The sequence below is a fragment of the Myotis davidii genome, unplaced genomic scaffold (assembly GCF_000327345.1).
Source record: "Myotis davidii unplaced genomic scaffold, ASM32734v1 scaffold666, whole genome shotgun sequence".
NCBI classification, from domain to species: domain Eukaryota; kingdom Metazoa; phylum Chordata; class Mammalia; order Chiroptera; family Vespertilionidae; genus Myotis; species Myotis davidii.
This window is the reverse complement of record NW_006296629.1, coordinates 506,789-568,275: the sequence shown is the minus strand read 5'-3', so window position 1 is coordinate 568,275 and position 61,487 is coordinate 506,789. Positions and strand designations below refer to the sequence as shown.

At 39.0% G+C, this 61,487-nt stretch overlaps 2 protein-coding genes across 5 annotated transcripts in view; one reads left to right on the top strand and one right to left on the bottom strand.

Moving 5' to 3' along the window:
• Positions 1-1,613: 1,613 nt before the first annotated feature.
• HNRNPC (heterogeneous nuclear ribonucleoprotein C (C1/C2)) lies at positions 1,614-43,933 on the bottom strand. Of its 4 annotated transcripts, none has more exons than XM_015569569.1 (10): positions 43,776-43,933; positions 38,462-38,626; positions 38,108-38,133; positions 12,206-12,482; positions 8,165-8,279; positions 7,527-7,574; positions 3,492-3,679; positions 2,873-2,986; positions 2,475-2,635; positions 1,614-2,375 (listed from the first exon to the last, which is right to left on the bottom strand). In XM_015569569.1, exons 4-9 carry the CDS (start codon positions 12,444-12,446, stop codon positions 2,550-2,552), a joined length of 792 nt encoding a protein of 263 aa, XP_015425055.1. In that variant the 5' UTR covers positions 12,447-12,482; positions 38,108-38,133; positions 38,462-38,626; positions 43,776-43,933; the 3' UTR covers positions 1,614-2,375; positions 2,475-2,549. The 4 variants fall into 4 exon arrangements, with proteins under 4 accessions (XP_015425055.1, XP_015425056.1, XP_015425054.1 ...); XM_015569570.1 differs by having other exon boundaries at positions 2,475-2,632; XM_015569568.1 differs by having other exon boundaries at positions 2,475-2,656; positions 43,776-43,932.
• An 11,506-nt stretch (positions 43,934-55,439) lies between these two features.
• The window catches only part of RPGRIP1 (retinitis pigmentosa GTPase regulator interacting protein 1), a 62,032-nt gene continuing 55,984 nt past the window's right edge, over positions 55,440-61,487 (top strand). The window contains 2 exon segments of the mRNA XM_015569567.1: positions 55,440-55,545; positions 60,936-61,057. Of these exon segments, the coding sequence (XP_015425053.1) occupies positions 61,039-61,057 (19 nt within the window). The 5' untranslated portion in view covers positions 55,440-55,545; positions 60,936-61,038.

Below are 61,487 nucleotides of genomic sequence, written 5' to 3'. Positions count from 1 at the left end.
GATGTGCCCGCAACCCAGGTACATGCCCTTGACCGGAATCGAACCTGGGACCTTTCAGTCCGCAGGCCGACGCTCTATCCACTGAGCCAAACCGGTTTCGGCTCAATTTTTTTTTAAATGAAGAAAATAGACATTTTCCCCCTTGGCCAGTGTAGCTCAGTTGGTTGGGCATCATCCGGTGCACTGGGGGGATTGCACATGCCTAGGTTGAGAGCTTGATCTCAGGTAGGGGACATGCAAGAGACAGCCAATTGATGTAAAGCTCTCATATCAATTTTTCTCTCCCTCTCTCTTTCTAAAAACCAGTAAAAATGTTTTAGCTTGGCTGGTGTGATCAGTGGTTGAGCATCTACCCAAGTACCAGGAGGACATGGTTCAATTCCTGTTCAGGGCACATGCTTGGGTTGCGGGCTCAATCCCCATTATATGCAGGGGGCAACCGATCGATGATTCTCTCTCATTATTGACGTTTCCTATCTCTCTCCTTCTCTGAAATATATCAAATTAAGTGTTATTAGCATTTTAGAACACTGACACTTTCTAAGAATCCAGCTAAGCATCCACTTTATTTTGTCATGAGTTATGTGTCAAAAGTGAGTTTGTGAAGCACAGAAAATCACATGACTAGAAAACAAGGTGGGTAGTAGTATGTTTGATCAACTTAACACAAAAGCTACTTTGATACTGTGGATCTCAGATCCAAGGGCAGCCCATAGTTCAGCCTCTTCCTATTCTGCTTTATGATATAATGATTTAGGAGATTTTTATAAATAGAACTTTCTCCCATAGTAGCTTGGTCATAAATGTCTTTGCTGTGAGTTATAAAAGAGCAACTTTCCAGGGAATCAAGGCTTGTGTGGATAATAGTCTAAACTAACCATGTTTTTGTCATGTTCTGCAGGAAAAACGGAAATATAAAACATACACATATTCAATCGTTCAGGACCGGCAAGCATCACAGATCTGGAAGCAGTTTAATAAATCTGCCCTTAAAAGTCTGGGTGTTAACTAGTACCTTATGCCTAAAAATCATTACAAGTAATTGGGTAGGGGTGCACAAAAATTACTTCATATGAGTTGAACTAATTGAAAATAAATAAGTGTGTACACCTCACTATGTTCTCAGTTACCTGGGAAAGAGGTTTTCTATTTTCAGTAACACTGAGGCAAAGACTCAGAATCCAGAAGGTAAGTGGTGCTATAAACAGTAATTAAAAGGACAAAAATGGAAGAAAGTAAGTTTCATTCTCCAGTTATTTCAATTTCCCTAAAATCCTGACATGTCTGAACCTCTTTCTTTCAGGATGTAACAATTTAGCACACAACAAATATCTCAAAAAGGGCACAAACGGACCACAAAGCATTGGTGAAAAAGCTTCACGTATTTCCCAATTTTTTCCCATTAGGGTATAAAAGGAATTTTGAAAACCCTTCATTCCACATCAAAGTTACTTTTCTCCTTAATGTTAACACTCACCCCAATGAAATATAATGTGAGTAGTGTGTGTTGTTATGCACAATGATTACAATTCAAATAAAAATATATGTGGTACATTCTAGAGGTTTTGTAGAAACCGCTGTGAAACGAAATATTTGAAATAAAGTACAAAAATAAAAAAACCAGGTTTTTTCCTCCAAATTCCTGGTTTAATAAGGACGTGTTTATTTTGAGAAAAAAAGGTCCCAAACATCAGGCTGTTCACAAAAATAACCCACAGTATCAACTTTAGAAAACAAATCTTAAAACTATTACACTAATTATTTACCTAGAGGATGCATTTGACATGCCAACTCTCATTCACAAAAATACATTGTTACATTTGTGTTGAACAGCCCCACATAGCACTCTTATACGGGGTATAAAACACATACCTCTAACTCAAAGCTGCTCTCAGGTGCTACTCAACTAATGCGATTGCCTTTGCAGTTAGGGAAGCAACTACTGAACTCATATATGAATGAAAAGAACTGTGCGCCCTGCATAACAAGAGATTATTTTGGAGACAGTTGATAAAAACCATACATCCTTTTTATTGTTAAGTCATAAAGAGATATCAAAATTAAAAGCGAAAATTACAGGGTTAAGACTTAACTACTAGGAGCATCAAAGGAAGTGAAAATGGGACTAGGCGCAGGGCAATATGAATTAATGAACATGGGAGGGACGAGATGGGGAGAACAGTGAGCATGTGCTGAAGGTACTAGGGAGAGGATCTGGTGAAAATTTTGATCTCAGACAAGCGCCTAGATAAAGAAATAATGGGACAACATTTCTAAACCCCACTATGTGCTTAAGAGTCATCCTCGCCATTGGCGCTGTCTCTGTCATCCTCTCCTTCCTCAGCCTCTTTTTCATCATCCTTGATCAACTCCAGCTGTGAGAAACAGACACAAATAGGATGGAGTTAGAGGCACTCCATGTGTCCCTGATCCCCCCTCCACCACCTTTTTCTTTCCTTTCCCATGGTTTTCACCTGGTCATCCCCCCGATCTTCATTATCATCATCATCCAGTAGGTCCCCCTCCTCAGCAGAATCCTCCGCAACCCCCTAGGACTCCATCTTCACATTAGTCTCATCTTTCTTCAGGGAGCTGGTGGTCTGCTCCTCTTCTGTCTTATCATTCTTCATCTCTACTGGGGATGAGAAGGACAAGTCTGTCCAGGGATATTAATGTCCATAGGGTGTAAACAATTCCCACTCATCAATACAGAACTGCAGCCTAATTCCCCCCACATAAATGCCCTCCCCATTTCAAACTCCCCAAGTTTCACATTCAATTGCTGTACACCCACTATTCCAACATATATTTTCAATTACCTTAGGTAACTAACCCAAATCTACATCCCCCAAAAAGCAGCAGTACCATTTACCTGCTTGTTTGCTCTGTTCCTTTTCAATTTTTTCCAGGCTTTCCAGTAGATAATCCACTTTTTGTTTTATCTGGGTCAATTCCTTCTTAATGGCCTGAAGGTCATCTCCTTTCACTTTTAAAATAAATAAAACCTTAGATGAGAATCAAAATACCAGAAGCTACAAGTTATCAAAAACATTTCTACTACACTATTCACTAGTAGCCAACAGGAAATCCCTAGGGAGAAATGGCATTAGTATCAGATTGTCTCAGTAATGGGGACCTTCAATCTTGTAGCTGGTAAAGGAAAACTCCTTTATGCGCTTACTCCATTACCAGTAGCATTCTGACTTTTGTGGACCTGCTAAGACTTCAATTCCTTTTTAAAGCACTTTCTCTGTACAGTTTTATTGACATATATCACACAAATTTAACAGGTGCCTCAATTCCCTAAAGTATTCAAATTACCAAGGTCTTAAGGATAGAAGGCAATCTAGAACTGGTCCCTTAATCATTATATTCTCCTCTTTTATTACTTTTATTATGCAAAGGCTTTGTACAAAAACTGAAATTATTAGCAGCATTAATTTCACTATTTCAACACAGAATAAATACCACGAAGCTGCAATAATACATACACTTTGCAGACTTGGAAGAAGATCCTCGTTGTCCACTCTTAGAATTGAAGCCACTTTTGCCCCTTCGAGATGTGTTTCCTGATACACGTTGGCGTTTTGAGGGCACTACAGCCCGAGCAATAGGAGGAGGAGGAGGAACACGTGCTGGGTAACTGTACATCCTATTGGATAAGAAGAAGACAGAATTCCTTCACAACTAAATTAAGTCAGCAAGATCAAACAAGTGCAACTTATAAAACAATAAATTATCCCAGCCATTGTAGCTCAGTGTTTGAGCGTTAACCTATGAATCAGAGGTCACAGTTTGATTCCTGGTTTAGGGCACATGCCCAGGTTGTGGGTTCAGTCCCTTTGATCAGGAGGAAGCTGATCAATGATATATATTTAAAATCGTCCTAGTAACTATTTAACATAATCAGGTCCACACAAGAAAGATACAACCGACAGGGAATCTGAGCAAATGCAAACTTTCTTCTTATCTAAAATGTCACCTTAGGTGACACATAAAGAGGCATCTCTTAGCTTTCCCAAGTAGCCAAGAATCCTCTTGCTCTCTTAGTCACATGCCTTTCCAAGCAGGTGTAGCATTGCTCAGGAATATTTTAAGAAATGAAAGAAACAGGAGGGAGGCAAGATGATACCTTTTGCCCTAGCTGGTTTGGCTCAGTGGATAGAGTGCCAGCCTGTGGACTGAAGGGTCCCAGGTTTGATTATGGTCAAGGGCATATACCTTGGTTGCGGGCCCGATTCCCAGTAAAGGGCGAGCAGGAGGCATCCGATCAATGATTTTCTCTTATCATTGATGTTTCTCTCTCTCTCTCTGTTCTTTCCTCTCTGAAATCAACAACAATAATAATAATAATGATAATAATAATAATAATAAAGATGATAGCTCTTTTAACCCCAATAAAATTGAGTTAATCCAAAATCTAAAACTTTGTGAGCCTAAAACAAAATAAGGGCTCAAGTATTAGCTTAAGGAATATATGGATAGCTTCTTTCACCCATCTTGCAATTCAATGAAATCTCTCCCACCACTGTACAAACTTCTTCTTTACCTCTGATCAATAGGTCTTGCTTGAAAAGACCTGTAGAGTAAGAGATCAACAAAACTGCCTGACCTCCCTTCATGTAACCTTTAATCATGTATTCCTAGTCATAAAAGAGGGAATCTCAACTATACTCGATTCTTCTCTTCCACAAAGCATCTACTTGTATAACTTTAACCCAATAAATCTCACCAAGACCTCCAATTTCAACAATTACAATGGTAACTACCTGCACCTTTCCCTGACTCCAGTTCCTCTTTTCTAGCCATGGGGCTGTTGCTAAGATATCTGCATAGAGGACAATAACAAATATTTTAACCTTACAAATAAAAGTATATTCAGAACTTCTGAGTGAAAGCTAACACCATTTTTCTGAGTAGTTTTTCCCATTCTTCACTAAGCCTGTTCATTTTCCCATCACAGAACTTAGTACTATACTTGACCAGCTCTTTAGTAGCTATTACTTACTTAGAATGGAAAGGGGAAGACATTACTTTTAACTGTCACATCATATCATCAGGCAATACATTAGTAAAGAGTAACTAAAGGTATTATTCTGCCTCTTTAAAAACGAAGAAGCCAAGAGTGTGTTGCCATCAATTTTTCGGACTAAATAGATATTTCTGCAAACATTTAAATTTCTTCACCATTCCTTGCTGTCTGTATCTCTTTTTATTAAGTTTTGTGAAATTCCTCACTTAAAACAATTTTTCCAAACATGCCAGATTGTCCCCCCAAAAAATGTACACACACTTTAACAGCTGATACGTTGATTGATGCTTCTTTCTCTAGCGATTTAACCCACTGGAATAATTCAAAGTGTATATACGTTTTGGGGGGGCATCCTGTATTTACAGGGTGAGATGATAGGGACGTTCAAAGTTTTGCTGCCTTACCAAGACAACTAAAGTAGAACTTCAGAAGACTATTCTCATAAAGGTAGGGTTACACTGTCTGAATTTTATACATACAATTTAGAAAAGTTTCTTACCTAGTAAGAGTTCATAATACCCCAGAAATTATATCCATAAAATGTGTATTAAAATTTTTTCTAAAAGGTGTCATGACAGAGAATAAGGATAAAAGTCACAGAAATAAAATTACTTCCTTGTTCTAGATTATCAATGATTCTCAACCCTCCCTGGACATTAGAATTCTGGGAGCTTTAAAACACACCAATAAAGAGTCTACCTAAACCAGCTGTATAAAAATCACTACAGATGTAGTTGGGCATTGAGTATTTTTTTAAATGTGGCCAAGAGATTCCTACGTGTGGGATGGTAGTGCATAAAAATAACTGCTTCAGACAAATTCTGTTATTCACAAAATTTCAGGACCTTCAAGTAACTCTATCACTGACCAAGTTTTCCCAGATCTGTTCTCCCAACTAAGATCTGCCATTTTTATATTTTTGAAGTAGAAAAATCATTATTTTTCAAAATGTGTTCAAACATAAAAATCTGAAGAAATCTCTCAAGACAAATGAAATAATCATTTGATGATGCATGAATGAGACTCAAATCATACAATCTTATTAGCATTCAAGGATTTTTATGATGTAGATCCAAAACAATTTTTTAGTCTTACTCCTTTGGCCTTTTAATAATTAGCTACCATAGTCTACATGATATTTCTCAAACACAAAGACAAAACTCACACTTATTTATCAAGTACATGTATGAGTATGTTCAAATGCTACCATATAATGCATAACTTAAAAAGTACCAAACCAAATATATCTAATGTTTCCTTAACACATTAAGCACCAAGCCTGTTTTGTCTTCCTTTCGGTTTAGTGCGTGATATCCCATTTCACCGATATGCTCGTGGCCGGAGACTAACGAGGTCCAAACAGAAAGTATAATGTCAGTCACCGGTGACTGACATGGTGCTTAACGTGTTAATAATTCATGAAGATTATTATCTGAATGCCAATATAATACCAATACTTTCTGCATATCATGCCACCCCCCAATAATTAATTCCTATTATCAGCTGGATGTAGAAGAGGGCATAGAGGAGATAAAAGGTGATGGAAAAAATAGAACAAAATAAAATTAAAAATAAAAGCCACCCATAACCTATCCCTACCCATACCAACTTTCAATTTTATTTCTTAGGAAATAAAACTATACTAATGCTGTTCTAAAAGCACAAGAAGAAATCATTATTCCAACCTCCTTATCTTTCATTTATTCACTGATTTCAGAGAGAGGAAGAGAAACATCAATGGCGAGAGATAATCATCGATTGGCAGCCTCCACTGGGGATCCAGTCTGCAGCCCAGGCATGTACCCTGACTGGGAATTGAACAATGACCTCCTGGTTCATGGTTTGACGCTCAACACTGAGCAACAATGGCCGGCCAACCCCCTTAACTATTAGAACTATATCACCATGATTCCTAATCAATAATATAAATCTTAACACTCCAACATTAACTCCCAAGCAATCTGTATTGTTAATTCATTATATATACTGATTATAGCCTATTTTGTATTAGTTGATTTGCTTAAAATTCATTGTACAATATTTAAGGCTAGAAATCATTTTTTAAATTTTACTGTAACCCCCTAAAGTGCAAACCCAAGTGGCAAGTATGCCATAGGGAAATAATGAAGAAACATGTAACTGCTATTTAAGCATCATTTCATCATTAGGTAAGTCAGTAAATCCTTTTATTTGGCATACAAATTAAAACAAAAAGAAAACTGACGTGTTTCAAGAAAAACCTTAGTCCAGAAAATATTGGACATGTCCCAATATGCCCTAAATATATGTAAGCTGATTCTTTGAAATCTATAGAAATGTCACCTTACTAGTCTACCTCAATTTGCAGGAAAGCATTTTTCATTTTGTTTTTTTCGCAGAAGGAAGAGACTTTGTTTGAAAATGTTTATGTTGTTCGTTACTACAAAATAGAAAAAAACAAAATGATTCTCACTAGGTGCTTTTTATCAAGATAGACAAAACACTTTTAACATACCTGTCATAATAATCCCGTTGAAAGTCATAGTCCAAATCAAAAGAGGAGCTGAAAAATAAACACCAAAGAGCATTAATTTGAAGCCATTGATGTCAATTCACAACAGCAGATAGGGGAAAAAACCCCAAAGCCCATGCCAAACCAACCACAACAAATAGATCAACAGATTCGCATGGAACAACTCCCAATCATCATTCAATTAACATCACTAAATTCTAAGCACCTTAGGCCACTGAACATGCAGTGGACAAATTCAAATTCAGGTGAAAGTTTTGCTAAAATTTCAACATACTACATAATAGCCAAAATAAGAACACTGAAAATTACAATAGTAAACTAAACATTCTTAGGCCATCTTCCCTTTCTTACTCCTCAGCTCCTGAGAAGCTCAACTCCTCTTGAAGAATTTTATAATTTATGCTAAATACCAAAGTACTCTTTAATAGCCAAAATCTCAGGGTATTCTAATAATTTTCTGGGAAATGGGTGAAAAGGAAGTATATTACCAAAAAATTAATAAAGCATTACTTAGACACAGATAAAACATACTACAGTTAGCCCTCCCATATCCAGCAAAACAGATAGAGAATATGCCCACTGATGGACACAATGGAGTTATAAATAATAAAGTTCCGGACCTGAGTAGAGGGGACGGAGAAGGGTGTTCTGGTACTGACCCGTACATCTCCGCTGCAGATCGTTTCACACCTGCTTTTCCTCGGTTCACTTTTGGCTCTGCAGCCAGATTAATATCTGAAAAAACAAAAACAAAAATTTTAGTGACAACACTGTTGGGATTTAAAAAATGTCCGTAAGTAATATAAATCCACAAAGATCTAACACTGTAACTCATCTTTCCTTGTGATATAAACACTCAAGAATTTTTATAAGGCTGGAACGTTTAATCTTCCATTCCTTCTGTATCAAAAAAGTTTTCATTATTTATAACACATTAAGTTTGTCTTTGGTACCTTCCACACTCAGCTTCTACTCCAATGAAACGCTTACCACTCAGAACACCCATTTTTTTCACTTAGTATCACAGGAAAAAAGTATCAATGACTAATAGTTGCCTTTCCAGAAATGATTCTGTGCATTTTAAATTAAACAAATATATTAGAAATAAATGACCTCAGAGATTTTGTATGGCAGTTCATGAATTAATATATTTGAAATATGGTACCCTTAAATTTCCCCAAATGCAAATGTTTATTCTACTTACAAGTAGAACCAACTCTAAAGTTGCATAAAAAAATGCTTAAGTACTCTGCAGAAGTGCTTAACAACATTTACATGCACATAAACATACACTAAGAAAAGGGAAATAAAGGAGCAAAGGGAAAAAAACCCCATATATATATATATTATGCAGTGTCCTGTCTGGGAGTTCGATTGCTCGCTATAATGTGCAATAACAACCAGGGGGCCGTACAGCACGAAGGAAGGCCCTGCAGGCAGCCACTAGGGACCCTACCTGTGCACGAATTTCATGCACTGAGCCTCTAGTTTCCATATAAAATGTAAATATTTAAAACACCCATTCTAGCAGCCAACTACTTACCCTGTCCATCCACTGCCTACCAAACAAGAGTTCATGTGCTCCTCATTAACAAGAGGCCACTGTAGCTCTTTTAAAACTCAGGTCATCAAATAACCAATTAAAAAACAGACATTTAGTACATTTTCTTTTTGCTAAATAGACAATTCATGAATAATCTTCAGTTTTTGGTCCACTAAATTCATTTCTAATTTTTAATATCTAATGTTTATAAAAGCCTTGCCCTTTTATAGTTTTGACTATAGACATTTATAACATTAAAGATTAAATTTGTAAAAAATGTATATTCTATTGATTTTGAGTGACAGGAAGGGAGAGTAGGAGAAACATATGAGAGAAACATGTATGAGAGAGAAACATCAATGACAAAGAAACATGGATTGGCCGCCCCCTTCATGGCCCCTATTGAGGATTGAGCCCGTAACTCAGGCATGTCCACTGACCTGAAATCCAACGAGGGACCTTTTGGTTCATTGGATAATGCTCAACTAACGGAGCCACACTGGCCAGGGCAAGATAGAATTACATTCTTTAAAAAGCAATTATGCCCTAGCCATTTTGGCTCAGTGAATTGAGTGTCAGCACGTGGACTATAGGGTCCCAGGTTCGATCTTCTGGTCAAGGGCAAGGGCACATACCTGGATTGCAGGCTTGATCCCCAGAAGGGGGTGTGCAGAAGGCAGCCAATCAATGATTCGCATCGATAGATGTTTCTATTTCTCTCCCTTTCGCCCCGAAATCAATAAAAATATTTTTAAAAGCAATTTTTAAATGTAAAAAAATGAAATGAAAGAACTAAACTTTATCAAAGTTGATTATACAACTTTGTAGATTTCATGTGATTCCAAACTATAGTACTGAATCAATAGTCAATAGACTATATATTAATAAAATTGCATTTCATAATATTAATTTTAGTAAAAATACAAGTATGATTATTTTAAAACTGTAGCACAAAGTACACATAAAATTGTATTTTTTCTATTCTTAAAAAGCGTAAGTTCCTCCTTATCTACCCACTGAATCTAGTCAGAAACAATTAAAATTCAAACACTAACTCCTGATATACAGACAGTGGTTTCTAAATAATTCTCATTAAAAGGAGCCAAGGCTCCTGGGCAAAGGGGCAAATTCCAAGTTTATGTCAAGCTATATACCAGATGGCCTGGAATGTCTTCTGGTGCCAGAAAATGAGGCAACAATACATTATTCCATTAGGAAGGTCACAATGACATAGGGACCAACTTGAAGGTGATCCACTAGGCTAAAAGAAATTATTTTGAGTTCTAAAGAATGATTTGTGGCTCTAACCAGCTAGCTCAGTTGGTTAGAGTGCGTCCCAATAAGCCAAGTTTGTGGATTCGACTCTCGGTCAAAGCACATACAAGAACCAACAAAGCAATGTTTCTCTCTCTTTCTCTTTTCTCTCCCTTCCTCTAAAAATCAGTTTAAAAAATTGCAATGGACTAAAAACACACCTATTTATATATATGAATTCAAAATAATAGTAAACAAAAGCAATGGCTATATTTATAGGTTGCTAGAGGATCAATTACACCAAAATTTGAAAAGATTTATTCGGCCTTCCCAATGTGAACAGTATTTCAGAAAAATCAAATATTACCAAGTTGTTGTTTAGAAAAATTCCAGTTAATAAGTACAGAAGGAATTAGAAAACCCACTCTTTTGAACCCCTAATAAATTACTTAAAAATATCATCACCATAAGGTGAAAAACCGATGGGGAACTTTAGGTCAGGATGTAAAACTTGAACCCACAAATTTTTTTAATATCACCAAAAATGGACAACTGTGGTAGGCCATCAGATGTGATAGACTATAACGCAACCAATGAATGTATAAATAAATGAAACAACAAAATCGATTATTTCTCTCTCTCCTCTAAAATCAATACAACTCAAATTTTTAAAAAGAAATGTATTATGTCTGAATTCAGATGTTTTATAAGTATGCACACACAAGGGATTTCAAAGACTTGGGATGAAAAGAGAATATAAAATATCCCAAATCATATTTTTAAATAATTACATATCAAAATGACAATATTTTGGGTATAATGAGTTAAGTAAAATTAAAGTCACCCTTTTGTTACTTCTTTTTATACAGTTATTTACAAATTTTAAAGTCACATATATGGCTTACATTCTATTTCTATTGAACTAGCACTACTCCAGATCAGAGGAGTAGAAAAAAATTAACGATAAGGAAACAATCAGTTCAGAGTGTAGGAAAATACTAAAGGCTTCAACAAATTGAACGTCATAAAATTTTTAAATGTGAAAGGTACAGAAGAATTAACACGTTTAAAGCGTCTCTAGCTAACATGCTGGAGTTCTACGCTTTAATGAATTATCTCAATTAATCAATTTATCTAAATCCTCTTGACATCCTCAAATACTAATACCTCAGGTAAGAATAAGTAATAAACCGAAATACCATTATCTCCATTTGAAGAGATGAGAAAATTTAGGGCTCAGCCAAGCTAAGTAAGCTGCCTAACACTATGTAAAGCCCCAATGCAGAGCCAAGTAATCTGATTCTGCAGCCCATGAGTGACTAAGATGTATTGCAGGGGTCCTCAAACTACGGCCCGCGGGCCACATGCAAATACAAATATTGTATTTTTGTTCCCGTTTTGTTTTTTTACTTCAAAATAAGGTATGTGCAGTGTGCATAGGAATTTTGTTCAGTTTTTTTTAAAAACTATAGTCCGGCCCTCCAAAGGTCTGAGGGACAGTGAACTGGCCCCGTTTAAAAAGTTTGAGGACCCCTGCTATATTGTATTCCACCAGTCCACTGTGAGCAATACCCACAGCCATTTATTGCCTTATGAAATATCATTCCTACCTCCTGTACCTTACCCAAGACTACCAAGTGAGGGTTATCTAGTCTCAACTACTAATGGCATAATAAAAGTCTGTATTTAGCCTAATATATCTATAAACCTAAGATTTTTATTATGCTGATGAAGTCAATTATCAAACCCAGAAAATCTCAGACTATTAAAATGATAAAGAAAAAAAACAAAAAAAAACACTAACAGAAAAATTCTCATATCTGAATTACATAAACAATGAAAAAATTCATTCAACTCATCTTACCTAAAACCTGGCCAGCGATCATTCTGCCATCTTCTCCTGCCACCGCAGCCCGGGCATTTCTCTCATTAACATATTGAACAAAGGCAAAGCCCTTATGAACAGAGCAACCCACAATTTTGCCATACTTTGAGAATATAGCCTCCACATCAGATTTCTTCACCACAAGAGTATTGAGATTCCCAATGAATACACGGGAGTTCATGGAGCGAGGATCCGTCTTGTTGGTAACATTGCTGGCCATTTTCTTTGTTGATTAAGGTTCCTCACAAAGCCAAAACTAGAAGGAAAAAAAAAATGCATTCAGGTGAAAAGATGCTAAAAACTAAGTATTCCTTGATAAAACTTCATCTACTCTTATTTTAAACCACTGTGACTACCTAAAGTACCAGCCAACCTCCACGGATCTCAAAACAGCAAGTCTATTACTCTTCAGAGATTAGCGGCCAAGAATATATCCTTATAAAAACTCAACTTCCCCTTCTCTAGTGTATTCCATATTATTTTTTCCCCTCCACAGACAATTGGCAACACAATCTTCCTGAACATTTAACTCCAAGTGAACCCTGTTATAAAGTTCTCATGCAAATTAGAACCCCCTAAATTATCTACTACAAATTTCAACTCATTTTTCACCTTCTCAGTGATGCTAACCTAGCCATTGCTTGCCATCTACCATATTCTTGCACATTGCTTTTATTAAAACGAGTCACTCACTCTCCCAAAGATATAAAAAAGCCCTCGAGCCCTATATAGTATGGCTCAAGTGGATGGAGTGTCAGCCTGCGGACTAAAGGGTCCCAGGTTTGACTCCAGTCAAGGGCACATGCCCAGGATATAGGCTTGATGCCCAGTAGGGGTTGTGCAGGAGTCAGCCGATCAATGATTCTCATCACTGATATTTCTATTTCTCTCCCTCTCCCTTCCTCTCTGAAATCAATAAAAAAATATATATTTTTTAAAAATACAAAATAGGGCCATAGCTGATTTGGCTCAGTGAATAGAGCATCAGCCTACAGAGGAAAGGGTCCCAGGTTCAATTCCAGTCAAGGGCACATGCCCGGGTTGCAGGCTCAATCCCCAGTAGGGGTTGTACAGGAGCCAGCCGTTCAATGATTTTCATCACTGATGTTTCTCTCTCCCCTCACCCTTCCTCTCTGAAAGCAATAAAATTTTATTTAAAAAAAAAAAAGAAGAAAATAGGGATTTGCTTGGGAGGACCCTTGAAATTCTGCCAATAAACCACTCTTTAGCTAGATTAATGTGGACAATTGACAACCTGCCCTTCAAGTATAATTAACCTCATTATACAAAGGCAATAAACACAAACAATTCATTCACTCTGGAAATACCTATTTCTAGGTACCTCAATTGACTTTCAATATGCCAGATACCTTAAGTATCTTTTTATAGAATCCGATGGCTCTTTTACTTACTTATGTGGTAACCTACAAAATATAGTTGGGACATTTAATACTACTAGATGGTGATGATAAACTAGGTGAAATCAAAAGACGACAACAGGAACTAAGGCTTCCACAGACTATTTCAAAACTATCTTTATGCCGAAACCGGTTTGGCTCAGTGGATAGAGCGTCGGCTAGCGGACTGAAGGGCCCCAGGTTCGATTCCGGTCAAGGGCATGTAGCTGGGCTGCAGGCACATCCCCAGTAGGAGATGTGCAGGAGGCGGCTGATCGATGTTTCTCTCTCATTGACGTTTCTAACTATCTCTCTCCCTTCCTCTCTGTAAAAAAAATCAATAAAATATATTTTAAAAAAAACGAAACTATCTTTATGTATGTTAGATTCAATCTTAATGTTTGGCATCTTTTAGCTTTTGTATCTGTTTGCTGCCAGTTGCCATTCCAACCACCAGTTATGATGGACCCACTTTCACTTTAGAGCAGTGGTTCTCAACCTTCCTAATGCCGCAACCCTTTAATACAGTTCCTCATGTTGTGGTGATCCCCAATTTCATTGTTACAAATTGAACATAATTAAAGCATAGTGATTAATCACAAAAACAATATGTAATTATATATGTGGTTTCCGATGGTCTTAGGCGACCGACCCCTGTGAAAGGGTCGTTCGACCCCCAAAGGGGTCCCGACCCACAGGTTGAGAACCACTGATTTAGAGTAACACTGTAAAGATTAAAGATACCAGTGTCTAATGATATTTTTCCAATACTCAAGAAAAGCATGAAAAACTAATTCTCATGGATTTTTGTTAAAATGTCTTATATACACACATTTAATAAAACAGGTAATATAGAACATTTATACATGACCACCACAATTTTGACCCATAAAATACCTAGTCATTTCAAAAGCAGTACTGATTTTAAAGTTGTAACAACTGCCCTAGCCGATTTGACTCAATGGACAGAGCATTGGTCTGCGGACTGAAAGGTCCTGGTTTCAATTCTGGTCAAGGGCACATGCCCGGGTTGCAAGCTCGATCCCCAGCGCGTGGACATGCAGAAGGCAGCCGATCAACGCTTCTTTCTCATCATTAATGTTTCTCTCTCTCTCCAACTCCCTTCCTCTCTGAAACCAATAAACATATACATACATACATCCTATATCATAAAGAGGTAATACGCAAATTAACCCTCACACCCTCACAAGATGGCTGCCTATGACCAGGCTGGCAGGGGGGCTTAGTGAGGGACAACCAAACAACTGAACAACAGGCTGTGTGGGTGAACAACAGGTTGTGTGGCCAGTGGGGGGGTGGGGGAGGGCAGTAAGAGGCAACCAGGCCAGTGAGGGGCAGGGGGCAGTTAGGAACAACCCGGCTGGCGAGGGTGGGGGTGGGGTAGGGTGAGGGGACAGTTGGGGGTGACGAGGCCAGCAGGGTGGGGGCAGTTTGGAGCAGCCAGGAGAGGGGGCAATTAGGGGCAACCAGGCAGGCAGGTGAGCGATTAGGAGCCAGCAGTCCAGGATTCTGAGAGGGATGTCCGACTGCCAATCAGGCCTAAACCAGCAGTGGGACATCCCCCAAGGGGTCCCAGACTGGAGAGGATGCAGGCTGGGCTGAGGGAGCCCGCCCCCCATGCACGAATTTCACGCACCATGCCTTTAGTGTGTGTGTGTGTGTGTGTGTGTGTGTGTGTGTGTGTGTATATATATATATATATATAAAAGGGTGTAACAACTGCTTTTCCCTTCTAGCATTTCTGAAATTCAGGACACAATCTATTTTATTTTGGCTTATAAATTATATACTTATTTAAACAGTAGTTCTTAACCATTTTTTTCCTAGACTAAACAATGGAAATTTACCTAACAATAGCCACTGAGAATCACCCATAGCCTTTCAAATGTAAGTGTGAAGGCCAGAAATCTTTAGAACAACAATAAGAATAAACATAAACCCAGCCCTGACCAGTTTGGCTCACTCAGTGTTCAGCTTGTGCACCTAAGGGTTGCGAGTTAGATTCCCAGTTAAGGGCACATAACCAAGTTTGCAGATTTGTTCCCTGGTCCGGATGGGAGGCAATTCTCTCTCTCTCTCTCACATCAGTTTTTCTCTCTCTCTACCCGCCCCCTTCCAATGGAAAAAATAATCCTCAGGGGAGGCTTAACAAAAACAAAGCCAAAAAACCTACTAAAGAGAAAAGGATGTGTCTACATGCCAGCAGCATACTGAACATGAGCTGAACACACCAAAAAGACATTAGATTTATGTCCCTTTTACATATACTCCTTTGAACCACAGAACAGAAATGGATTTAAATGACTATTTCCTCAATTTTTACAAGGATGCTACATATAGAACAGAATGCATCACATATAAAAAATGAGTTAGGGCAATGATTTTTCAACATATTTCATCTCATGGCACACATAATTACTAAAATTCTGCAGCACATCAAAAAATACAAAAAAAAATATGTTTAATTTTGATTCAGTTGCATTGGATGGCTGTTACCGTATTTTTTACTTGGGAGCCTCAGGAAAAAAGTCAGTAACCCTGACTAATTAGTCAGGTATTACATGTTTTAAAAATTCTTGTGACACACCAGTGTCCTGTGGCAAGTGGCTGCCTTATGGTTTAATTCTCTCAATGAATCCTATTTGAATAGACTGGTAGAAAGACATCCAAGAATATAAATAAAAAAGGTACTAACAGTGACTATCATCTCTGAATTTTAGGACAGGATTTTATTTCCCATTTTCCTTGATATAAAAATGTTAATGAAAAAATAATACAATGATTTCAGTTTCAAAGCTGTGCTAAGGTCACCTGATTAGCTTTCAATGTCCATACTTAACTATAAGGATTTAATCAAGATGTAACAGAAAAGACAGAAAACCCACAAAGACCCATTAATCCCACTCCTAGGAACACATCCTTTTAAAGAATTAAAGAGTTATTACAAATTACTTTTTAATTGTATTTGCTAAGTACCAAGTACCAGGGCTACTTCAGGGGAGAAATGGGAACCAAAAATTCTAGTGGTACTGCTACTGAAAATTTTCTGAAGAGGGAACAGATTTTCTAAAGTTTTAGAAAGAACCAAATGATCTCAGGTCACACTTCACACTGACTGCTGAGGGGAGAAAAATGGTCACAATCCTAAATGCACAGACACTACTGGAAATGAACTGGGATTCCTGGAAGAAAGCAGCAACAACACAGAATAGTTCTGGAATTGTTCTGAATCCTTACATAAAAGCAATCATATAGTAAAGCCAAAAAACCACAGACAAAACTTGGTGTCATGGTATCCCCCCAATCAAAATACAAGCTGGCAAGGGCAAGCCAAAATGCATGGTATCACTAACTGGGGAAGTAGCAACTGGGAGTTACAAGACGTAGGAATTAAAGAATCCCAAAATATCCAGCTAGTATTACTAGAAATAACTAATTTTAAGAAAGGCAGCTGAAATGGGAGTTTTTTGCCTGCTCCAATAGTGAATAAAAAGATTTGATGGGCCTGGCTGGTGTTGCTCAATGGTTGAGCATAGACTGATGAACCAAGAGGTCACCGGTTCCATTCCCAATCAGGGCACATGCCCAGGTTGCAGGGTCAATCCCTGGGTAGGGCAGAAGATAGATTTCTCTCATATAAATGCTTCTCTCTCCCTCGCTTTCTCTCTGAAAGCAAAAAAACCCCAAAAACTTTTTTTTAAAGGTTTGATAGTGCTAGAGCAGCTTAGTCTCTACAAAATCTCAAAACTGACACAAAAGTCCCATGTACATCATTTCCATCTCTTCCCCCCAAAAAGTTTCTGCTCTGGTTATTACTTCCTTTTTAAGTAATTCTATGACCTAAATGTGCATTCTTAGTATGGTCTTACTCTTTAAAACACATTTGATGTTGTTTTGTGTTTTTTTTTTTAGAAAGAGAAAGACATCGATTTTTGCTCCACTTATACATTCATTCGTTGATTCTACTATTTTAAGTGCAAAAGTTATTTTTGGGGGCATAATTTGACCAAAGTAGCATAACTTACTACTTTTTTATTCACTGATGGTCTGTGGATAATATTACATTTTTCAGCGTGAAACCCAACACTTCAAATACCTAAAGCAGTCTTAAATTTATGGTTAATAAAAGCACTTCTGGTAAAAACAAGAGTATGTAGTTGTACAATACATAACAGGAGGCATTTATAAATTATGTGCTTAGGAAAGACATATTTTTAAATGTTCTATAGGTATTCTGCTTTTGGTTAATCTTTATTAACAATCCCAATCTTGTTTTATAAAACCATTCAAATGTTTTGAGGACACCAAACTTACCCATATGTATTAATAGCCTAACAATGCTGTTAAATGAAATTACATTAATTTTCATGAATTAGCTGTTACTTTAATAATCAACAATCCAGAATCTAGATGGAGACTAATGTCCAGTTCATGGATCTAGTTTAAATTCCAATTTCCCCCACTTTTTGAATATTACAAGTTTCTTGCACATCCTAGACACTCCATAAATCCTCAATGTTGAAAGGAATCATTAGTTTTCTCAGTAATTGTTTTTAAGTGAAATTCATTAAGACAAATTCAGTTTCTTTAAAAATATTTTTATTGCCCTAACCGGTCTGGCTCAGTGGCTAGAGCACTGGCCTGTGGCCTGAAGGGTCCCAGGTTCGATTCCGGTCAAGGGCATGTACCTGGGTTGCAGGCACATCCCCAGTAGGAGGCATGCAGGAGGCAGCTGGTCGATGTTTGTCTCTAATAGCTGTTTCTAACTCTCTATCCCTCTCCCTTCCTCTCTATAAAAAAATCAGTAAAATATATTTAAAAATATATACTTTTTATTGATTTTTAGAAAGGGAGAGAGATAAACATCTGTGAGTTCCCTCCTGCATACCCCCTAGAGGGCATTAAAACTGTAACCCGGGCATGTGCCCAGACTGGGTATCAAACTGGCAACATTTCAGTATATAGGACAACACCTAACCAACTCAGCCACACTGGCCAATGAGTTTGCTTCTTTTTAATTTAATTGATTTTAGAGAGGGGAACATCAATTTATTTTTCCACTTATTTATGCACTTTGGTTGATACTTTTATGTGCTCTGACCAGAGATCAAACCCACAACCTTGACATATCAGGATGATGCTCTAACCGATGACATACTTAGCCAGTGCCAAATTAATTGTTTCTTAGCTTCAATACTGATTACTACAGAAGATCTAAGTAAATAAAATATGTAGAATTAAAAAAAGTATGTTTCCTTCTTAAAATTGGTTTGAGTAAAACTCATATGGAAAATGTTTTCTGAAATGATTGTTCCCTTGTTATTCTGCATCCTGTTTAATTCACTTGTAGAGATTAAGTGGATGTGATTTCCAGATAAAGAGAATTCCACCAGAGTACAGATAATAGAAAGAAAAAGACTGCCCAGCCTGTGCCCTCAGTGGTTGAGGTTGAGCATCAGCTGATGAACCAGGTCACGGTTCAATTCTCAGTCAGGGCATATGCCTGGGTCGTGGGCTCAATGCTCACTGTGGAGAGTGCAGGAGGCAACCAATCAATGATTCAATGATTCTCTCTCATCATTGATGTTTCCAACTCTCTCCCTTCCTCTCTGAAATCAATGAAAATGGGGGTGGGGGAACTAGTGGCAGTGCAAAGGACAAGATTAGTGGATATAGAAATGTATTGATTCTTACTTCTACCATCCCAGGCATATCCTAAAAACAAGAAAATTAAAATCTCCACCTGGTTGAGATGCAAGAAAACTGTCAATTTTATTTCCACTATTGATTCTAAAGTTTGAGCTATCCTGAGTCTCCTCTTAACAGAGGCAATCCTATCTTGGATTGTCAATGTAGCTAAAAATTAAGGAAATATTTATAACAAGTAGCCCATTTCTTGCCTCCCCCTCCCCTTTTCTGTTAATCCTCACCAGAGAATATTTTTCCCATTTTTTTTTTTCAGAGAGTGGAAAGGAAGGCAGGGGGGTGGGGTGGGAGTGGGGGGACGGACGACACATCAACTGATTGCCTCCCACACAAACCTGAATGGAGAGAGAACCCACAACCGAGGTACATGCCCTTGACTGGGAACTGAATTGGAGACCACCACCACCCCTTTTTTTAGTTTCTATTGATTTCAAAGAGGAATGGAGAGGGAGAAAGAGAGAGAGAAACATTGATGAGAGAGAATCCTTGACTGGCTGCCTAATGCACACCCCACACTGGGGATCGAGCCTGCAACCTGGGCATGTGTCCTGACTGAGAATCAACTATGATCTCCTGGTTCATATAGGTCGACGCTCAACCACTGAGCAACACTGGCCAGGACATAGCCCTTTTCTCTTTAAGTTCACATTAAATGTCAAGAAAATTCTGCAGAGAATAGGTACATAGGAAGGTTAAAAAAAAAAGGCAGATTGAGTTATCTGACAATTATAAGGAAACACATGGTTCAAATGCTCCAGAAATACAGGTTATAAAGGTTCTGGAACTTGCTGGGAGCTGAGCCAAATCAATTTATAATTGGAATCAAGCCTTCAGCTCCCTTGCCTTTATGTAATGGCCACTAGAACTCCATCTTTAATGGAAAGGATGGAACGGATAATACCTAACAAAACAGTGCCAGTCAGACTGTGTTCAGTATCATATCTGGGAATATGTACTGCAAAACACAGGGGGTAGAGGGGATAAGTAAACAAGCCACAAGATGTTTCTAATGGGCATTTCAACCAGTTCTCCACCTGTGCATTCTATTCACATACATTAATCACACTATACTTACTTATATCACATAATATGTTGGTACAAAAAAGAAATGAAATATGGCACCAAGTATAACTTATTAGATGTCGTCATACTAACTAGAGAACAAAAAAAATATTAACTTACCTCAGAGTAGGACATTCAGAACCCTACCTTATAATTTTCTATATTACTATCCCCTAAAACCTAGATTGTACATTTAATTCAAAGTAGATGCAACTGTCATACCTAATATGCTCTTTCCTACCTTTCTTTGAAGAATTTTAAAGACAAAAGTGTCACTAGATGGCAGCAATGAGTTGGCAATTTTTTTAAAAAGATGACTAAATCTTGAGTCTAAGGATTTTCTATTTTAGTGTCATACAATTTCTTGTCAACAGTTTTTCAGTAACTTCTGAGTATTATAATTTCTCTGCCTAATGAGAGCATCATCATCGATCTCAGTTGTTTTCCTTTAACACACTTAAGAGCGCCTATTTTGCCCACTTCAATCCCTTTTAATGCCTTTCCCCACACTACTTTCATATTACTCAATCTACCTGGCCTACCTTTCCTCGCGCACTTGTATCTTCATTGCATTCATCAACTATTTCTTTTGCTTTTCTCAGTTTTTCATTTCAAGAAAAAGAATTTTAAATATAATAATGTAACATTCAATAAACCATAATATTTCAAGAAAAATGATCTTAAATGTTACTTACATGCAATAAACACCAATTACTCAAGAAAAATCTTACATATAACATTACATGCAATAAACATTAATATTTCAAGAATAAAAGCGTTTTAAGTATAATAATATTACCAAAACTGTACTAACATAGTATGATATCACAAAGGATGTAGGAAACATTAAAAATTCATCAACTATTTTTTTCTGGCTCCTTCAGAGGGGAACAATGAACTCCCTATGTGTCTACAAAAAGAACATAGTGCTTTAAATTCGTTCCATTCCCAAAGCTTATTAGTCATCAAAGCATAGACATAATTCCCCAAAAACAAACAAAAATAAAAACCAGGCATGATCTCAAGGTAGACTATCATGGAAAGACCTAGACTAGCATGAGAAAATAGCACATGGTAATATTTATAGGGCATTTTCAGGCCAACAAAAAACAAAGTTTGCCACTTTTAGATAAATTATGCTGTTAATTCTAAGAAATAAAACTAAAAATACACAAGATATTAACAGGGGAAGAAAATGAGTAATTCAGTAAATGGTGCCATGTAGCCATCTAAAATAAATGGGGACCAATCTCACCCTATATACCAAAATTAATTACAGATGGATCAAAATTTAAATGTAAAAAATTACATATGCAATTGTCAAAACCTCAAGAAAGCCCTGGCCACTGTGGCTCAGTTGGTTGGAGCATTGTCCCATACACCCAAAAGGTTGTAGGTTCAATTCCCAGTCAGGGCACATACCTAAGTCAAAGGTTTGATCCCCATACAGGGTTAATATAGGAGGCAACGAATTAATATTTCTTTCTCCCTTCCTCCCCCTCTCTAAAATGCATGTTGTTGGGTGAGGATTAAAACAAAACAAAAACTGCCCATTCAGATTGACTCAGTTGAGCATCACCCTCTGCACTAAAAGGTTGCTGATTTGATTCCTGGGTTGCAGGTTCAGTGCCCAGCTGAGGTGAATGAAGAGGGCACCCACAGATGTTTCTCTTTCTATTTGGGTGAGAATTTAAGTAAGTATTTAAATCAGAAAAAGAATAAAACGCAAAAACTGTGAAGACAAAACTCAACAGTTCCCAAAATTATAACAGAAAAAAGGCAGAAAATCCAAAAGAATCAACATAAAAAATTGTTTTAAGAAAAGAATATTGAACTTTAGCCTAGCCAGTGCTGCTCAATGGCTGAGTATCAACCTATGAACTAGAAGATGATTGTTGAATTCCTAGTCAGGGCACAGACCCGGTGTGGGCTGGATCCAGTCCGATCAAATAACTCTCTCTCATCATTGATGTTTCTATCATTCTCCCTCTACCTTCCTTTCTAAAATCAATAAAAGGTGGGTTTTTTTTTTTAAAGATAGCAACACTTCTGGAGGTTCCCCAAACTAAATTCACAAGCAAACTCATTGATTAAAAGAGAGATTACAAAAATTTTAAATAACGCTTTTAAAAAGAAAGCTTGGTGAAGATTACATCAACAACTGATTCAGACAAATGTCAATGCTACAATTACTGAAAGTTTTCTGGATTAGAAAGAAATTACATGGTCTCAAATTATCCCACTAATTACTGATTAGTGGAGTCCCCTGCCTGGCCTGCGGGATCGGGCCAAAACCAGCAGTCTGACATCCCCCCGAGGGGTCCCAGATTGAGAGAGCGCAGGCCAGGCTGAAGGACCCCACCGGTGCACAAATCCGTGCACCCGGCCTCTAGTATATTATAAAAGCATAAATATATAAGTAAACATTCAACCCCGAGACAGAAATGAATGGACCAAAACATCAAAATATCTCAGCCCTAGCGGTTTGGCTCTGTGGACAGTCAGCCTGCGGACCAAAGGGTTCCAGGTTCAATTCTGGGCAAGGGCAGGTACCTAGGTTGCAGGCTCATCCCTAGTCCGGCCATGGTCAGGGCTTGTGCAGGAAGCAACTAATAAATGTGTTTCTCTCACATTCGATATTACTGTCTTTCGCTCTCTTCCATTTTCCCTAAAAATCAGTGGAAAAATACCCTCGGGTGAGGATTAACCAAAAACAAAACAAAACACGAAATAGTGGTTATCTCTGTGTTCAAGCTATATTTTATCTTTATGTTTCTTTTTAAGTTTTTTTCAGTAAGCATTTCTTCAATTTAAAAAATTCTCCTGTTAAAGTATAAATGGGTAACATAATGTGACAAAAATTTTAAAATGAAGATCTCTAAGAAAAAATTCCAGAATCTGGAATGATTAAAAAACTAAATTATGTAGCTCAATGCTCTCTAATTTCCTCAAAGAATGATAAAATTCTCTTCTGACATCACTGCTCACTCACTGATGAGCAAGCCTCTTGAGGTGCCATCAAAGTCAAGGAATTCACAACCTGAAAATACTCAATTCTAAACTTAATTGGCTAATTAATTTCTTCCTTCCACTCTTCTCTTTAACCATTCATAAGTGACTGAATTCTTTTCTTTGATTTAAAACATCTTATTCAAGTTGTTCGCTATTCTGACAATCTTCTATGAAAGTAAGATATTGTGCCTTACAACAATCACAACTTAATTTGTCCATGTACCATTGAACACAGTAGTCCAAATTTGGTTGCTCTTGAAGTAGTAAAACAAATTCTGGATACTATCTAAATGCTATTATTTCTGCCAACATTGGCATTGTCAACGTGTACAGAATTCACTGTTAAGTAAAACCTCTAATTCTTATTTATTAATATAATGCCAATTTCCTGTATTAGTTCAATTATTTTGTTGGGTTTCTTTACATCAAGCATAAAACAGGGTATTTAATTCATATTATCTGGTTCCAGTCTGAAGAAAATTTTGATTTTGTTGTGTGAAATATTAAATCTCTCAATTACATACCCTTTACTGATTTGTTCAACATACTCTGAGGAGTCTCACCCAAGTCACTTTAATTGTTTTTAAATAGATCAACACAATTTCCTTTCAATAGCAGATTTTTAAAAATATATTAGTTTTGGAACAATTAGTAATGCTAATCTCAACTGAGAAGTCCTTCTGCATATTTTCTGTACAGTGAAAAGTTCTACGCTGGTTTAGTTTTGAGCATGACCCCGGTTAATACTTGAAAAATTATAAATAAAAAATCTGGGTAAATAAAGCCTTTCAAAAAAAATTTAAACTGAAAAAGTAGATACAAAATTACCTATCCCCCACAAATTAAAACTATGTCCACCTTAACCAAACTTAAAAGTGACTAACCTTGAGAAGTTCCTAAATAGCATATAATACAAGACATGCCTACACTAAAATATACCATAAATAAAAAGTACTGATGAATATCTGGCAATATATACCTGAAAACAATTCAAGTCCCTAATAATGTAAAATAACAAATACATCCTAATAATAAGGGATTATAGCAGTGGTTCTCAACCTTCTAACCCTTTAAAGAGTTCCTCATGTTGTGACCCAACCATAAAATTATTTTCGTTGCTACTTCATAACTGTAATGTTGCTACTGTTATGAATCGTAATGTAAATATCTGATATGCAGGATGGTCTTAGGCGACCCCTGTGAAAGGGTCGTTCGACTGCCAAAGGGGTTGTGACCCACAGGTCGAGAACCGCAGATTAGAGGCTTTGAGGTCACACAGACCTATTTCCCTTTCAAGCTCAACCACTAGAGTGTGTACTTCCTCTGGAAAGCCAATCCCATCAAAACCCAGATTCTTTGACTGTCAGGATCATTTGTCTCATAGGATAGGTATGAGGCATAAATGAATGTATAGAAAACACCAACATGGTGCCTGGCACATCTCAAGTGTTGCTGCAGCTGTTACTGCTGCTACTACATCATTTTCTATTATTGGTACCTACCACAAAAACTGGGCCAAGGACAAAAATAGGTGATCAACAAATACTAAAGGTTCATGGAAATTAAAAAATTTCAATATCACTATAAAGGAAATATAAATTAAACCAAATACCATTTCACCTACCAAATAAAGCCATTTTTAATTTTAATGGTCCTTTTCATAATTTATTTCTGACAGTATACGGTATATTTTCAGAGGCCACCTGAACTTTTTTTTTTTTAATCAAAACCCTTAAGACACGGCATATTCTTTAACCCAATAATCTCACTTTTGAGGAACTTACCTGAAAAAAAAGGATGTGGACATATTAACAGTAAACAGTTAAGAAAACATGTTCATGAGAATGAAACTGGCTATATAAATTTCATTTTAGTACATCAATCCAATTGAGTACAAGCAGCAAAAATTATTTTTAAATAGCAACATATTAACACTGAGATGTTCAAGATGTTACATAGCACATACAAGTTATCTAGATGATTAGACATCTCAGGATATTGTAAAATTGTGAGGTTTAAGGACTCCTTTCCCAAAATTTTTCTTTAATGAGCAATTCAGAAGTATATACAATCAAGGAAACTGGCATCTCCAAGGCACCAAAATTTTCACTGAATAGTGTTCAATAATTTAGGTTCTCTCACTTACTGGAAATCCCAACAAATACAATACAGACATTTCTCTCTACATTCAACCTTCACAATAAACTGTGCCATTATTAAGGTTAGTCATCTGTTTCTGAGCGCTACATCAGACTTAAGGGGAAAAACAAAAAAACACCCAGTATTTTAGAACCCATCATAGTCTTAACTAAAGCAGCTGCTACATAGTAAAACTCCTTCTACAAACATCCATTTAAGCCATTTGCAAAAAAGAAGTTCCTGAAACTAAAGTACTAAATATCAGAAATATTAAAAAAAAAAAAGACCACCCTAAAAATCAACATTCCAAACTTCTTCAGTAAGATCAATAAATACTGACTAGGAACTAAAAGGTCATATTCAATCTACAAAAATTATGAACAAATATACGAGGGGCTTATTATCCTATATATTAAAGGGGTAATATGCAAATTGGCCCTAACGGCGGAATTACCAGAACAAATGCTCTACCAGTCACTATGAGGCACACTGACCACCTCTTGGTCCCTTTCCCCAGGCCAACAGGCTCCAATTGCCTGATGGCAAATGGGGAACTGGGATGGGTGGTGGGGCCGGCTGCAGGCAGCCAGAGAAGATGGTCCTGATCGCAGGCCAGGCCTAGGGACCATGCCAACACGTGAATTTCGTGCACGGGGCCTCTAGTTTATAATATAACTGAAAACCTATGTAAATGAGAACAAAATGGTCAGTGTATAAACCCATAGTCAAGGGAAGAGTAGTGTCTTTATGTTTAAGAATTTAGGAGGTATTTATCTTAAATCAACAATTTCAATGATTCAGTTCTAGGATATAGCAAGAATATACTGCATTGCTATGAAACTTCCAGATAATGATGATGCTGGAGTACAAACCAATGTTCTGAACACCAAAAGTCAACAATACTTAACAACACTTCATTGCCTCATTATGTTGTAGAAAGTTTCAATTGAACCAGTAAATTCCTTTAAGCTGAGCATTCAATTCCAACAAAATACACTTTTCAAAGTCTACCATAGTCTCTTGGACACGTGTTTGGAAAATCAGGGATTTTCAGATTTTACAAAGGTAATGACACTATAATTTCTTGATATATAACACCCCAGTAGGATCTGGGGAAAGAAATGCAGTAGTATTTCCACAGTAATACATATGCAGTCACTAAATTTATCACAGACTATAATCAATCTCATGTCGATTGAGGTGAGGTTTTGTCACCAAACGAGTCTGTCAAACTAATGAGAAACTTTCTTGCCATAGGATTTTAAATTTCTGAACTATGAATAAAAGATTTTGGACCAGTACAGCAAAAACTTTTTTTAAATATATTTTAATCATTTCTTACAGAGAGGAAGGGAGGGAGATAGAGAGTCAGAAAGATCGATGAGAGAGAAACATCTATCAACTGCCTCCTGCACATCTCCCACTAGGAATGTGCCCCCAACCAAGGTACAATGCCCCCGACCGGAACCGAACCTGGGACCCTTCAGTCCGCAGGCCGACACTCTATCCACTGAGCCAAACCGGTTTCGGCAGCAAAAACTTTTATAAGGAAATATAACTTAAAGCTACTACATTTTCCATCACTCAGACCTTAGTAGCTAAAACATATGATTACGCTCTAAACTTGAGAATCTAACAGTAAAATACATATAGTGGAATCCCATCTTTTGTTATCTTGAACTTGATTTTATCAGCCAATATGAAGCTAACTATACTGAGATTCTCTCTCAATTTTTAAAAAAATTATCTCGAGTAAACAAAACTTCCCAAATTCCAGAAAGGTCTAAGCCAGCGGTTCTCAACCTTCTGGCCCTTTAAATACAGTTCCTCTTGTGACCCAACCATAAAACTATTTTCATTGCTACTTTCATAACTGTAATGTTGCTACCATTACGAATCGCAATGTAAATATCTGATATGCGACGCTGTGAAAGGGTCGTTCGACCGCCAAAGGGGTCGCGACCCACAGGGTGAAAACCAATGAGCAAAAAACAGGTAAGAGCAAAACCATCACCACCCTCACGGGTTTGGCTCAGCGGATAGAGTTACGGTTTGTGGACTAGAGTCCCAGGTTTGATTCTGGTCAAGGGCACATGCCCAGGTTATGGGCTAGATCAACAGTAGGGGGCAAGCAAGAGGCAGCCAATCAGTGATTTTCATCATGGCTGTTTTTAGCTCTCCCTTCCTCTCTGAAATCAATAAAAACATTTTTTTAAGAAAATAAAAAATAAAAGCAAAACCATCATCCATGTTACCATCCCTACAGAAATAAAACACAACTGGGAATGCCTTACAGTCCTCAGAATAGTATTTTAGTGTCTGAAAATATATTTATTCAATTTTTGTGATTATTTTTTAAGTCCTCATCTTTTACAAAAACACATTAAAATATTGGTAAAATATAGCAAGGATTTACTTCAAAAAAAGGGAGGGAAGGGTAGATGCAGGTATAGATAAAACAAGATTGCCCAAGGGCTGTTAAAGAATGGACAAATTCTTTTGTGTACGTTTAGAAGTTTTCCACAATAAAATTAAGATGGCACCAAACATACGCATACACATATCTAAGAATAGAAATTTTATGAGAGCCCGAGCTGGTTTGGATCAGTAGATACAGCGCTGGCCTGATTCCAGTCAAGGGCTAGTACCTCTGTTGAAGGCTCAATCACTCCCGCATTGGGGTGCACGTGGGAGGCAACCAATCAATGTTTCTTTTTCCGTTTCTCCCTCTCCCTTCCACTCTAAAAATCAATGGAAAAATGTCCTTGGGTGAGGAGTCACACACACAAAAAAAATTATATGCGAATCTCAAACTATACACAGAAATATATTCAACTTGTAAGCAATTCCATAACCATAATATTCTTATTCTTTAATTTATATTTATCAAAGTCTGAAATTCAGTGTCCAACCCTGAAATATAAGCGAAAGATCCAGGCAATTCACAAAACTACAAATCATTAGCCATCATTTACCCTGCAAGTAAGTAGATAAACTGTCATCACCTTTTGGGAGAGCAACCTAAATTTGCAAAGTTTTTAAAACATATATGCACTTGAACAATTATATTTCTGGGGATTAACTCTGAAAAAATAATCAATGGGCCCAGCCAGTGTGAATCAGTGGTTGGGCATCAACCTATGAACCAGGAGGTCATAGATTCGATTCCTGGTCAGGCTGTGGGCTGGATCCCCAGTGGGTGTGCGTGCCTGTGTGTGTGCAGGAGGCAGTGGGTCAATGATTCTTTCTCATCATTGTTTTTATAGTTCTCACCCTCTCTGAAATCAATCCTATATAATAAAGAACTAATATGCTAATTAGACCAAACGACCAACCTTACAGAGCTGGGGCCGCAAGCGGCTGCGAGGGCCGAGCCTCTTACACACATTTCGTGCATTAGGCCTCTAGTAATATATTTTTTAAAAAATAATCATTAGTATTTATAAAATTTTAGTTGTAAGGCTATTTGATTTTTTCTGAAACTTTTTTAAATGTTGTTTTTAGTTCTGAAACTTTTTTAAATGTTTTGTTTTTAGGGAGCAAGGGAGAGGTAAAGAGACAGAAAAATTGATGTGAGAGAAACATCATCAATCCGCTATATCCTGCACATCTCTTACTGGGGATCAAACCTGCTACCTAAGCTTGTGTCCTGACCAGGAACCAAACCCGTGATCTCTCAATTCCTGGGTCGATGCTCAACCACTGAGCAACACCTGGCTGGGCTGAAACTGTTTATAAAAGGAAAAACTTGAGGGAAACACTATGGGCCCAACAATAGACTTTTAGTTAAGTAGAATACTATGTAAGTAGGCAACGTTAATACTATGTAGAAATCTTATTTACTAACATCTTATGTTCATGTTATGTTAAAAAAAAGTGCTACTTAAATGTATATGACTTTTATGATAAGCCTATATATGTAAAACAAAATAAAAAAACCAAACTTTTCTTTCTGGCTGAAGTATGCTCCCTTTGTATGTGGCTGGTTTGCATTTTTTTCCAATATATATTTTTTATTTTAGAGAGGAGAGGGGACAAAAAAGAGAAACATTAATCCGAGAGTGAAACATCTATAAGCAGCTTCCTACACATCCCCTACCAGGGATCAAGCCCAGAAACCGACCAGAAATAGGGCAGGCACTTTTTCAGTTGCATGGGGTGACACCCAACCAAGTGAGCCACACCAGCCAGGGATGGCTTGCATTTTCTAAATATTGTATGAGCATGCATGCTTACTAAATTGGGATTAAAAGTGAAATAAAAATGGGGTACCTTCTCTTAAAAACCTACATCAATCTTAAGTCATTTGATTAATCTTTCTTTTTAATTTCAATAAAACCACAACTTTAAAGTTAACACCAAAATAAAAAATAGGTGAAGATGACTACATTTAAAGGATTAGTATAAGGAATAATACACTATGTATGGTGAATGGTTAAATCATTTGCAGAATACAGAAAATTACGTTTATCATGTACTCTACAAAACTATTCCTGTTATTCTGGACTACCCAGAAAAGCCTAAGGACTGGTTCCATTAACCCACAGTTACATCAGTTCTAAAATCAATTCAAGTCATAAGTTAATTTACATGGGAAACAGGATAAATATTTCAGAGTGGTAAAATAGGAAAGCATGTTAGGTAGGAAGAAAAAAGTCAGATGTCCTTCCAAATCTGTTATGGCTAACTCTTTTAAAAAATAGCGATATGGTTCTCATTGGAGAATATAATTTTTTAATGGTTTTTAGAGAGAGGAAGGGAGAAGAGAAAAAAACACTGATGAAATAGCGATCAGCTGCCTCCTGCACACCTCCTACCCCTACTGGAAACCAGGCCCGCAACCTGGGCACGTACCCTTGACTGGAATCGAGCCTGGGACCCTTCAGTCCACAGGCCCACGCTCTATCCACTGAGCCAAACCAGTTAGGGCTGAACTGGTGACTGCTTCATGCATGGGTCAAAGCTCCACTACTGAGCCACACAGGCTGGGTTAAGTTCTTTCAAATTTTTATTACAACCCCATCACAGGCAACATAGAGCAGCCTCTGCCCTCAAATGTTAACTTGACTCATTTAATCACAGCCAAACCTATTTTAAGGTTATTATTTAACTCCCAAAACTGCTGCTAAACCCATATGACACAGGCTGTACTTACACTATTTATAGCCAGACACAGTACCAGAAGAGTTGATACATATCTAAGGTAAAATTTTTTAACTAGAAGCAAAATGTATTGTTCATTATAATAATCAGTCTTTAAGCACACAGAGCAAGTTTCCTTCTACCTTCCTAAGTCCCTCTCCCTTGTGCAAAGGTAATCAATGTTGTTTTATATGTATCTTTCCAGATATTTCTTTTTGCCTTTACATAGTAGAAAATAAGGTTCTATAATAGGTAGGCTATTGAAAGAGCTGGAGTATTGGCAGTGGGGATGGGGGCTTGAAGAGCTGTGAGAGAAAATATCACTTAGTGGCAGCTTTGAGTAAGAATCTAAATTGGAGAACCTAACCTTATAAATGTCTGGGGGAAGGAAATCCCCAGAAAAGGCTTTCAGGTAAGAACATCTAATGTGGCCGAAACCAGTTTGGCTCAGTGGATAGAGCGTCGGCCTGCGGACTGAAGGGTCCCGGGTTCGATTCCGGTCAAGGGCATGTACCTGGGTTGTGGGCACATCCCCAGTGGGAGGCAGCTGATCGATGTTTCTCTCTCATCGATGTTTCTAACTCTCTATCCCTCTCCCTTCCTCTCTGTAAAAAATCAATAAAATACATTTTAAAAAAAAAAAGAACATCTAATGTGTTCAAGACACAGTAAAGAGACCAGTGTGTGGAGCAGAATATACTATTAGCAGTAAAGGAGGAGGTGTCTTATACATCACAATGAAAAATTTGGCTTTTAGGCTGAAATAGGCAGCTACTAGATTTCAAGCAATACATTTTTCAAGTATTACATTTTCCTATCTTTTTTTTCCCAAGTACAGTTGGCATTCAATATTATTATTTTCAGTTGTACCAGCACAGTGGTTATTTACATCACTACAAGCATTACATTTTAACAGGATTAACCTAGCTACCACACACTGGTGGGGAGGGGATAAAGAAACAAATCTATTGCAAAATGCACAAGAGACCATGGTGGCTTAAAACTGGAACAAGCGATGGCAGTTCTGGATGGTGAATTATTCTTTTAAAGGAAAAGCTGACAAGATTTTCCACAGGGCCAAAGGTGAGGCATCAGAGGAGAAAAAAGTCAAGGTTAACCAAGTCTGGCCTAAATGACATGAAAACTGGAAATTTGCCAAACCGGTTTGGCTCAATGGATAGAGCATCTGCGGACTCAAGGGTCCAGGGTTCGATTCTGGTCAAGGGCATGTATCCTGGTTGCGGGCACATCCCCAGTAGGGGGCGTGCAGGAGGCAGCTGATCGATCTCTCTCATCTATGTTTCTAACTCTCTATCCCTCTCCCTTCTTCTCTGTAAAAAATCAATAAAATATATTTTTTTTAAAAAACTGGAAATTTTGTTAACAAAATCACTGCAGAAGAAATTGGTCTGAAGGAAGAATAGCACGAGTCCCAGTTTTGAACTTTTAAATTAATATACTTAATTAGATAGGTAACTATATATGGGTATGTCATTCAAAAGAGAAATCCAGCCCTATCCAGACAGAACTGTTGGGAGAGGGAGGTCACAATGACCTACACATCAGGTGGCATGCACAAGCTGAAATACACTATGCAGTGCAGGCTGACATGTTACTGGGTGAGTAGGCAAGCCAGGGAATGCACTGTGCATCCATGCTTCAGCTTCTCCACCAGGGTGATCTAGGGGAGGAATCCAATCACCAAGAGGATCCCCAGATTGAGCACCCCGCTTTCCATTTCAAAGCTTTCAGCCTCAGGACCAGGATATAGGTTTCATTGATGCAGCATGCCCGGAATCTAGGAACTACTTCCCAACTGCCTCTCTCACCAGACCTTTCCTGGACAGGCAACCACCCTCACTGTTATGCCATTGATTACAGTGTATCAGAAGTGTGGAAATATGGTTAAAAATGAAGATGAGGACTGTTCATGACCAGACTGGTTTGGTAACTTAATTAGGGTCACAATGCTAGTGCTAGAACAGATGTGAAACCAGCTCTCATTCCAAAGTCCAAACCTTTTCCACTCTGCAATTTTCCCAGGGTTTGGGAAGTTGACTTTTATCAATTTTATTCATACAAACCCTAAGAGTTACATTCTTAACTACCCCATAAATGCATAGTTGCCTCCATGGAGTCATCCTGGGGTCATTCTCTGGAGGTTAAGCCATCATCTTACTGAATCCTACCCTGTTATGGGGGTACAATGTGAACCCCTCAGAGATTCACTATCCCTTTGCACAAAAAAGAAAAATGACCACTGGATTTAGCAACACCCCTCTGGGGTTGCTTCTAAAATCCATAAAATCAGTTTATTTTTAACTGAAAAAACATTTAAAATGTGTTTATGTCTCTAAAAGAATGCTGTCACATCTAAAGATTCTACAGTTATACTACAAAGCCTCATCTACCTAACCTAAATAACCCTTGTAACTTCTTCATGCCATTTAAAATGTTATGAAAAGTATACAAAAATATTTTAAATCCCTTTAAAAATATTTTTTAAAAGTCCCAAGCAGTTTTTTATTTTTTACTGAATACTTCACATATCAAGTAGTCTAGTGTGATTAAGAGTTGAAACTGCCCTGGACGGTGTGGCTCAATTGGTGGGAGCATCCTCTCCTACACAGAATGTGGTGAGTTTGGTTCCCAGTCAGGGCAACTACCCAGGCTTCAGGTTCCATCCTGGTCAGGGCACATGTGGGAGGCAACCCATCAATGTTTCTCTCTCACACTGATCGATGTTTTTTTCTCTCCCTTCATTCCTCTCTCTAAAATCAAATACATACATATACATATATTATTTTTTAAAAAATAGAAATCTGCACGGTTAACTGCCTAGGTTGAATCCATGCTTCACTATTAGGCAATCATTTAAATTATGTGCTTCAATATTCACATCTCTAAAATATGAATATTGTGCCCTAGCCGGTTTGGCTCAGTGGATAGAGTGTCAGTATGAGGATTGAAGGGTCCCAAGTTCGATTCCAGCCAAGGGCACATGCCCAGGTTGCGGGCTCGATCCCCAGTAGGGAGTGTGCAGGAGGCAGCCAATCAATGATTCTCTCTCATCATTGATGTTTCTAAGCTCTCTCTCCCTCTCCTTTCCTCATATGAATATTGTAATATTTACGTAAGGTTATGATGAAGAGTAAATAACACAAAGTTAACAGTGGTGAATACATGGTAAAATGTCCAGATTATTGCATTCAAAATAAAGGAATTCAGGTTCTACTTCATTTTTCCTTTCAAATAGCAAACCAATTATGTCTCAACAAGGGTTGTTAGAGAAATAACCAGTGACATATTTCAGCCTGCCTAACCTATTTTCTTCAAACTAAGTACATTTGCTAATATACACAAAGAAAACTGAAAAACCAGGGCAAGTAGCCTCAGGCATAGGGTCACTACTTTCTTCAAGAGATTAACTAACTATAAGTCTTCTAACTTGCACTTAGTCCCCATTATTAACCTTTCCCACAAGAGCCAGAAGGAAATTCAAAAGAATCAGATCTCCCTGTTCTCTTTAGAATTTCAACAGATAATCTAGATCTTAAACATGACCCAAAAAGGACCTGTATACTATGGTTAGTACTTGTCTACTTCCCAAATTTCATCTATCCTTTGCATTCTTTTTTTTTTTTGTAATATATTTTTATTGGTTTCAGAGAGGGAGAGGGAGATAGAAACATCAATGAGACAATCATTGTTCGGCTGTCTCCTGCATGCCCCCTACTGGGGATCAAGCCCACAACCCGGGCATGTGCCCTTGACAAGAATGGAACCCAGACCTTTCGGTATGCAGGCTGAGGCTCTATCCACTGAGCCAAACCAGCTAGGGCTTACTCTATGCATTCTTAGTGACTATTCTCCAGTAGTATTTGTAGTGGTTCTCAAACCCTCTGGCCCTTTAAATACAGTTCATGTTGTGACCCAACCATAAAACCGCTGCTTTATTAAGGCCTAGTTTCCAACCACTCCCAATTATCTTCTTTCAGATACGATAATCCATGTACAGATCTCAATTTCACTAGCATCAGGCTCATACTTCCACATTGTAAGTTTCCCCTACTACAGCGGTTCTCAACCTGTGGGTCGTGACCCCTTTTGGTGGTCGAACGATGCTTTTACAGGGGTAGCCTAAGACCATCCTGCATATCAGATATTTGCATTACAAATCATAACAGTAGCAACATTAGTTATTAAATAGCAACGAAAATAATTTTGGTTGGGTCACAATATGAGGAACTGTATTTAAAGGACCAGAAGGTTGAGAACCACTGCCCTACTATCTCACCCTGTTTTTTCATTTCATGGATTTAGATTGTGAAATTGCTATATGTTCACTTTATTTCTCTCAATCTATAATAATAAAAGTATAATATGCTAATTAGACCAGACGAAGCTGGGGCCAGAGGGAAGCCTGGGTCCCAGGTGCCAGGGGGAAGCCACTGCCGGCAGCCAGGGAAAGGAAGGCCTACTCTTGCTCAAATTTCGTCCATCAGGCCTCTAGTAGTCTACAATACCCAAGTCAGTATGTTTTGCCAATATCTATATGCCTAAGGGGGATTTTCATAATAATCACTCAAATGTTTAATAAAATCTCTACCTGAATGTTCTACAATCATCTCAAAGATCAATGTTTAAATAGCTTTCTCCTACTCTCAACCCCTAATCCTTTTGTTTAATGTTTATCTAACTATCCTCATCCCAGAAGCTAGAATCCTAGAGGTCACTCCAAATCCCTCACTCTTCATATCACAACCACCACTACATGCTCCTAAATTTACCTCTCCTCTCTAATAACATTGCTTTTGACCAGGTCAGGTCATTCTTATTCCTTGTAGTTTAATATCTTCCTTATCCTCTAAGCCATATTCACACTATCAGAATGACATTTCTAAGGTAAATCTGTCATTCCCCAGTTTAGAATCTTTCAATACTGCACCACTAGTTTCTGGATAAAATACAAACTCCTTGGCACAGCATTAAAATGTTATAATCTGGCCTCCTCTAAAATTCATTTCAATTCCCTTTCTCTTAGAAGCATTTCCTGACCACTTAATAATTAATAGGTACCCATTTTTGCATGCTACTTTAGGTTCTGTACTTAACCTCTAATCACATGACATATTCCCATTCATCTGTCTCCCTTCCTAGGCTGAGTCCTTGAAGAAGTATACCTTTTTCCTCAAAACCAGAACTTGATCCATAAAATAATGGATTTGTAAAAGGAATAAATTTAACTGAACCTATAGTGAACAGCAGCCATACAATGACAATGATACAGACCACCACAGTAGAAATAGATTTCATAGAATAGAGCATTAATAAAATTTGATCTTAGAGAAAAAAGCCTTCCATTCCTTTTCCAGATATCCTTAGGACATTAACTTTTTTCCATTCTGCTTTCCTTTAAGGCTACTTTCAGTGTTCACTGTAACTAGATTTTACCATTTCAGTACGACTAAGGGATTTATTCTAGTAACACAGCAGGGAACATGCCTTTAAAAATCATCCTTTTTGCCCCAGCTCAAAACTATTAAAGTTAGTAACCAAAATATTGCACTATTGTCGGTAAAATATTACAGGTTGCAAATTTTTTAACTTTTTGGCTATTTATATCCTTATTAATCTCATATTATTACTGTGAATAGAGCAGATTCATTCCTTCCTATCACCCTTGGGAACACACTTTTTTTCCCAACATCTAACTGGCCCACAAGTCATCATTGAAAAAGAAGTCAACCCTAGATTTTCTGATTTGGATACAAAGATTAAACAGATTTATTTCCCTTTTAAAGCTTAAAAAGCCTTCCTAGCCCTTTGTTTTTAAAAACCTTCCAGTGAGATAGCATTTTAATATTATAGCAAGCTTATGGTTTGATTCATGTTAAATTTTAATAAAAAGTCAATAGAATATAACACAAAATTGTTGTCACAAACCGAAGACTACTCCAAATGACAGAAAATTTTCACTAATTTGCAATAGTAAGAAAAATAACTGCTTTGTTGCTAATCATTAAAACAAGCCATTTTAGCTTGGCCCGGTAGCTCAGTTGGTTGGAGCATCGCCCAATCCACCAGGGTTATGGGAGCTTCCATCCCCAGTCAAGGCACATATAAGAAGCAACCAATGAATGCATAAATAAGTGGAAAACAAATCCATCAAATTGCTATTTCTCTCTCTCCTCTCTGAAAAATAATGTCTAATAAAAAAAGCCACCCTAGCTGGTTTGGCTCAGTGGATAAAGCTTTGGCCTGTGGACTGAAGGATGCCATGTTGGATTCTGGTCAAGGGCACATGCCCAGGATGCGGGCTCAGTCCCCAGGTTAAGGGGCGTGCAGGAGGCAGCTGATCAATGATTCTCTCTCATCGGATATTTCTCTCTCTTTCCTTCTCCCTTCCTCTCTGAAACCAATAAAAATTTATTTTTTAAAAAGCCACTTTATTTTAAAGTATATTTAATCTTCAGCTGCTTTTTTCAATTATCAAAAATTTTCAGTCAGCCTAAGTTAACTAGGTACTTCTAATTCCATTAGTTTACAAAAAATTTAAGTGGCCTCCCTTGGAAACATCTCTTGATACAAACAAAAAGATTAACCCTAACATTTCCAGAAGCTATCACCTACACCTCCATCAACTAAACTTAGACTGGTGTATTTCCTAGTCTTCACAATGAAACCAGTGGACCTCACACCTCTTACCATCACCCAGGAAGGGTGTGCATCTGTTCCGAAGGCCCCCCTGGCTCCAGGTCATCCTGGCTGCCGTTGCTCCAGGCTGGGCATCCATGTTGCTGCAGCTTGTGGTTTGTGAGGGGTAGTGTACAGGAAAAGCAGGATGGGATTTCAAGGGGAACAGGAGGAAGATGGCTTTCTGGGAAAATGCCATCATCATCATAGGTGTTAAATAGTACCACACACATTTTATTGCAGCACAGTTTAAAAATTTAACAAATGAAAGATTAAAAATAAAAAAAATAAAAATAAAAAAATTAAAAATACAGACGTCCAGAGATGCTCTAAAACAGTTAAGTTAAAGATCAGGAAAAATAAGGTCACAGACTTAACAGCCAGTTCTTTTGAGCTTGGGGGAAGGGATGAGGGCAAGGGTGGGGTTGGGAGAGAAAAGGTTTAGGTGATCAATCCACTTAAAAATGCTAATGCCTTCACTTTCTCTCCCAAGATGGAAAACTCCAAGTCAATTAGGAGGCAGGAGAAATTCTTATGAACATTCAGAAAAACTCGACTTTAATCCGGTTAAAAATCATCAGTCATTATCATCATTATCATCACCATCATAAGTATAATAATAATAAATAATAGTAACTAGTAACAACAATAAAAAGGAAATCAGCGGAAAGTCAGGAAAAATGTAAAAAAAAATGGAATAACTTACTGTAGCTGAAGATCAAAAAAATCTCACTGTAAAAAAACAAAAATAAAAATAGCCCAGATTAGAAAAACGGGAGGTGCAAAAATGTCAAGTCAATAAAGTTCATTTCTTTTCTTTCCAAAAGCAGTTTCCACAAAAACCGCAAGGGTAAAGTTCTCAGTAGCAGACAAGCAAAGCCCTTTCCACATCATCAATCAATCTTAAAAATACACGAGGAAATAGAGAGGTCAGTTCATGAGAGGCTAAAAGGCTCCTCCTCCTCTAACCCAACTGCTGCAGAAAAAATAGAAATAGAAATTTTAAAAATTACATCTTAAATCCAAGTCCCGTTTTTGGAAACAATTAAAAAAAAAACACCTGTGAATTTGCTGTAGTGCACACCAAGTTGCATCATTATGTTTAAAATGCTCTTTATAAAATCAGTTTTGGAATGGGAATGTGTGTGTTCTGGAAGGGTGGGGAAGGGAGGTTAAAAATCAAAGCTGAGCTCCAGTGAGTAGGGATGGGGTTCGCCTTGCTGCCCTGTGAAAGGAGAAGGGACAGATTGAGTCAGAGTTCCTCAGAAATGTTGTGCCCTAAACCCCCAAGACAGAAACATCTGTCCACTGCATCTAACACATTTTGGTAAAGCATAACATTCCACTGGGATGGGGAGAGCCTCTATAGAATCACTTCTACCAGTGATTGTCTTGACAATTCCTCAACATTAGTAGATAACTAGAATTATCAAAATAAGTGCATGTATTCCCTTAAGGGTCTCAAAAAAGGTGTTAAGTTCAAACATTCACCTTGATAACAGTTTGGGCAAGATATATATATATCTATCTATCTCAAGCCAACAGAGGTAAAGTGAGCAAATCTCAAGAAAGATTAATGAAGGAAAGCAAATTCATGGCTTTTTAAATTTTAAGTCCATGTAATTTTTCCTGTAATACAGACTGAAGGAGAATGGTCTACCATGAAGATACATAAGAGAGAAACATTGATTCTCAAAACCAATTAAGTGAACAAACCACAAGACCTAGTAAGTTCTACGGCAAGAAAAGATGCTTTAAACAAGGAACCCATTATTTATTCACTGACAGAACGAAAAGATGAAGGGAAAGATAATGGCTACTGAATATTTAGTGTCCTAAGACAGGTGAAAAATTATGGTCCTTAAGTTTCAGTGGTCTATATATAATCAGTTGTCAATAATTTATAAGCAAGTATACATAGCTAATTCAAGGAATCTTATATATAACAAACAAATAACATGACTGGCTGGCTATCTCATCAGCAAAAACAAGATCTGCAATTAGACTGTAGGTCTTTGAGTAAATAAGAATGGACTAGTAGTTGCCGAGACCGGCTTGGCTCGGTGGACAGAGCTTCGGCCTGCGCACTGAAGGGTCCCGGGTTCAATTCCGGTCAAGGGCATGTGCCTTGGTTGCGGGCATATCCCCAGTGCGAGATGTGCAGGAGGCGGCTGATCGGGGTTTCTCTCCCATCGATGTTTCTGACTATCTCTCTCCCTTCCTCTCTGTAAAAAATCAATGAAATATATTAAAAAAAAAAAAGAATGGACTAGTTGCATTCACATTTCAATATTCAGCCAGGTTTTATTCTCATTTCTAAATGTCAGTAACCTGAAAAATTTTAAACTGACTTTGAAAGTGTTTCATAAGTCAACTATGTATGAATGACTACAACAACAGCAGAAGTACAGTAATTCTAAAATTTAAACTAAATTTTTTTTAAGCAGACCAGTGTAGGCATGACATGTAAGTTACTGGTATACTTGTTTTGATGCGTTAAATTGTACAAATGCACAAACTACAGAAAAAGCTGTAGGAAAATGTACATCCTTTTAAATGTTACCTCCTTCGACTCAGTGTTTGGAAAGAATAGTCAATTTTTTTTTTTCTTAGAGTCATAGCCTGAATCTAGTACTTAAAATTTTCAGGATATGTTAACATAACTTTGTGGCTCATCTATAAACAAATCCTTTGCACGTGTCAAGACATAACCTTGCCCAGCCAGTGTGGCTCAATGGTTATGTACTGACCTATGAACTAGGTCAACATTCAATTCCAGGTTGGGGTACATGCCTGGATTGCAGGCTTAACCCCCAGTTGGGGGCCCTGAAGAAGGCAGCTGATCAATGATTCTCTCTCATCATTGATGTTTCTCTTTTCTCTCTCCCCCTCTCTCCCTTAACTCTCCGAAATCAATAAAAATATATTATTTAAAAAAAAAAAACTTAAAAAGCTGTTAATATAAGACATCTTTCAAAGAAGTTAAGATGTCTCCCAAGATGTTATAAATTAAGTAGCTATCACTCATTAAAAAAAACCACTATTTTAGCTAATTTCAACGCTTTGTACTTAGTAGTACAGCTAAATTATACTGTACTTTGACAATCCCGAGTGGTTTGGATCCCTTCTAAAGGGGTATTCTCAAAGGGAGGTCTGACAACTAGTATCACATGGCACTTATTAGGAATGCAAATGATGGGGCCCATTCCAGACTGACTTAATTATAAACTCTGGGGCTAGAGAGCCTAGCAATGTTTTAACTAGCCCTCTTGCTGATTCTGATGTCAGCTCATGTTTAGGGACTGTGAAGAGTTTAATGAGGAACCTCTATCCCCCTAGTTAAGATAAATTCTTTATAAACAAAGTGTCTTATCCTTCCAGTGTACTGACAACAGGTTTAAGCAGCAAGGCTTTGAATGTATTCCTGATATTATATAATATATATCCAAGAAAATTATAACTTATCATAGTAAATACACCAAGGAATTTAAAAAACAGTCCAATAGTATCCTTTTTCCCTTTATAGCCCCCACATTTTGAGTACCTTAGATAACACCAGCAGTTATGCTGTATCTAGTAGTTCTGGTTCTCACCAGTCAATTCTCTGCTAAATCTAATCATGTACAAAACCATAATCTTCCCTGATCCCAATGAGAATGAATGAGTATACATATTAAGTATGAGCATATACAAATTTGTCCCAAAAGATAACTACTAAAAAATTACTTGCCCTTGCCCGGCAGGCATGGCTCAGTGGTTGAGCATTGACCTATGAACCAGGAGGTCATGGTTCGATTCCTGGTCAGGGCACAGGCCTGGGTTGTGGGCTCCATCCCCAGTAGGGGGCGTGCAGGAGGCAGCCAATCAATGATTCTCATCATTGATGTTTCTATCCCTCTATCCTTCTCCCTTCCTCTATGAAATCAATAAAAACTTGAAAGAAAAATCACTTAGAAGACTGAAATACTTTCATTAACGGCAGTTAACATTAATGATATACAAAAAAACTTCTAATCGTAAAACTATTTCTGTATTTTTCAAAACTTCCAGAAATAAACGAGTTCTAGGAATCAGAAATCTAGCGATTTCTATTTTAATTTCTGATTAGATTTCAATTTTATTTCTATAACTCATCTATTACATATTTAACTAATATCTAAATAGTTTTAACTCATTTGCCCGACACAGGTAATAATAGCATTGGGGCAGGGGGTGTAAAATCCAGTTCTCTTTAACTCCTAGAACCTAGGAGTTAAGATTTCTTCAACTGTTACACTCCCCAGTTAACATCTCACAATTTCACCAGTTAAAATAATCTTTAAGATTTGAATAATTAGCTATTTTGGAGCTTATTCCTTGCTTATTTCTAAGAGAAACTCCATCCAAAACAAGGTTGGTCGCCTGCTATGTGAAACTCTCTAGAGACCTAATTACAAATATAAGCTATGTTTAAAGTCTCTACTGAAGGAATAGCAACCACCACCAAGCATTCCTGTGTCATCAGCATAGGAAACAAAAAGGTCAGGTCTGCAATTTAGTCACCCTTCTTAAACTCCTCCTCTCTAGCAAATATATAAATGTTCTAATGCCTACGTATTTGAAAAGATATCTAGAAACGTTCAGATATTAATTCTGTGGCCAAATCATTCCAGACTAACTCTAAGAATTGTTACCTTGGTACATTTTGACTTAACACATCCAGTGCCCTTCAATTAATTTCAACTCATCAGTAACTTCTTAAATATTAATTCCTGACATTCTTTATTTGCCAACATTTTTATTAGGTAAATGATTTCCTAAATTAAGCAATCACCGCCCTTAACTCATTTCTAACAATTCTGCAGTAATAAACTTGAGTTTTTAAGCCCGTGTATTAAATAATATACATATTTAGGCTTAAAAAAAATGTTTTTGATTCCTATTACATTATCCACAATGGTGAGGAATCAACAATTGCATGGGTATCTAGAATAATAGTGCTTTTACTTCCTATCAAGTAGGTTTCTTCAGGAATAAATTTACCTTGCAGTACTGGTTTATGCCATACTTACTAACGTTAGTTTGTGAGATTAACACATTATGAAAATTAAAATCAACTGAATCTTACACAACAATAAATAGCAATTTGGTTTTTTTATATCTTTATTGTTGAAAGTGTGCCCCCCACCCTTTCCCCTAATAGACCCCTCCTAGCCTGCCTTACCCCCTAAATAGCGATTTCTTGGATAAGGCAATGTGATACTACTTAGAAACTTCTGCTATTTTTATAAATTTAGAAAAAAAAATAATAATAAATTTAGAAAAAAATTTTAATAAAGGTCAGGACGTGGCAAATAGTAGGCACATTGAAATTTGCTTAATAAAAAAGTACGTAGTTATGAATCTTGCCAGTGTAGATTGTCTGGAAAACTAATGCCAGAATATCCTGAAAATTAGACTTGATCATCTGGGAACATTGTATTAGTAACAAATGCAATTCTCCTAAATATTTTTCCCAAGTGCAGTCTGGGAAATTCCAGTTACTGCTAGTGGTTGCTGTAATTAGGTTCTTGTAAACATTCAAACTCAGTACTTAGTGCCTATTATTCCTATAGCTAACCTAGCGGTTAAATTCCTTACTATTTCCGTTCTTGATTCAATATAACCCTGGCAACCATCATTCTTATACCTCTATTTCTTTCCAAGAAAGACAGTAATACCTACCTCAAGGAAAATTCCACTAACTTATATATATTTCAAGTGATTTATGACCTGCAGATAAAAAGTCAGCTTTAATTAGTAGTTAATATATGAGATTACAAGCTTTAAAAAAAAATAAGTGAAAATAAATACTTCGCGGTCCATCCTTTTCTCAGAGAGGTAAAATAAAAGTAATCTATAAAATACTAAACCCACTGTTATAACATTTATTATTCTTATGCCCTGCGGCATGATCCAGGATTGAGAGACACGCGGTAAAATGTCTACTTGGTAATCCTTCCCTCAAACCCCGCCCAATTTTTAAATTTAACAAGAGGCACCAGCACTGTATTAACTTCAACTATATGAACGAGCATGTCGATCTTCCCTTTCATGATCCCTCTTGGAGACCTCATGGTCGTAAAAAAATGAAAGGAAAGCAGCCGTTAACCCAGAAAGAGAACGAAAAAAGGACACTTCCCCTGCTGATCGTGGCCTAGAGGACACCAGGTTAAATCTACACAAGGGCTGAGGCCTACAAAACTCTCTCCCGCACAGGACCTAAACCCCGACCGCCAAGAGAATAAATGGGGGCCTAGTTACCGAGAAAAGGGTTGCCTCGTCTTCTCTCCCACATCCCCACGCGCTCACAGGGGAACCCAGCGCCTCCCCCTGCATCTATCTCCTCCACTTACCTGGTGGGAAAAGGGAGAAGAGATTCGATTCTGAATCTCCTACTCCCGGGTTCTACGTGGAGAAGCCGGCTACCGCTCGAGGTCAGCAACGCGGCCGCAACCGCTCAGCCTTCGTCTCTTCACAAAATGGCCCCCGAGTCTCCTCTGCCGCCGAGGCGAAGGCCTAGCCCCCGCCCCACTACTGAGACTCTTCCCATTGGCTGCGACTTCACAATTCTTTTCAATCACAATAAGCAGTGGGTTAGACTAAGCAAAAGAATTTCCACATGCGTGAGAGGAACTAGTTTGTAACTGGTTATTTTTCCTGTCATTCATCTCCTGAGAAATGCTTATTGGCCACTCTAGCTGAGGAAGCGCTGGGTGGAAACTCGCCTTTGTATCGCGTACTGCTTCACATCCGGGTATCCGGGAGGTCTGATTGGCGGCCGCCCTACCCTATCTCTGCTCCTCAGAGCGCCTAATGAAAGGACCGCCCACATCTTGGAATTCCCGCTGCGCCAGGGCGGGGAGGGAGGAAGGGATTTCCGCTGGTAGCGGGCTCTGGGAGCATCTGCCCTAGCCTCGGGCCTAGGAATAAGGAGAAGCGTCAAGTGGATCATCCAGCGTTCTGTGTGGATAAAGAAATGAGTTATTTGGGAGCGAGGAGGGAGCCATGAAGACTCAGCCTTGCGGTTTTTCCAACCTCAGATTCCTTCTCAGCTCCAGACTGGAATGTCAGTTCCCTCCGACAATTTCACTTGTCTTAGCCTGTCCAGCCCATCCTCAGACAACCCTTATCTCACCCAGTCCAAATAACTTCCTTGTTACTCTCTATCACAAAAATCAAGGAAGTCTAAAATGCAAGTCCTGTAATTCCCATTGCCTGACCCCGTCATCTCACTAATACCCTACCCGTGCCAACCAAATTGGCCTACCCCATTGATTTCCCCCTTGCCCATCCTAATCTGGGCCCTAGTTTACCTTCATCCTAAAATGGCCCGTCTCCAACCTATTACACTTCATTTTAGACAAAAGGTGGGGAAGCAGCCCTGACTGGTTTGGCTCAGTGGATATAGCGTAGGCCTGTGGACTGAAGGGTCCCAGGTTCCATTCCAGTCAAGGGCATGTACCTGGGTTGTGGGCATGTACCTGAAACAGCTGATCGATGTTTCTCTCTCATTGATGTTTCTAGCTCTCTATCCCTCTCTGTAAAAAGTCAATAAGATATATATTTTTTAAAATGTGGATGCGGGTTAAAGATGCGGATTAACTGATGGATTTTTTTTTTTAAGGTGGAGAAGCAATCCCCTCTGTTTATAGTATAACAGTTGTGCAGGTGGCGGCCCAGCTCTACTAATGTTATGGGTTCACTTCAGTGAGATAGACCACCGACTCAGAATTTAAATTTAAGAGCCTTTATTAAGATGGCCAGCTGACCACAGTCACAGCACCCTGCCGAAGCAAAGGCTGAACTGCAGCGCAGACTACAGGAGTTACATTTTATTATTAAATTTTGTGGAGGCCCAGGGAAAAATGTGTCTTTCAAATTCTGGGTCCCCAATATGGAGAAACTCTCTTTATTTACACTTTTTCCAGTCCTTTGTTCACTTACCCAATCAGCATTAATTGATCAAATACAGTAAGCAAGGCTTGGGAGATATTATGAAGATTAATACACAGTCCTTGCCCTCAAGCAACTCAATTTAAGAAAAAAGATGGACATCTTTAAAAAATGACTGTAAGGTAGTTTTTAATCATGTTTAATAAATACAATAGCCTGAGAATACAATTAATTGAACTGAGACAAGATAAAAAATCTTCAATGAGGAGATTTTTTGAAGCTCAAAGTATATTTTAAGCCGAAACCGGTTTGGCTCAGTGGATAGAGCGTCAGCCTGCAGACTGAAAGGTCCTAGGTTCGATTCCGGTCGGGGGCATGTACCTTGGTTGCAGGCACATCCCCATTAGGAGATGTGCAGGAGGCAGCTGATTGATGTTTCTCTCTCATCGATGTTTCAAACTATCCCTCTCCCTTCCTCTCTGTAAAAAATCAATAAAATATATTTTAAAAAAAAAAAGTATATTTTAAGCTTAGAGAATAGCTTATATACAAAACAAGATAGATAAAACACCATGGTAAATTCAAAATTTTTAATTAATTTAATAAGGCTGGAATGTATTGTGCATGTAAGGAATTGTAGAAAATGTCTGTCAGTTCTTAAAGAGCCACATTTGCACTGCTCTAGAATTTGGACTTTATTCCATGCAATGGGCACTCATTAAAAACTTGTAAGAAAAGGTAAAATAAAAGGACTCCTTATGGTTAACTGGGCCCAAATTTATAATCAAGGTCTAGCAGCTAGCTGTTGTTTATATGGGGCCTTTCATGCACACTGCATTTCAGGAAAAAACCACAAACTAGGCTGCCAAGCTTCCTGCACTGTGTTCCTGCCATCTGAGCTGAGCCTTATAAAATAGCTCCTGGTATTACATTTGGACCCATGAGACTCAGACCTTCTCGTTCCAATTGGAGCTATGCAGTTATACCCTCATTTTCATCTTTATAGACTAATCTGAGCAGCTCAATAATGTCACTCAGAATGGGCAATTCTGGCCCTAACTGGTTTGGCTCAGTGGATAGAGCATCGGCCTGCGGACTGGGGGGTCCCAGGTTCAATTCCAGTCAAAGGCATGTACCTTGGTTTTGGGCACATCCCCAGTAGGGGGTGTGCAGGAGGCAGCTGATTGATGTTTCTCTCTCATCGATGTTTCTAACTCTCTACCCCTCTCCCTTCCTCTCTCTAAAAAAATCAATAAAATATATTTTTTAAAAAAGAATGGGCAATTCTGACCAATCACAACAGTGCTATTGGGACCAATCAAACAGTTTGGACTTGGAGCCCTCATTTGCATAGAAATGTGCCAATGGGACTACGGGAAGGAACTTCTCTCTATGTAAGCCAGCTTCCCCTCAGTCCAGTAGAACACACTTTCAGCGGCATTTCCTCTGCTTGGACTGTAACAGGTGCTGTAACACCCCAGCTGCTTCACTTGAATAAAGTCTCTCTTCACTGCACCCCAAATTTGGGTGTCCTGTTGGCATTGGATTGATGACAGTGAACTTGATTGACAACCTTTTTCAGTTGTGTGCATTTCTCTATTGTTTCAATTTTTGCCACATGCATGTATGTATCGCTTTAGGCTACTTTATTTCCTTTTAACTATATGTGTTTATTGATTTGAGAGAGAGAGAGAAATCAATGAGAAGTGTGGGAAACCACCTATTGTCTTCACTAGCAGAGAGGTGTAGACAGAGAACCTGGAAGGCTGGTGAGCTTTGAAGCCCTAGCCAAGGTCAGAGCTGTGCACCACCTCTTTTAATCCAGGTAATGGTAGCTGAAGCAACCTCCCCACCTTTAATCATGTAAATCCTTATTGATAAGAATAAATCTCTGTGTCACTGGAACCTCCCTGCCTAAGGGCTATACTATGGGTGGATCCTGAACCAGATAAAAGGTTGGTGCAGCCTGAGACCAGGGGAAGTCTTTCCTCTTGAATTGGACTTACCCGCCTGGCCCCCCAATATTTCCAAGTTATCTCTTGTCTTTTCTCTTGCATTTGTGTGAGGCTCCTCTTCCAGATCCTGAACCCTGAACCACGCGACACGTGGAGGGAAACATTTACAACAGAGAAGGAAATATTGGTCAGTCATTTTTCATACGCCTCCTACTGGGGATCGAGCCCATAACCCAGGAATGTGCCCCAACTGGGAATCAAATTAAGGGCCTTTTGGTTCATGGGTTGGTGCTCAACCACTGAGCCACACTGGACAGGTGCTTTAGTCTACTTTAAAAGGAAAAATGAAAAGCATGTAAGAAAGAATATACTAAAATATTAATAATGGTTCTCTCCTGGTAGGGAAATTACACGTGCTTTTTTGTGTATGTGCTTTTCTTTATTTTTCAAATTGTCAACTTTGAACAAGTAATCAAAGGGAATGCTTAAAGCTCAGCTCAATTACCATATTGCAGTTCGTTTAAAAGTACCTCATAGCACTGTGGTTAACTTTACACTCAGCATTACCCCCTCCTGGGTAAGTTTTTTGATGGAAGAGTTTAATTCCTATTCCTCTCAGTGTTCTCCCTGCTTATTACCTATTACAGTGTCCCAGCATCTTAAACAGAGTGTAATTTGTATTAAATTAATCATTAACTTTTACTTGTATGGGAAATTACTATTGTCTCAGAACAGACTGGTCGACTATCTTTTCCTTATTATATATTGCACTAAAGGCCTGGTGCACGAAACTCGTGCATGGGAGGAGGGGTTTCCTCAGCCTGGCCTGCACCCTCTCCAATCTGGGACCCCTCAGGGAATGTCCAACTGCCAGTTTAGGCCAATCCCTATCGGGACTAAACCAGCAGTCAGACATCCCTCTCACAATCCGGGACTGCTGGCTCCTAACTGCTTGCCTGCCTGCTGGCCTGATCAATCCCTAACTACTCTCCTGCTGGCCTGATTGCCTCCTTACTGCTCCCCTGCCAGCCTGATCACTCCCTAACTGCTCCCCTGCTGGCCTGATTGCCCCTAACCACCTCTGCCTCGGCCTCCACCACCAAGACTTTGTCTGGAAAGAAGTCCGGATGGTCATTTGGTCTAATTAGCATATTATGCTTTTATTAGTGTAGATTAGTATAGATATAGCACTTACTCAGAAGGACCCAGAGCATGTGAGGTTGACATATAATTAATATAATTCTTGACTTAAGTAAACAACAATTGCTGGGGTCCAATCCCACCAGGTCCAGGGGTCCCCAAAGGTGTGGACGGAGTCGGCGAAGAATGAATGACATGGAGGCTGCGTTCAGTTGATCATCATGGCCGGGTTCTCTTGTCCGAGTCTCCAGCCAAGTTCTAGCCAGGTTCTCCAGCCAGGTTCTCCCACCAGGTTCTGTCTTTATTCTCCTGTTACATCTGTATTTATACCAGTTTATTTTAATCCTATCCATTCCTATTCCAAAGGTTAGGGCATTTGAGGGGTTTTATTCCCTCCCTAACTTCAGGGGAAAATCCCTACCTGGGGAAACAACCTTTCTCAGAGAGGTGACCTTGGTTAAAACACATAGTGCCAAGAAGGTGAGCAAACATATTAAGAACAGTATGCCATATATGCCAGGTCCCTTGAAACAGCAAGGATGGACCGGCTCCCAGCAAACAATAAACACCAAAATGTTTTATTATTTATTGTTCTTATAGAATAAAAATGTCCATAAGATGTTAATGAAAACTACTTTTTGCCCTAACCGGTTTGGCTCAGTGGATAGAGCTTCAGCCTGCGGACTGAAAGGTCCCAGGTTCAATTCCGGTCAAGGGCATGTACCTTGGTTGTGAGTACATCCCCAGTAGGAGGTGTGCAGGAGGCAGCTGATTGATGTTTTTCTCTCACCAATATTTCTTACTCTCTATCCTTCTCCCTTCCTCTCTGTAAAAAACCAATAAAATATATTTTTTTTAAAAAAAGAAAACTACTTTTCATTTTACCAGAAATCAGTTTTACTGCATGATCTATGTCATTCCCTACTTATTTATGTTTTCAAGAGAACCATTATTAATATTTTAGTATATTCTTTCTTGCATGCTTTTCAAGAGTTTACCCCTATGTCAGTTGGGATAGAAATGAGGAATACGCCAAAACCGGCTTGGCTCAGTGGATAGAGCGTTGGCCTGCGGACTGAGGGGTCCCAGGTTTGATTCCGGTTAAGGGCATGTACCAGGGTTGCGGGCACATCCCCAGTGGGAGATGTGCAGGAGGCAGCTGATCAATGTTTCTCTCTCATCGATGTTTCTAACTCTCTATCCCTCTCCCTTCCTCTCTGTAAAAAATCGATAAAATATATTAGAAAAAAAAAAGAAAGAAAGAAATGAGGAATACAAAAAAAAAAAAAATTAACAACCAGTCCTGTGAATTCTTTCCTAACCAGAACTCAAGTACCAAGGTTGTCGAACCAAGGTCCGGTCTAACCCTACTAGTCTAATTCCTGGTGCCATTCTCCCCACCAACATTCTCATCCATATGTATGTAATGAATTTAGTTATCATTTCTTGCTAATCTTTCTCCTATCTATTTAATTATTAGACCAGCAAAAAGAACCTTGAAAGTAGAGGAAATTTTGTTTCTCCCACACAGTGTTTCGAGACTTATATCATATAGGCTCCAGCCACTTCAAAGAAGTATTATAAAAATAAGTCACTTAATCAAAAAATCTTCCTGTCTTTTCTAATTCCTCAATTTCTGTTCCCCCTTCTTACTGTGGATGAAAAGGGGCCACATACTGCCTTTCCCCTGGCATTTATTAAAAAAAAAGAAAAGAAAAGAAAAGAAAAAGGGGCCACATACTAAACCTAACAAGCTTAGAGGAGGCCTACCATGCAGAGACCTATGATGGTCTGAACATAAAAATTCCTAACTAAAAGCAGTCATGGCAGGTAGTCACGTCCTGGGCGGATATCTTCCTTGACAAAGGCCAATCTTTAACTGAGCTGCCTACTGTCTTTTTTGCATCTATGATAACATTCCTTTGAAATGTCAGAGTAATCTTCTTTCCAAACCTCTCAGGTCACAAGCTCCTGTCAGACCATGAGACCACAGAAACCCTCACTGTTATCTTATTCTCACTCATACCATCTTTCTGTGCTGTAAATGTTAATTGTTAAGTATCCTGTATCCACCAAGGTAAAAGAAATATGTATCTATTCATTTTCTTTTTTATCCAATCTAGGGACCATCATACATCTTCCCCTTTGATTCTGATGTGTAAAATAAATGATAAAACTGCCATTTTCTGGAAAAATCTCTTGAGATTTTGCTTCCAAGCAATTGTCGTCAGTTTGGATCAAATAAACTCATAAAAATTCTTACAGGTTTGGACATTTCTTATGTTGACACTACTAAATGTTTTTATCCATCTTTTCCTTTGTCTCTTTGCTCCTCTTTTAATTTTCCTCCTAGCAATGACCTAAATCTGTCTTCCTATAGGTTAAGCCTTCTTTAACATACTTGCCATCTGTTCTCCTTCTGGCTCTGACGCATAAGATTTTATCCTGGCTCTGACGCACAAGATTTTATTATACTAATCTTGGTACAGGTTACAAAGTGCTTTTCAGTTCACAACTCTTACATTTCATAATTAGTACTTATTTTATTATTATGGGAGAAATTGACCTTCTAAGCAAATATCTAAATGTTAGAAAAAAATACTACGTAAACTGGCCCAGATCCTTTCAAATATGAAACTACATTTCATTTAGTAATTACCTTTCACGTGACTGACCATTATACAATTTACTCAAGGACATTTTTATATACAATTTTGAAGACCTGTCTTAAGATCTGGAAAACATTTCCAATATTGTAACTCTTATCTTTTGTTACTACGTATTCCACAATTCCACCCCTGACTACTGACTTTTTGTCATTTCAGTGCACATTCAGTTACCTAAAACCTCAGAACTTACTTTCTTGCTCACTACCTCATGTCCAAAGAACCCTGACTACCATTCCCTTCTGGCATAGCAGAGGGTCAAAGGATGGTAAATTTTGGAAATGTAAAGAAATGTAGAAATAGGGACAATAAGGTAAACTACATGCTAGCACACATTTCACTGGGCAGATTCAAGCATTGAGGAGATACCATTAAAGTCCCTTTCATTCTAACGAGTCCTAAAAAGCAAGAGAAAACCTTATTAAGCTTCTGTGAGTAAAGGTTTCCAACAACCGAATCAAGTATCAACTTTCAAATTTAAATTTTTTTATAATGCAATAATAGAAAGGTTCTTAAATTTCTTATTGAATTTATTGGGGTGACATTGGTTAATAAATTTATATAGGATTCAAATATACAATTCTATAATACATCATCTGTATATTGTATTGTATGTTCACCACCCAAAGTCAAGTCTCCTTCCTTCACCATTTATCCCGTCTTTGCCCTCTTCTAGTACCCTGTTTCTAATTCAAATTTAAACCACTGCTGGTGGGAATGCAGACTGGTGCAGCCACTGTGGAAGACAGTATGGAGTTTCCTCAAAAAACTACAAATGGAACTCCCATTTGACCCTGTGATCCCACTTCTGGGAATATATCCCAAGAAACCAGAAACACCAATCAGAAAGGATATATGCACCCCTATGTTCATAGCATTCCGGGTTTGGTTTTGGTCAGGGGCACATACTTCGGTTGCAGGCTCCTCCCGCACCGGGTCAGGGCGCATGCAGGAGGCAACCAATTGATGTGTTTTTCTCACATTGATATTTCTCTATCTTTCCCTCTCTCTTCCACTCTTTCTAAAATCAATGGAATATGTAATACCCTTTGTAATAAAAAATTAAAAAAAATAAAATAAAATATATAAACTAATATACAAACTTAATAAATAAATAAACTAATAAATTATTTTAAAAAAAACAAATTTAAACCAAATAAAATTGGGAACAAAAATGTCCAAAAACTGCACTGGCCAGTGGGGTTCAGTTGGTTAGGCTTCCTCCCATGCACCAAAGAGTCACCAGTTCCATTCCAGCTCAGGGCACATTCCAAGGTTTCCTGCTTGATCCCCGGTGGGGGGCATGTGCAGGAAGCAGCTGCTCGATGTATCCTTGTCACTTCAATGTTTCTTTCCCTCTCCCTTCCTCTCTCTTTATTTTTTATTTTATTAATATTTTTAATATATATTTATTTATTTCAGAGAGGGAGGGAGAGGGAGACGGAGAGAGAGATAGAAACATCAATGATGAGAGAGAATCATTGATTGGCTGCCCCTTGCACACCCCACACTGGGGATAGAGCCTGCAACTGGGGCATGTGCCCTGACCTGGAATTGAACAGTGACCTCCTGGTTCATAAGTTGACACTAAACCACTGAGCCATGCTGGCTGGGCCCCTTCCATTACTTTTTTAAAAAATATACTCTTATTGATTTCAGAGAGGAAGGAAGAGGAAGAGAGAGAAACATCACTGGTAGAGATCCAGACTGAAACCTTGGCATGTGCCCTTGACTGGAATTGAACCCAGGACCTTCCAGGCCCCAGGTTGATCCTCTATCTGCTTACCAAACTAGCAAGGGCTTCCAATGCTTTTTTAATCACCAAAAATGTTATATCTCCAACTCCTTATTGATGACTGAAATTCCTTTAACATGAAACAAAGCCTTCATTCCACATTCAGAAGTTGTGGGGGAAGGGAACATTCTCCCCCTTCCCATATTGATTCTTATGGCTAGTTGAATAATTAAAATGACAGGAGAAAATCATGTTTTAATATATGCGCACAGGAAAAAAATACACACACACACACACACACACACACACACACACAGAGTGGCCAGATTATTATGACCGGCCAGATTAATATACACTGAGTTGCCAGATTATTATGACCACCCCATCAGTACTTCATCGACACTTCCAAAAATACTGAATATTGAAAACTTCCTATGCAAATACTCTCAAGGTCTTATTATTATTATTATTATTATTATTTGCATAACTAATTCACTTCATTGTACTGATGGGGTGGTCATAATAATCTGGCCACTCAATGTATATGCACAGGAAATTCGCATAAGCATGAAAATTCTAACACAGTAAAGCAGAATAAGGTGTGTATGTTATTCTGGGCTAAGGAGGAGATAACAGTCTGGGACTTGTGGTACATCTACACAATGGAATACTACGCTGCTGTCAAAAGAAAGGAACTCCTACCATTTGCAACAGCATGGATGGACCTGGAGAGCATTATGCTAAGCAAAATAAGTCAGTTGGAGAAAGATAAATATCACGTGATCTCACTCCTTTGTGGATTATAATGAACAACATAAACCGATGAACAAAAACAGAGAAGCATTGATCAGATGCTCAAACCTCAGAGAGAAGGTAGGGGAGGGTGGGGGTAAGGGAAGAGATCAACCAAAGGACTTATATGCATGCATATAAGCATCAGCAATGGATGCAGACAACACGGGGTGAGGGTGAGGGCAGGACTGGGGGAGTAGGGGGACTATGAGGGGATAAGGACACATTTGTAATACCTTAATCAATAAAGAAAAAAAAAACATCAGAGGGAAGGCAGAGGAGGGTGGGTGTAAGGAGGAGAGACAAACCAAAAGACTTGTATGAACACATATAAGCATAATCAATGGACACAGACACTAGGGGGGTGAGGGCATGAGCAGGGAGGTGGAGGGGCATTGGGGGGGTTAAGGACACATATGTAATACCTTAATCAATAAAGAAAAAAAGCAGAAGGAATCAGGGAATATTGGGGAAGAATAAAACAATAAGAATATACAAAACTTTAGGCAGGAAGAAATCACATTATAACAACTTTTGAACTAAAAGAAATTGTGAAATAGCTTGGGCAAGAAGCAATCTTGGGTGTGAAAAAGGCCAGTTTTTATAACTTGACACTAGACTTAGGAAAATATTATGTTGAGTTTTCCTCTTTTCACTGGGAAATTTATGTTCTGGATGATTTCTATACTTTCTAATAGTCTCCTCCAATTTATTTTATTTTATTTAATTACTAAAGGCCCGGTGCATGAAATTCGTGCTCTGGGGGGCGGGGGTGTCCCTCAACCCAGCCTGCACCCTCTCCAATCTGGGACCCCTTGGGGGATGTCTGAATACCGGTTTAAGCCCAGATCGGGCCTAAACCAGCAGTCAGACATCCCTCTCTTATCCGGGACTGCTGGCTCCTAACTGCTTGCCTGCCTGACTGATTGCCCCTAACTGCTTCTGCCTGCCAGCCTGATTACGCCCTAACCACTCCCCTGCCAGCCTGATCGATGCCTAACTGCTCCCCTGAAGGCCCAGTTGTCCCCAACTGCCCTCCTCTGCAGGCCTGGTCACCCCTAACTGCCCTCCCCTGCCAGCCATCTTGTGGTGGCCATCTTGTGACCACATGGGTGTGGCCATCTTTGACCACATGGGGGTGGCCATCTTGTGAGAGTGCATGGTGATCAATTTGCATATTACCTCTTTATTATATAAGCGGATTTGATAGGATACAGGGAAATCACACAGGGCCCATTAAATATTTTCTTACCCTCCTGGGAATCCCTGCATTTCATGTCAGTAACCAGAATGGGAGCTTTCCCAATGCACACAATGAGTGCATAAAAGAGAGAATTCCATGTAGTAATTGAGACCATATTCCACTTAATGTATAATATGAATGCAGTGACTAGTCATGCAGGATTTACAAACTTCTTATTTTCAAATATCAGTTCCTGTTTTTGCATAATTACATCCCAGTATTTGGTTTGGAAACTATGGTCACAGTTAAATGGAAGATATACATTCTTTTCCTGGAAAGGGTTCTGGCACATTGTTCCCACCAGTGGACCATCGTTTGTTCTCTTCAAAGAGATCTCAGGTATCCAGAAAATCTCCCCTGTTGCTACCCTTCAGGGAGAGATTTAAAGATCGTTCTACTAACACCAAAAAGTTTCTATTAATCTCAAATGAAACAAATGCTTTCAGCTTTAGTTTTAGTTGAGAAATTGGTGTATGAAGCATTCTTTTAGGTGCTCTTTCTCCAACTACAATATGCATAGAGAAAAGGCAGAGCCTTCCAGCTCTGCTCTACAAGGAGTTAACATCTGAAGAGCTAAACAGAACGGTATTAACTCCTCTCCTAATAAGCCAGGCAGACAAGAGGATGCTAGAGTACTAGAAGACACCACAGAAGTCAGAGAAAGGAATTAGAGCAGACTCTCTGGAGGAAGCAAAAACTGTAAGTTTATATCTAATACATATTCATGGTCTCCTATTTCTTTCCATGGGGTGTTTTTGAGAACAGTGAAATGGTTTATTCATTTTTTATTGTACCACCAGCCTCCCAGGCATTAGGCACAACATCATTAAGTCATCTTCAATCCTGTCACCCTCTTTATTCCATCCCACATCCAGCTAATTACCAAGTCTTGATTCTCCTTCCTCAGGGTCTTTGTGATGCATCCCACTCTGCCACCCCTCCCCTAAGCCCCCTCCCATTTCAAAGCTTCTTGCCGGAACCATGGCAATATCTATCCTCTTAACACTCCTCCTCTTTGCCAGTCTTTCTAATTAACAGCAGATGAGTCTTCCTACAGCTCGTTTGCTGCTCTAACTTTAATGCTCTTTTGCTCGAAATAGATAACTTGCTGGCCGTTTTGACAGAATGAATAGAACACCTCTATTTTAAAGGCAAGGTCTTCCAAAATATGCACTTAAATTCTCACAACTCTTTCTTAAACTCGTCATGGCTACCTGCTATTGTGCAAGACCACTCTGCTCTTTGCCCATCCCTGACTCTATTCAAACTGTCCTCCGTATGGAACCGGCCAAAATCCCTCCTAGACTCCAACAGCCCTCCCTCCATAATGCTTTATCTGATCCTTCAAGTGAATGTGAGCCTCAGTCTTCCTTTCCTCTCTCACTTTGTTTTGTTTTTCTTTGATTGATTGACTTTATATATTTTACCTCACAGTTAAACATGTGCTTTTCTCATTCTCCCCCCAGCCCCCCTTTTTTAATCCTCACCTGAGGATATTTTTTTCCATTGATTTCTAGAGGCAGTGGAAGGGAGAGAGACACACATCATTGGTTGCCTCTCTCACACACACACCCCTATTGGGGCTGGGGAACCTGCAACCAAGGTACATGCCCTTGACCAGGAATCAAACCTGTGACCCTTCAGTCTACAGGCCAATGCTCTAACCACTGAGCAACCGGCCAGGGCTCATTTTTCCTCTTAATTATTCACTTCCTGAGAGCAAGGGCTCTATTTTTCTTTTAGTAGCAATTGAACAAAATGGACACACAGTAATATTTGTCAAATTAAGTTCAATGCAAATTCCAGGAGTTCCTACCATCCTTTATGAGCATTCATACAATCCAGTTACGGAGACTACACTTTTCTCCACAGTCTTTCCTCGGCTCTGTTCCAAGTATCTTTCTCAGTGCTTACGTCTCATTTGCCTCTGTCCTCTTACATAAGATCAGCTCCTCCTGGGTTCCCGAACTCACTGGAAAACTATTCTCTTCAAGGATCTCTTCATAATTTGTTACCTTCTCCCCGCAAACCTTCAACTCAACTGCAGTCCCCCTTTCAGAGACTTGAATATTTGTTGGAACTGTTAAAGTTAATTCCTTCTACAGGAAATCTTAAATCTCTAATCCATATTAAATTGAAATGTTAAAACCCTGCTTCTGTACATTGCCACACAGGCCTATTCATCCCTTGAATTTTTAAAGAATAGGAATATTCTTGTAGCATTATTTCCCTACTAAAATGCTACTGCCCTAGCTCGTTTGGCTCAGTGGATTGAGCATTGGCCTGCAGATTGCAATCAAGGGCACAAGCCTGGGTTGCAGGCTTGATCCCCAGTAGGGGGCATGCAGGAGGCAGCCGATCAATGATTCTCATCATTGATGTTTCTATCTCTCCCTCTCCCTTCCTCTCGGAAATCAATACAAATATATTTTTTTAAAAATGCTACTGACATTCCTTTAAGCATATTTGTCACCTGCTATTTGAATTTTTTTCCTCCTTCTCTCTTCTACTCAGATCTGTGATACCATTATGGCTCTCATCTCACTATGTTCTCAGGGGGTGAGGGGATTAATGCAAAACTGTAAAAATCATTAAAACCAATTGTAAAAAGAAAAACAATTACTATCACAATCCAATGTTGTAATACTACATCTGCTGAAAATTATTATATGTCTACAGATACCAGGTACTGTGTTAGGCAATATACATACAAAGATATTCTCAAAAGAGCTTATAAACTTGCCCAGCCAGTGTGGCTCAGTGGTTGAGCATCGACCTATCACTGCTCAATTCCTGGTCACGGCACATGCCCAGCTTGCAGGCTTGGTCCCCAGTGTGGGTTGTGCAGGAGGCAGCTGATCAATAATTCTCTCTCAGCATTTATGTTTCTGTCTCTCTCCCTCTCACTTCTTCTCCGAAATAAATAAATAAAATATTTATTACTAGAGGCCCGGTGCAGGAAATTCGTGCACTGGGGGGTGGGGTTCCCTAATTTGTGCACTGGGGGTGGGGTTCCCTCAGCCCAGGCTGCCCTCTCACAGTCTGGGAACCCTCATTGAATGTCCTACTGATGGCCACAGTCTGACAGCAGAGGCTCAGAGCAGGTATCATGTGTGTGTATGTGTGTGTGTGTGTGTGTCTGCTGGGGGCCTGCCCCCAGCCACACCATGGAGGCTTGGAGCAGGCCCCCCTCTGTGTTGATCTCTCAGACTCCTGGACTCCACTGCATGTTGTTCTCTCCCCTGAGCTGTGGCTAGGGTTTGTCTGCTGGGGGCCTGCCCCCGGCCACACCATAGAGGCTTGGAGCAGGTGCCCCTCTGTGTTGATCTCTCAGGCTCCTGGCCGCCACTGTGTGTTTTTCTCTCCCTTGAGCTGTGGCCAGGGTGGGGTGCTGCCTGCAGGCTGCGCTTTCCTGCTCATGGATCACCAGGGCAACCCAGGAGCAGGCCCTCCTGGGTGCTGCCTGTGGGCTGCGCTTTCCTGCTCATGGATCACCAGGGCAACCCAGGAGCAGGCCCTCCTGGGTGCTGCCTGTGGGCTGCGCTTTCCTGCTCATGGATCGCCACTGGCTCCCGGATGGCAGTGGGGCTTAGGCAGCACACGGGGGTCCTAGCTGGCAGCGGGGCTTAAGCGGCATGCTGCCCAGGGCCGCACACAGGGCCCGGATGGCAGCTTGAGCTGGCCCGCCCTGCCTGCAGTATGCAAATTAGCCGCCATCTTTGTTGGCGGTTGATTTGCATATCACTCTGATTGGCTGATGGTCATAGCGAAAGTATGGTCAATTAGCATCTTTGTCTTTTATTAGATAGGAGATATATATATATATATATATACACACACACACACACACACACACATATATATATATATGCCATGACCTCCTGGTTCATAGGTTGATGCTCAACCACTGAGCCACATTGGCCAGGTGGAAATTCTTTTTTAAAAGATTAATTTGAAAGAGAGAGAAACATTGATTTGTTGTTCCACTTACTGATGCATTCATTGGTTGATTCTTGTACATGTGTCCTAACTGGGGATAGAACCCAAAACTCTGATTCATGGGGATAACATGCTAACCAACTATGCTATCTGTCCAGGGCTGCAAGGGAATTCTTTTAGTCTTTCATTCCACTGAGTTTAAATGATTGATAAATTCTCCTTCCTTATATTTTCTCTCCACTCCTTTTTTCCTGAGAGGTTAAATCTGGCCACTTCATTGGATTTAGGATGTTTCTTCATCACACCTTCACTGACAGTCTCTCCTGGATTTTTTTTTCTGACATTCTTATAACCTCCATTTCATTTTTAGAGCTTCTTTGATTTCAGTGTTAGTGCTCAGTGTTCAGTTGCTCCACAGCGGTATAGAGCTTTGGTGGTGTATTTTTAAAGGGTCATAACAAAGCCATCTTCTCTAGGCCCAGGCATTAAAGAACTACAGCATCTCTTCTTCCACTACAGCTCCATTTTTAAAAAATATTTTATTGATTTTTTACAGAGAGGAAGGGAGAAAGACAGAGAGAGTTAGAAACATCGATGAGAGAGAAACATCAATCAGCTGCCCCATGGACATCTCCCACTGAGGATGTGCTCGCAACCCAGGTACATGCCCCTGACCGGAATCGAACCCGGGACCCTTCAGTCCACAGGCCAACGCTCTATCCACTGAGCCAAACCGGTTTCGGCTACAGTTCCATTTTTGCAAATGGCTTTTGCTCCAGAGGGCCAGGCCTGTGATGCAGTTACCTTTCTGTTCTCTTCCATGTTACTTCTCTACAGAAGGAGGCTGGGAAGACAGAGTATCTTAGTATAACCGCAAAAGCAGTCTTAAATGTGGGATATCCTTTAAAACAAAATCGTTTCTTTGGTTGCTTCAATTCTGTTTTAATCCTAGGATTGTTGTCTAACATGTGAAAGTACATCAACTTTTGGGTTATTGTTCAGCTTTCTTGAAATAAACATGCTATGAAATCGGTATAGATCCATTTAACATTATGTCACTGTGAAGAGGTTCTCCGCTTACTGTGGTTTTAAAAAATGAAACATTGCAGAACAGAATGTGAATGGCACAATCAAGTTAAATTGTCTGGAAAGTAGATCAATAAAATGCTAATGTTGCCCTAGCCAGTTTGGCTCAGTGGATAGAGTGTCGGCCTGTGGACTGAATGGTCCCAGGTTTGATTCCAGTCAAGGACACATGCCTGGGTTGAGGGCTCAATTCCCAGTTAGGGGCGTGCAAGAGATAGCCAGTCAATGATTCTCTCTCATTGTTGATGTTTCTATTTCTCTCTTCCACTCTGAAATCAATACGAATATATATTTTTAAAAAGCTATGAAGGCCCTAGCCAGTTTGGCTCAGTGGATTGTTGTAAATGTTTCCCCCCCACGTCCCGCGTGGTTCAGGGTTCAGGATCTGGAAGAGGAGCCGCACACAAATGAAAGAGAAGAGACAAGAGATGATTTGGAAATATTGGGGGGCCAGGCAGGTAAGTCCAACTCAAGAGGAAGGACTCCCCTGGTGCCCAGGCGCGCCAACCCTTTATTGGTTTGGGATCCACCCATAGCATAGCCCTTAGGCAGGCAACTTCCAGTAACAGGCAGACCAGCCCATCAGCAAGGATTTACATAAGAACAAATGGGGAAGTTACCTCAGCTACCATTGTCTGGATTAACAGTGGGTGCACAGCCCTGACCTTTGCCAGGGCTTCAAAGATCACCAGCCTTGCGGGTTCCTTGTCCACACCTCTCTGCTAGTGAAGACAATAGGCGGTTTCCCACAGTGGATAGAGCGTTGGCCTCCAAATTGAAGGGTCCCAGGTTCGATTCTGGTCAGGGGCACAAGCCCAGGTTGCAGACTCCATCTCCAGTAGGGGGCTTGTGGGAGGCAGCCAATCAGTGATCCTCTCTCATCATCATTGATATTTCTATCTCTCCCTCTCCTTTCCTCTCTGAAACCAATGAAAATATATATTTTTTAAAAAGGCTATGATGTGTGATATACTATCATGAGAGTGTTGAAAAATTCCTGCTACAACTTAAGTGCAGCCTACAGAGGGCATGTAATTTGCTGGACTTTTGTTTTTCAATTTCAGTGTCCTCTGGCATCACTTACAGCTTGAGAACTGATATGACATCACACCTCCTGGTGGAAAATACATTAAAGAACCTGTTAGTGTCATAGATTTGATACCTCCAATGATCCCAGCATCGAAAGGTAAATACAATGCCTGAGGGTGGATGCTTTTTATTTATTATTTATTTATTTTAATCCTCATCTGGGGATATATTTTATATTGATTTTAGAGAGGCAGGAGGAGGTAGGGGAAAAGAGAGAGAGAGAATGAGAGAGAGAGGTGAGAGAGAAGCATTGTCACCCAGCTGGTGTAGCTAATAGTTGAGCATCGACCCATGAACCAGGAGGTCATAGTTTGATTCCCAGTCATGGCACATGCTTGGGTTTGGGGCTGGATCCCCACTTGGGAGTATGCAGGAGGCAGCTGATTGATGATTCTCTCTCATTATTGATGTTTCTATCTTTCTCTCCCGCTGTACTTGTCATCATTTCCAAAGGATAGATCAGAGAGGTGATGATAGTGGTGGCTAAGGTGATTCTGAGACTAAAGTTCTGAGCTCTCTTTCTTCCA

Excerpts from the sequence above, each read along its gene's own strand:
- HNRNPC (XM_015569568.1), bottom strand. The coding sequence starts at position 12,446 with ATGGCCAGCAATGTTACCAACAAGACGGATCCTCGCTCCATGAACTCC. Across the intron at positions 8,280-12,205 it reads GATCGCTGGCCAGGTTTTAG|ATATTAATCTGGCTGCAGAG; the intron begins GTAAGATGAGTT and ends TTGTTTTTTCAG. Across the intron at positions 2,987-3,491 it reads TTCTTCCAAGTCTGCAAAGT|TGAAAGGAGATGACCTTCAG; the intron begins GTATGTATTATT and ends TTATTTTAAAAG.